Source organism: Pecten maximus, chromosome 13 (genome assembly GCF_902652985.1).
Source record: "Pecten maximus chromosome 13, xPecMax1.1, whole genome shotgun sequence".
In the NCBI taxonomy this organism is placed as follows: domain Eukaryota; kingdom Metazoa; phylum Mollusca; class Bivalvia; order Pectinida; family Pectinidae; genus Pecten; species Pecten maximus.
In genome coordinates, this window is record NC_047027.1 from 20602737 (window position 1) to 20674825 (window position 72089).

The window sequence follows — 72089 nt, forward strand, 5'->3', positions numbered from 1 at the left end:
AAACTTTAAAGATATCGACTACATACACCTGGACTCCTGTTAGCTAGCATTGCGTGTTAAGGTCATTTGAGGACATTGTCTAATCTCGACCATAGACTGAATGTGTACATATTCACGCTCGATTTATCACACTGTCCACCTAGACTTCTGTTGTCGTGTCCGGTATGAAAGGACTACCACGTGACTGTAAACAAACGGAGGGTGGCAATCTATACAAAACATTGCACCATGGCTATTTTTAAGAATGCTAAGGGTACCCACCATTGTATTATCAAGTCAATCCTCCCACCTTCCAGTCCTGTGACGTCATATCTTCTATTGTTATCATCAGGTCAATCCTCCCACCTCACATTCCTGTGACGTCATATCTCATTATCATCACATATATTGCATCATCAGGTCATATATATTGCATCATTAGGTCAAGGTCATAATCCTCCTGTCAAGGAGGATTAGGGAGGATCTGGCACCGGTATTTCACCCCTACTAAGATTTATTTTTTTTTAACATGAGGTCATAACAACATTGGCTTCTGGAAAGATTCCATGAACCGCGTTAGCATGAGTCGTGTTTACAAAAAATCCGACGGCTATACGTTGGAGAGTATACTATCCTATGGTGGTAACGCGGTCCCCGATATCACTACATACTGTGTAGCCCGAGTTTCCTCTGGCCCTGACACCATGTCTGGTGTCTGGTATCAGGGCTAGAGGAAACTCGGGCTACAATTTTTCGCCAATGCTTTCAAGCATACTAAATGTAAATAGTATTATACAATGTATAAAACATGAACAATACAACCACGCCGCTCAGCATCTAGCTTATATCACACTGGTGCTAAATTATGCATTTGCCAATAATAAGATGTACACAATACGTGTACTAATATCTAAGAATATCGCCATTACATAAACTTGAATTGAGATATCATGCCATTTGATTAATATAAGTGCAACTGTTATAACATTAACCTTTGGGAAATTTAGTTATATAAGTCTCTGTGTGAAACTTATTGTAGTTTGTGTACGGCCAAATGAAGTTTTCAGAGCGAATGAATACGACAAACATCTTTTTGAAAGAAAAAAAAATAAAGAAAGTTGTAGCTAGGACATACACCCATGCATGGGCCAAGCTAATTAAGGGGCGTGTGCAAAAATGAGTCCGTTAGCTTCATTTTTTTTTTATCATTTTCAAGTTCTTGAATATAAATATAGCGGTTTGACTTTTGCTAATTTCAATTGACTTGGAACAGATAGTGCTTTCAGAAAAAGATACATTTACTAAGTAAGTTACCGGGAGCTCAATTACAGAAGCTACATCCTTCAGAAAACGTGCAGGTATACCATCTAACCCCGTACTCATTTCAAACATTATAAAATTACAATTACCTAGTTAGGGAACTTATGTGACAGAAAATTGGAAGAAAATTACGAAATATATTAAAAAAATCTTTGGGTAGGCCTTTTGTATTGACTTCTAACTATCTATCGAAACAAGAACGGTGTTCTGTTTTGCGTTTGCAGACTTCCGAAGATATCTCTAGAAGCTCCTCATACATGGCGGTGTATAATTAAATATTGCACAAAACTTAAAGACAATTTCGTTATCGGAAAGTCAATATCTGGAACGGTTGAATGACAGAAAGAACCATCGACGGTTCTAGGCGCCTTCGATATACTATAAGTAGGTCGTGTGCACCGGACCGTACATCAGTCGGGAACAGAAGTACGAGAACATCGTACCTGTGTGTATGTAGTTTGACTTGCCTGGACAAGGAACAGGTTCTCGGCAGCCCTACACGGAAATATGGGTCTTCGCTCTTGAACAGAGGATGAAGGACTAAATCACAGGAATCGAACCTTGTGGATATTTTGTGGTCATTGTGTGATTTTGGGAAGGGTTGACATTGTGGAACGGTTCGGGGCTTTGAAAGGAAACGCGTACATTCGTGCGGCAAGCACACACGTGTAATTTACCCTGTGTTTCACGTGTGTGTGGGTGCTACCTTCTTATCATTTGGCATCATGGTGAACCTCGAAGACTTCTGCGGGAAGGAGGGCGGTGCGATATGGGTAAGATATTGACAATGACAACTGACATCTATGCAGACCACTGGCTAGCCTAGCTAGTTTCACTTTGTCTAATAAGACTCTGTGACGCGTTTGTCTGAAATAGATTTCAATTCTTATGATATGTCGCACTTATGAACTGTTTAATAATGACAGCTTCAAATACTCCTTTGTACGTCATTGTTTATATTAGTCTAGGCCTATAGTAAGTGAGTGATAATTGACATAAGGCGGGGTGGAAACATATTCGAGTTACCTCCCTTTAAACGCGTCCTACTTACTCACTTGTGGGCTCGGGCCAAGACACCTTTTAATTTCTATATATAATTTTTTCAATACCAGAAACCAACACAAATTCTGTAGAAGTTAACTGACTGGTCGGTCTTTTAATCCAAGTAAATTTTGTCCAGTAGGCAATAACAAAGCTATTGACTCATAGTAAACATATACACATATATACACATGTACATGTATAGAGTGTTCTAGATAAAAGTTGCGTAACCCTTAAACTAAGTTTGAGGAGTGACAAAAATGCTGACTTGGTCATTCATCAGGGGGTCGTTGAAGGATAAAGAGGGAGATGTTTGGTGAAAATAACTTTGAATTTTGACACATAGTATACAGTTGCCTCATGCCTTTAACTGTCACACTCTTCCCCCGAGGTGTTGGGACCTTGAACAGTACCATGAACTGTTTCCCGAGGTTGTGGCTTAAATTGTTTTGTTACCGGAATAATCCACAAGATTAAGATAAGGGCTACTTCATTTCGAATGTATCATAAAAGATGGTGTAGTGGTTTTAACATTAAGAATCCTCATAAAATCAACATGAATCTTTTCTACTTTGTATGCAACATGGAAACCTCATGTTTCACAACCATAATTAAGAGTATTAGAAAGTAAACATAAAAAAACGTTTAGTTTAGATTGCATTATACATACAAGTAGATATAATTATGGCCTTGTTCAGCTAAAGTAACGAGTTTTTTATGCAAACTAAAGTACTACCATGAAAAGTTAAACACCACACCTTGGTAATGAAAATCGATCAACCATATCGATTTTGTTGCCATTAAGATGAAATATTTCGATAGTTCCCAATCTTCTGCTAGTATGAAATACAATTTTTGTTTTTCTCATTATTGACTGTCAATTTGCCAATTGTCACTAATAACACAGGTGCTTGCATAGAAAATGTGAATTTAAAAAAAAAAATTGATATGGCAGTGGTATGTGTACTATGGAAAGTACAAGGTTGGCAACTCCGCCACACTTCAATCGACTAAAACCACATTTATTTAAACTGACAGGGTGCATGTACTATATAGATACTGTACTACCGTCATCTAGAAACATTTATCTTTAACCTACCGTGTCCGCCGTGACTCAATACGAATTGTTACATCCAAAACAAAATAATCCGTGAAAACGTACAAGTCGCCAAATTCCAACTTCAGGACACCATTTTTCAAACTGCTCATTTAGCCTGTCCAGATTTCTCATTCACTTACAGAGTTGAAAGGTCATGTGTTTAATTATATCATCGACTGTCACCAGGTGCACTTTTTTGGGTCAACTCTGCATGCATTTTGTTCAGAAAATTCTTCGGCTCGTTGAAGAGTTTCATGTAATGAATGATTATTTGAAGAGTTTCGTTGAATGAACGATGATTTATAATCATAACTTATTTATTATTTTGAACGTGAGAGTCCCTTGCACCGACTATGACGGTATACAGGAAAAGCAAACGAAGTCAAGAATGCTCATTCTGCAATGTAGTTACTTCGAATTGCAAAATTAAGTTCTCACTTTTTGAGTCAAGGGAATTTTGATATTCTCTCCTACATTGTATACATGTAGAAGAACTGGTCTTAATTGGCTTAGTGAAGGCTATTGGCCTTTAAAAAAAATAAGAACGGGATAGCCAAAAGTTTCCCCACTACCATAGCTGATGGGGGGGGGGGGGGGGGGGGGTGAATGGGCTAGCCAAAAGTTTATCCGCTACCATAGCTGATAGGGGAGGGGGGGGGGGGGGGGAGAATAGGCTATCCAAAAGTTTACCCACCATAGCTGATAGGGGGAACTTTTGGCTAGCCAATTCTTTCCCTGGGGAAACTTTTACAAGGGGAAAGATTTGACTCCTACACCGGGTTCATAATGTTTATATGGCGAGAGTACTAGTATCCGTCTGGAGTTTGGAGGTCCTGGGTTTGAGTCCAGCATCAGTTCCATGAAGCAAATACAAGCATACCACAGTCTCCCAAAAAACACACTCTCTAAGCACCATGTGCATGAATCTGTCACACAGGGGAGGTCGTCCTTAAATGACCATAGCTGTTGATATTAAACAATACAAAACAAAACTAATAAACTATCTTAACATTATAATATAAATATAAGGTCCATAATGTTCATTGAGTCCGGGATAAATGGTGTATGTATAATTTATGATTTTTTTTGCAGGACGATAATTTATTATTTAACAATTCCTACCCACAATTCACGGAGTGTTCCCAGAATACCCTGCTGGTGTGGGTACCATGTGGCTTCCTGTGGCTCACTTTACCGTTCTACCTGTACGGACTTTGTAAATCCAACTCGATTCCTCTCCCGTTGTCCAGTCTTAACATCTCAAAAACTGTAAGTATAACTTGTGTTTAAAACAGTATGAGGGTAGTGATATTTGGTTGTTTCTAGTTTACTGCCATCACCATTTCCTGGTCGAAGACATATACCGGTAGTATTGCCCTTAGCAAATGTTCCATTTCTGGCAAGCGGTCATAATTTTGGTATGTAGACTTTGTGTAATGATAACATGCAGGTCATATTCTGATTGAGTTATGGTCTTTTTTCCCAAAGATATGGCTGTTTGACTTTAATCTTTAATTAAAATTTCACAAAAACAGGATGACAAAAAGTTAACGCATTTGGAAAATTTTAAAATGACAGAAAAAGAATGCCAAAGTTGTAGAAGATCTTAAACACAAAACTCAGCAAATTAAATTTGAACCAGACCAGGTTGTTATTTTCTGAGGAAATCCTCCTTTTAAAGCTTATACCTGGCATCTGAGAAGTTCTGGTTACACCTCTTCAAAAAGCAAATATGAATTTTTTTCAAATTTCAATAGGCTACCAGCGGGGTCATTAAACTTGACATTTTGACATATCTAGTTGAATACAACAGTATACTGTATATCAAATTCAATTTGTCAAAAATATCAAATTGTTATATTTATATTTCTTTTTTACTCTTGAAATGAAATTGAAATTGGTGTTTTTATTGCAGTTTCTTAGTCTAGTGCTATTCTTCATAACAGCGGTGGAGATGATTAAGTTAGCTAGCGATAAGACTGACAACAACAGACAAGTTCCTACTGCAGTTTTCCTGGGTGATGCGATCAAAGTGGCTTCATTTGTAAGTGTTTTTGTTAAAAAAGGCCTTGACATATTCGTAAAGCTATTTTGAAAAATTCTTAAAATTTGCTGAAAATGTGCACTGAATGATATCAAGTAATAAAATTTTAAAAATGAAAATATAAGCCATTTTAAGGCCCATGCAGGTTCAAAACAGAATTTCCAAATTCCGACTTGTGTTTTCTGTTGGAGTTATTGCCCTTGAAATTTAGCCCTCTTTTGTTGAGGGAGGTATCTTTCCAACAAAGGAGATAGGGCTGGTTTCTTCAAGAGATCATTCTTCATATAAGCATCAGCATCATATCATCGGCATCTTATTAAGTTGTGTTGATCATTGGTCAAGTTTGCAAGGTCAAAGGTCACTAATGGTAATATCTGTAATATAAAGGTAGTGTACAATAATGTACAATAATGAAACACAAATTCGATAAAACAACAAGTATATGCACAAAGAATATAGATTTGCATGTAGACCCTTAAAAAAGTATTTTAGAATGGTTAAATATAATCGTTTCCTTTCCACAGGCGTTGACAGCTCTGTTGATTCAGCTGGAGAAGAGGAGTGGTTTTATCACATCAGGTGTTCTATTTCTATATTGGTTATTGATGACCATTGCTGGGATAGTGCCGTTCTATAGTAAAATCATTCAAAAGGTAGGCAAACCGACAGTTACTGTTCTACAGGTAAATTATACAAAAGGTAAGCAAACCGACAGTTACTGTTCTACAGGTAAATTATACAAAAGGTAAGCAAACCAACAGTTGCTGTTCTACAGGTAAATTATACAAAAGGTAGGCAAACCAACAGTTACTGTTCTACAGGTAAATTATACAAAAGGTAAGCAAACCAACAGTTGCTGTTCTACAGGTAAATTATACAAAAGGTAGGCAAACCAACAGTTGCTGTTCTACAGGTAAATTATACAAAAGGTTGGCAAACCAACAGTTACTGTTCTACAGGTAAATTATACAAAAGGTTTATATTTACAGGTTTATGATGTCATGTTTACCTTGATATTTACAGGTTTATGATTTCATGTTTATCTTTATAATTACAGGTGTATGACGTCATATTTACCTTTATATTTTACAGGTGTATGAAGATGATCTATATACCTTTGTCATGTTCTATGTGTATTGGGCAGCCCTCTTCTTACAGTTAATTTTACACTGTTTTGCTGAGAAAATCACACGCCGAGGTTATCAGGAACTAGGCCAGGTTAGTACAGTGTTTATGTATATATATATACAGTACCTTTCACTTAATCAGGTAGCTCTAAATAGGGTATTTCGTTTATTGGGATAAAAATTCAAAAACCAGAACCATTTTCTCTTAAATCAAGTTTAAAAAAATTGTTTAAATAGGTTGGAAAAGTCGTATTTTTCGGTTATCTTGAAGGCAATACAGCTATACAAAACTTACAGTAAACCGAGAGCATCTGAGGTAACCTGAGTATATTTGACATCAGTTTTTATCGGTAGAACTGAATGTTTACTTCAAATTGAAGCAATTGATTAAGTGATCACAGTCTAGGATAACGAGTTTTGACTGTTGCTCTCTAACTTACAGCTGCTGAAACATGTACAAATTTGAAAAAAATTACAAAAACATTTCATCTAGGTTCATGGAATTTTTTTTGAACCTTTTGTATCACCCTTCAAATCATTTTCTTGTCTTAATTAAAGAAATGGCCTAAATGTATCAGGACCATAAACAGCTGATGATATTTTTATTCAAAGTAGAATTTTGTAGCTTAAGTAAGTGCTGATTAGGTCACCTCTAAAAAATATCTTGGTTTGCTGTAACCCGACCAGGGGGTTTCACATGTGGGTAGGTAGCCTAGTGCTGATTTTTTTTAATTCAGTTCTGAGAACAGAATATGAACTGTTTGGATATCAATCAAATCATTATTTATTTTATGATCTTAAACAAAAGAAACGCACACCAAGCTTATTTGGGTTTGCCAGACATATTTTCAAACTTGCGAAGCAACTTCCGGACATGAATATGTGAAACAGTCAAGTTATTAAATAAATCATAAACTACGTTTTAATTTTCACAGTAAAGTTTTCTGAGTACTGTAGGCGTATTTATTCTGGGTCGGGTGGGTTACGCCAAACCAACGATATTTTTATTTTGGCCTTGTGTAAAATGTCTGTGTAATTGTAAATGTACCATGTGAAGAAAAAAAAATGACTGTATATTAATCTATAATGTACACAGCTCTTTTCTCTTTTAAACAGAAGCCATGCCCAGAGATCTCTTCATCTTTCCTAAGTAGACTGTTGTTTTGGTGGATGAATCCGTAAGTGAATAACTTATAAATGAAAATAAAGAGAGAGAAAAAATGAAAAGATAAAAAGTTTGGCAATAACTACATTAATCCAGATAGATTTTAATATCTTTCCCAAAAGAATTGCTATCAAGGAATTTGAAGCATGAATAGATTGATCAAAATGAGATGCAAATCTTGTAATAAGTAAAGTGGATTTTGATCCAATTAGACATCAGTCTGATTTGGTTAAAGTCAAAATAATTGCAGCATGATCCAATCAAGCCTTAATTGATATTAAATACATTACGTATCTACATATATATAAGTTATATGTGAAACAACAGTAAATACTTGGGGATAAGTAAGGGCCAGCAAAATATGGACCTAACTGGAGGACTAAAGAAAAAAGAAATTCTTTGTATCATGGATGTCGGGAAACACAACTTATTAATGTGGCTCTGTATTCATTATATTACCTCTGTGGGTGGTCCCTGTTTGACAAACCTTGAGTCTTCTGTTTAGTAGATATATTTTTACTTTTACAACTTAAGTATCCAAACCGACAACATAGCCAAACCGACAATTCCAAATCATGAAAATATATTTCTCTACAGTTCAAAACAAGAAAAGTTACTTTCATAATTCTTCTTAATCTTTTTCTGTATGTTTCTGATTTTCATTTGTTGATTAGTGGCTATGATGCATTTTATTTTGAATTGAAAAAAATTCCAAACTAGTGAATATATCATTGTTTTTTTCCCCCATGACAGACTTGTATTTTCTGGATATAAGAAAGATTTGACAGAAGATGATATCTGGGATTTAAATCCACGAGACACACATAGCACAGTTAATCCAAAGTTTGGAAAAGCTTGGAAGGAGGAATTTGAGAAGTGGAAAATGATGGAGTAAGTGAAATTTACAGTTACTGTGTAGAAATTAAGTTAATTTTAATTTTTAGTTTTGAAAACAATTTTCATCTGAAAACATTTAAGATATATCCTCCATTTAATTCATTTCATGTCATGTAGAAATAAATAAAATTACTAGAAATTGAAGTTTTGAAATCAGAAAATCCCAAAACACAAAAATATTAATGAAATACTATATTTTTAGGTCACTATTGTGATTGCCTATGGCCGGCGTCGTGCGTCGTTTGTCGTTTGTCGTTTCTAGTGAACAATTTACATTTTCAACTTCTTCTCAATTACCAACAGGCCCAGAGACCTGATATTGGGTCTGTAGCATGCGGGGATGAAGGGCTACCAAGTTTGTTCAAATTGATGAACTTGACCTTCATTCAAGGTCACAGGTGTCAAATATGCTCAAATCTATAAACAACTTCTTCTTGATAACCAAAATTCAATATTACAGTAAAGAAAATTCACTGTATGGCTTATGGGAGCGAAAAATTTGACACTTTTTTTTATAAGAATAAAATTGAAAATTTGAAACAAAAATTATTTACAATAGGTTTGGATGAATATAACTGAAATTTGATGATATAAATGTAAAAAAAATTTTTTTTTTACAGAAATACAAGTGTGGTATTCAATCAAGGGTCGCACATACAGGAAGATCGTCGCGCCTCTGAAAAAACACCTCTTCTCCGACAGAGAGCAGAAACATCTCAGGTGGAATTCCGTGGAACTAAAGTGGAAAAAAAGAAAAACAAAGCTTCATTGTTTAAAGTGTTGGTGAGGGTCTATGGACTTGACTTCCTGAGAGCTTGGGGATGTAAATTCTTGTACGATCTTTTACAGTTCGTCAGTCCCACCCTATTGGGGTAAGTCTGGGTCGTTTTCTACTTACATTATCTATTACAATTTGTCAGTTTCATCCTGTTGGGATAATCTACAAGGAGATTTTTGTCAACTTGATTGTTCCCATTTTGTATACGGACAGATAACTCTCACAACAGTATACACTTATTTTCTTTGGATGAGGTACACACCATTTGATAAATGTATATTGAAAAATAATTTTTTGATTATAAGTGTGTGTTACAGATAAGTTAGTGAATGAAAATTTAAGTCACCATTATTTAATATTAAGCTAGGTATTAAAAGTGCTGTAGCTAAAATCAAGATGTAGTCATTATAAACTGCTATCCTTTATTTGTAACTATGCTAATTTCTCCAATTTTCCGTGACCTTGAGAATTATTTTGACGTGTACAGGGTGTTGATAGCCTACACACAGAACAAGGAAAATGAACAAGCATGGAAGGGATACGTGTACGCTGCGTCTTTCTTCGTTGTGGCGACTATTCAGTCGCTGTGTTTCCATCAGAATTTCCACATTGGCATGACGACAGGAATGAGGATACGATCGGCTTTGATAACAGCAGTTTACAAAAAGGTATACACTATGTACAACATACTGAGGATATTTAAGCAATGAACAGTGGTTTTAATGTTGTTATAGTCGATATGGCAGCAAGATGTATGGTGGGCAAATGGTATGGGAACCCGTTAGGGTTTCCATGCTACATTTGCCCACCATACATCTTGCTGCCATATCTACTATAACAACATTAAAACCACTGTTCAATACTTATATTTACATTGTCATACCATTTTCGTCATCTTTGAAAAAAACTAAACCAAAACAAAAAAATCCCGCCTTTTTTAATGTCACATGACCTACTGGGTGTTATAGCCTGAGGCACTGGGTGTTATAGGCGTATGGTGGCAACTGCCTCTTAGCATTGTGTCAATGGAAAAATGCGGAGCAAATGTAAATATTATACATTACGAGTTAACGTCATGAGGAATTTATGAGATATGAGGTCAATAATTTGATATGCAATAATACTTTGTTTATACTGAGTAAACAAAACTTAATTGTGTTGCATGCAGTGAGCAAGCCCTGCCTGCATGAGCGAGGTCACAATATTGGTCAAGGGGCTGAACCCAGGGCTCCCTAACCCTGGCAACCCCTATCAACCACAGATAATGATATATATATATATATATATACAGTACATGATTATGGCAGGGTTATAAGTATATATAATTATATTTCTACTGCTGGGATAATAAAATATTTGTACCGTTATTGTATTATAATTGTCTATATATCAAGCAGTAACTGTGCTTGCTCAGTTAGTTGGAGCTCTGGTCACATAACCTCAGGGTGGAGATCTGAGGTGTGTGGTTGAACGTTTCGTATCTATGTTTGTATTTCTTTGGAAACTGAGAAACAGGCCAGAAACAGGCCAGTCTGTGCTGTCATAGTTGTATCCTAGGGTAAAACACTCTACCCTAACTGCTTTTGATGGCATGAGACTGGCATCCTGTATGTTGTTCAGTGAGGTAGTCACCAACTACTACAAGGGGACCCCGCCTCAAAATGACCCTGACTGTTCTGACATGGGACAATAAACTGAACAAACACACACAAATCTATGACAAGTCTTCACAAAGTCATGAATTGAAGGTGAATGAGATCAACAAGTATTTTTAATTGTATTTTCCAGTCCCTCCACATGAATAGTGAGGCCAAGAGACAGAAGACCGTTGGGGAGATCGTCAATCTTATGTCCGTAGATTGTCAGAGGATGCAGGACCTATCTGGCTACCTGTGGATGTTGTGGTCAGCCCCTGTCCAGATTATTTTGGCCATGTGGCTTTTGTGGAATCAGCTTGGAGTTTCTGTACTAGCAGGTCAGTTTCAACAGGCAGACTCACATAGATTCTTGGTGTGCCTATAGTGAAAGTTCACCTCTTTCTAGTTGTAAAATCTTTCTTTCTTTCTTTCTTTCTTTCTTTCTTTCTTTCTTTCCAACAACAACAACTACAGGGAAGCTAATACCATCACAGAATGAATTAGATAAACTGACAAAAACTTATATTATAGTTTTATAAACTGTGTTGAGTTTTAAGGCCATACCGAACACTGTTCACTTGTCAAGGTCTGAAAGAATGAAAATTCTATGCCAAAGGGAGATAACTATGATTAAACCTTTGTAATACTAGATTTAACATTTTATTGGTACACTGTATTTCTAATTCCATCATTTCTGTGGGAAAGAAAACCCCACCTCCATTAGATAATAATGTATTAACATAAGGATATCTATCACATTATTGGACTGGTATCCTGTGAATTTCTGATTTTGCTGATGTCACTTATAAGTGTAAGGTACCCTGAAGCGTTTTTCATGACAGAAATCATTTGTGACTTCATCATATGGACATTACAGGCAATTTTATGGGATTTGAAAAAAAATAATCAAAATATTTTCCTCACACTTGTTTAAATCATATCAGATGTAATGTATTATTGGTGTTGTGATGTATTATTGGTGTTATGATGTATTATTGGTGTTATGATGTATTATTGGTGTTGTGATGTATTATTGGTGTTATGATGTATTATTGGTGTTATGATGTATTATTGGTGTTATGATGTATTATTGGTGTTGTGATGTTTTATTGGTGTTGTGATGTATTATTGGTGTTGTGATGTATTATTGGTGTTGTGATGTATTATTGGTGTTGTGATGTATTATTGGTGTTATGATGTATTATTAGTGTTGTGATTTAATATGTTCTGTCCAGGTTTGGGGGTGATGATCCTCCTCATTCCAATCAACATGTTGATCTCAATAAAACAAAGAAAATTCCAGGTGAATCTGATGAAAGTCAAAGACAAGAGGCTAAAACTGATGAGTGAAGTTCTCAATGGGATGAAGGTAGGTCCGGATCAATATTTCTGGCACACGATACTGTAACGGTGAAAATTTATGAGAGGGAGAAATTTATGCTAAATCGTGAAGGGCATTCGGCCGTGAAAATGGTCCAACAACTCCATTAATTACATATAAATATGAAAATTGTTATGATTTTGTAATAATACATCCAATCAAATGTTATTACCTGGTTTTCATAGCCTTCAGCTATATATCTCTTTTGTTCTTAACCAGAGTAACATGTATTTAGTGTCGTTTTTACCATGAATTGTCTCCCCTTATATCATAGTTTATCTCCCCTGACAAGTGTTGTTTTCTGTTAACAGGTACTGAAGCTGTATGCTTGGGAGTCATCGTTCCAGGATAAAATTCTTGAATTAAGAAATGAAGAACTTGACATTCTTAAGAAATATGCCTATCTACAGGCCTTTAGCTCCTTTTCCTTCACCTGCGCACCATTTTTGGTGAGTTTACAAGTATTTATGAAAATACTTCTCAATACTGGATTTCAAAAGAACATTGCAAAAAAAAAAAAAATTTACTATTGTGATCACTTCTTTCTTAGGTGACCTTGGCGACATTTTCCACGTACATTTTGGCATCAGAACAACACTACCTGGATGCTGGGAAGGCATTTGTGTCATTGTCGCTGTTTAACATTTTACGTTTCCCGATCAACCTCCTGCCCATGATGGTTTCATATATTGTGCAGGTAATTCCTTGACATAAAGATTCAAATATTTTTTCTTTCATACATTTCATTTTATCCATTAAATGCTTTTAATATATGATATGGGAGTATTATTAGATAAGATTGTTTGATACATTTTTCCATTGCTTATTAGTCCCTATGGATGAAACCTGTACTTTTATACTCAGTCCATCTTGTTAGTGTGTATGTGCATAACACAAAAGTTTGTCAGCACTCTTGACTAATGGCTTCATTACTTGAGGGATTTTGATCAAAATTTACTCTATTATAAAGGACCAAAATATATTGGGACAAGTTTGAGTTTTAGGATTATTAGGTCAAGGTCAAAGTCGATGTTACTTATTTTAGCGAGGGCTTGTAGAGGACATGTCATTGCTTTAGCATTACCTAGTATGCTTGTTTCCATGGCTGGCTGTACTATTCTGGCAATCTGGGTTTTGATAAAGAGGGGAAACACCAAATACTGAAGATGTGCAGAAGATTTCGCCAGGACATTTTACACACTGTCAGATTAAAATTAAGATAAACTGTAGTTTGGAGATTTCTGTTCTGGGGAAACTTTTGATGATTGAAAATTAACAAATTTATTTGACCTCATTGACCCCAGGGATTTCCATTTTATTTTTCAGGCCAATGTTTCCATTGGCAGAATCTCCGATTTTCTGAAGCTCGGTGATCTGGACTCTGAAAATGTTCAGCACAACAGATCAGGTAAGCCCGTTATAAATACCATTGTAGTATGGAACTATGACAAAGTGAAGTTCTTACATATGGAATATAAAGTATCAAGAATACAACACGGTGCCTATCCCTGACTCGATCTAGAGACCCTGTAGAGACATGTATCCCTGCATTCTACCACTAAACCACTGTGCATCCAAATATGAATAATTATGTTGTATATGATCACCTGTGAAAATATTCTTGGTCTGTCCTTAAAACGTTCTGAAGAACATATTAAGAACATTTTTAGAACAGATATCTTCTGAAACTGTTCTTGAAAATGTTCAATAACTGTTCAAGAATGGAATACATTTTCTAGTTAAAACAGTTCAAAAACATAAAATGTCCCAGTACAATGCTACACCAACGATAGTATATTTTCTGCTTGTCATACATCAAATGGTATCTAAGGTTCAGAAATACATTGTATATAACACCAACAAATGAGAACATCATAAGTGTCCTGAGATGGTAGTTTTTAATACTGATTGTTGCAAACCAAAGGAGGTGGTGCATAGGAGGGCTAAATCGGCCCACGGCGATTTTTTTCCCGGAAACATATTTTTGTCAAAAGCATAATATCCCCGATTATGTGGGAGGAATTAATTTCCATTCCTCAATGTATATATTCTTTTTTTGGTGATTTCATTATTTCCCCATCAAACTGCATAAGAAGCTAATGTTTTGACCACTAATTATTATAGAACACATTTTTATTTCCTATTTATGAAACAAATTCACCCCATTTGTTTAAGGTTTAATTTTGTATATGAATCATCACGCTCCGTGACACTAAAATTAAATTTCAGCCTAATTTGATGTCTTCTTTGTGAAAATCATTGTTTTTAACTTTTAATTCATTTAAAGTCTAATACCACAAAGTTATTAATGGAGTACTATCAAAATTTCCGGTTAGAAATAATGTATGGATATTCATAAACATTTAATGAAACAAATTTATTTTGTGAATTACTGGATATGCCAAGATTTTATTATGTTAAATGCATACACCCCAAATTTTGGACAACATATCAAAGTACCGAAAGTACTGAAAAATAGAGGCAAATGCTACAAAAGGTGCATCAAAACGTTTGATTAAACATTATTTTATGACAAACGTTTTACTGATCATGTTGTGGGCTTATCTAATTATGATTGTAACCACACCATGTAGCTTCGTGTAGTCTATTATGAGATTTACATCATCAGTGACATAAAATTCCGTTGTTGTAATGGCTTTTTGTTCTGATTCCTAGTTCCTAAATAAAAAAGCACACTTGCCGTATGCGCACACATACCAACCGTTCTTTGACCAGCAGGACAAGTACAATAATAACCAGAAATGGGTTTCTCTTTATCTAGACTAGAATATTGAATCCAAAGATTATATTTCGTTTGGGATTTGTGTCTGTACATGTATGTAACACAATGTATATGTTATTGTTATAGAATAATCCAACAAAAATAACAATGCAATCAGACTTTACTGCTTGTGTCAGGCAGGGTGCTCCTTTTTAACCCTTGGTTTTTTAATACAATTTACTTCATGACCTTTCTTTGTATGCAAAAATCTTTCGTTATCTAGTAATTTTTGATGATTTTTTTTGGTTGTGTATTAAGATTAATATGCAAACATGTTTTTTAAAAGCAAAATTTGATAGTACTCCAACGATTATTACATTTTATCTACTTAACAAATAAAAGAAAATTTCAAGAAGGTAAATTTTTTACTGATAATTTTGTTAAAAAAGCTGTAATTACACTTTACATTATACAAACTCATACTAAACACACATGTTTTTATAAAATATAACATCACATGAGACTATCAATGCAATATGAAATTTATCAAGTACTTTTGTACGAGAAATATATTGAATTTAAAAGGATGGGTACACATTTTTTATAGAAATCATGTTAGGTGGCGCTGCGTATACAGCATTTGCCAATTTTCGTTTTAGTGTCTAAAATAACATGTATTTGGTAAAAGTCTATCATAATATCATGCATAAAATAAGATTCGGCCGTGGGCCGCCATGCATCACCTCCTTTAAAGGCAGTGTTAGCATTTTTTTGGGATGCAGTTTATTACTTGTTTACTTTAATTAAATTTTAAAAGAGATGCCAGATAGAGAGGGGTTAAATAGCGTAAAGTATGTATTTGTTATTTTAGATTCTGCTGCAATCACAATCAAAGATGGAACTTTCAGTTGGGATGAGAATTTGGCACCAGCCCTGAAGGGGTAAGTACATTGTAAACTTTATGTACATTTACACAGGTATGCTAGATTTGTCAAACCTTTAGAGAGTTCACCTTGCCCCAGAACATCATGCCCTGAATGCTCAATTATCTAAACCCAGTAAAGGCTGGTGCTCAGAACAGCAGAGAATACAGACAAAATAACACGACCTTAATTATAGCTTAAATCGATAACATGAAAATATAAACAAAAATATAGACGTGCCTTGATACTCCTGAAAAAGTAAAAGTACAAGGTGTTGGAGACCAGATGTAAGGGTCTTCTGTTTCATCAACGAAACCGTCGTACAATTCTATGTCAAGTGGCAACTGCAGCATTTATGTCGTACAGACATTTTCTAGTTAAATTCTTAATGTTTTGTTTGGAACAATGAATTACTGTAGATTTCAATTCACAAATTAGAAAAAAAAATGATGGTCTCATTTTTAACAAAAAGTGCTTTAGTATGATGAATGTGGCATCACAGTTCTCCTATCTTTGATCCGAGTGGTACATTTCAGGAAATGAACCTCGTGAACCGGTTCAGTTCTTGTGATATGCCATGTTCCATTATAAGTACACAGATTTGTATCGGTACAACTGGTACATACCTGATAGAGGATTAAATGGTGACAGATTTCTTGTCCTTGGTTACTGGCGAGGGTGTTTGTGTCACTGCAAGTCAGTGTTTGGACATTTACTTAGAATTATAAATTCTGGTAATACTGCTTCAGTTAATATGATGAGGCCTTTTTATGTTTCAGCATCAATGTCTCTGTGGGGGAAGGTAAGTTGATAGCAGTGGTCGGACAAGTCGGTTCTGGAAAATCCTCACTCGTGTCATCCATCCTAGGAGACATGGAGAAGCTCCGTGGACAAGTCAATGTCAAGGTCAGTAGAACCTGGGTGTGGTGTAATGTCAAGGTCAATAGAGTCTGGGTGTGGTGAAATGTCAAGGTCAATAGAGCCTGGGTGTGGTGTAATATCAAGGTCAATAGAGCCTGGGTGTGGTGTAATGTCAAGGTCAGTAGAGCCTGGGTGTGGTGTAATGTCAAGGTCAATAGAGCCTGGGTGTGGTGTAATGTCAAGGTCAATAGAGCCTGGGTGTGGTGTAATGTCAAGGTCAATAGAGCCTGGGTGTGGTGTAATGTCAAGGTCAATAGAGCCTGGGTGTGGTGTAATGTCAAGGATAATTGTAGAGTGTAACCTGTCTAAAACGACCGTCAACAGGATCGAAATATTTGGCCAGTTGATACAGATTTTTGAAAAATTGATCTGTGGTTTTGAGGCTTTTAATACGTAACAGTACCAAAATTAGCAATTCTTAAGATCAATCATTGAATGAATCAATGAATGAATGAATTATTAGCTCACCTGGTCCAAAGGACCAAGGTGAGCTTATGCCATACCGTTGCGTCCGTCGTCCGTCGTCCGTCCGTCCGTCCGTCCGTCAACAATTGACTTCTTCTTCATAACCACACATCAGAATTTGACCAAATTTGGTCAAAAGCATCCCTATGGGTAGGGGACTCAGAATTGTACAAATGATGGGGATGACCCCCTGGGGGCCTCTGGGGCGGGGCCAAAAGGGGTCATTTTTGCGCTATTGATATAAACGACTTCTTCTCTGAAACCAAGCAATGGCTATCACTCATATTTGCCTGGTAGCATCACTATGGGGTGGGGATTCAAAATTGTACAAATGATGGGGCTGACCCCCCAGGGGCCTGAGGGGTGGGGCCAAATGTGGTCAATCTGGCTATATTGATATAAACGACTTCTTCTCTGAAACCAAGCAATGGCTATCGCTCATATTTGCCTGGTAGCATCATTATGGGGTGGGGATTCAAAATTGTACAAATGATGGGGCTGACCCCCCAGAGGCCTGAGGGGTGGGGCCGAATGTGGTCAATTTGGCTATATTGATATAAACGACTTCTCTGAAACCGAGCAATGCCTGTCACTCATATTTGCCTGGTAGCATCACTATGGGGTTGGGATTTAAAATTGTACAAATGATGGGACTGACCCCCCCCCCAAGGGGCCTGAGGGGCGGGGCCAAATATGGTCAATCGGGCTATATTCATATAATTGACTTCTTCTCTGGAACCAAACAATGGATATCTTTCATATTTTACTGGTAGCATCACCTTAGGGTAGGAATTTGAAATTGTACAAATGACGGGGCTGACCCCCTGGGGTCTGAGGGGCGGGGCCAAAAGGGGTCAGTTTTACAGAATTGATATATATAAATGACTTCTGCTCTGAAACTAAGCAATGGATATCACTCATATTTACCCTGTTAGCATCCCTATGGAGTGGGGATTCAAAATTGTACAAATGGTGGGGCTGCCCCCCATGGGGTCTGAGGGGCGGGGCCAAAAGGGGTCAATTTGGCTCTCTTTATATAAACAACTTCTTCTCTGAAACCAAGCAATGGATATCGCTCATATTTGCCAGGTAGCATCACTATGAGGTGGGGATTAAAAATTGTACAAATGATGGAGCTGACCCCCCGGGGGCCTGAGGGGCGGGGCCAAATGTGGTCAATTGGGCTATATTGTTATTAACGACTTCTTCTTTGAAACCAAGCAATGGATATTGCTCATATTTTCCTGGTAGCATCGCTATTGGGTGGGCATTCAAAATTGTACAAATGGTGAGGCTGACCCCCCGGGGGCCTGAGGGGCGGGGCCAAGAGGGGTCAATTTGGCTGAATTGATATGAACAACTTCTCTGAAACTAAGCAAGAGATATCGCTCATATTTGCCTGGTAGCATCCTTTTGGGAAGGGATTCAAAATTTTATAAAGGAAGGAACTGACCCCCACTCCCCCCGGGGTGCAGAAGGCGGGGTCAAAAGGGGTCAATTGGTTTAAACAACTTCTTTTCTGAAACTAAGCAATGGATATCACTCACATTTGTGTGGTAGCATCCCTATGGGGTTGTGCCAAAAGTTCATTTTATTTCATGGATTAATGCATTTTTTTACATCAAATCCTAACGTACCCATATACAATGCCTATGATATATTGACATAGCAATACCAGTGACAAATATACTTAATCATCATTCTTGTTTCATATCTCATGAAATCCAGGTGAGCGATACAGGCCCTCTGGGCCTCTTGTTAATTAATGAATGAATAATTAATCAATCAATCAATCCATCAATTAATTAATCACTTCAATCAATTAATTGTTCAATTAATTAATTATTTAGTTGATTAATCAATCAATCAAAATTGGTTATATAACAAATGATAATTATATAATATACTTGACATGCGAGAGTGCATGTAAAAAACTTACAATGTTTCCTGTTGTATTAGGGGACGGTAGCGTATGTCTCTCAGCAGGCCTGGATCCAGAATGCAACAGTACAGGACAACATCCTTTTTGGGTCGGAAATGAACCAGTGTACATACGATGATGTTCTTGATGCATGTGCCCTTCGTCCTGATCTGGAGATCCTCACGGCTGGCGATATGACCGAGATCGGAGAGAAGGTTAATTACTTATGTGTTTGAAATGCTACAGCAACAGTAATTGTATTTGGTAGTACAGTAGGGGGAGGTGGGGGAGTAGATGTTTATTACTAGCACACAAAAACTTTCATTATTTGTCAAATTATAACGGATTTATAGGAGATATTTATCTCCATTTTCAGGGTAAGTATACATATCAGTGTTTGTTGCCATTACTGTGTTGATCTCCCTCACTAGGTATAAACTGTGTTGATCTCCCTCACTAGGTATAAACTGTGTTGATCTCCCTCACTAGGTATAAACTGTGTTGATCCCCCTCACTAGGTATAAACTGTGTTGATTTCCCTCACTAGGTATAAACTGTGTTGATCTCCCTCACTAGGTATAAACTGTTGATCTTCCTCACTAGGTATAAACTGTGTTGATCTCCCTCACTAGGTATAAACTGTGTTGATCTCTCTCACTAGGTATAAACTGTGTTGATCTCCCTCACTAGGTATAAACTGTGTTGATCTCCCTCACTAGGTATAAACTGTGTTGATCTCCCTCACTAGGTATAAACTGTGTTGATTTCCCTCACTAGGTATAAACTGTGTTGATCTCCCTCACTAGGTATAAACTGTGTTGATCTCCCTCACTAGGTATAAACTGTGTTGATCTCTCTCACTAGGTATAAACTGTGTTGATCTCCCTCACTAGATATAAACTGTGTTGATCTCCCTCACTAGGTATAAACTGTGTTGATCTCCCTCATTAGGTACAAACAGTGTTGATCTCCCTCACTAGGTATAAACTGTGTTGATCTCCCTCACTAGGTATAAACTGTATTGATCTCCCTCATTAGGTATAAACTGTGTTGATCTCCCTCACTAGGTATAAACTGTTGATTTCCCTCACTAGATATAAACTGTGTTGATCTCCCTCACTAGGTATAAACCTTGTTGATCTCCCTCACTAGATATAAACTGTGTTGATCTCCCTCACTATGTATAAACTGTGTTGATCTCCCTCACTAGGTATAAACTGTGTTGATCTCCCTCATTAGGTATAAACTGTGTTGATCTCCCTCACTAGGTATAAACTGTGTTGATCTCCCTCACTAGGTATAAACTGTGTTGATCTCCCTCACTAGGTATAAACTGTTGATCTCCCTCACTAGGTATAAACTGTTGATCTTCCTCACTAAGTATAAACTGTTGATCTCCCTGACTAGGTATAAACTGTGTTGATCTCCCTCATTAGGTATAAACTGTGTTGATCTCCCTCACTAGGTATAAACTGTGTTGATCTCCCTCACTAGGTATAAACTGTGTTGATTTCCCTCACTAGGTATAAACTGTTGATCTCCCTCACTAGGTATAAACTGTTGATCTTCCTCACTAAGTATAAACTGTTGATCTCCCTGACTAGGTATAAACTGTGTTGATCTCCCTCATTAGGTATAAACTGTGTTGATCTCCCTCACTAGGTATGAACTGTGTTGATCTCCCTCACTAGGTATAAACTGTGTTGATCTCCCTCTCTTGGTATAAACCGTGTTGATCTCCCTCTCTAGGTATAAACTGTTGATCTCCCTCACTAGGTATAAATTGTGTTGATCTCCCTCACTAGGTATAAACTGTTGATTTCCCTCACTAGATATAAACTGTGTTGATCTCCCTCACTAGGTATAAACTGTGTTGATTTCCCTCACTAGGTATAAACAGTGTTGATCTCCCTCACTAGGTATAAACAGTGTTGATCTCCCTCACTAAGTATAAACTGTGTTGATCTCCCTCATTAGGTATAAACTGTTGATCTCCCTCACTAGATATAAACTGTGTTGATCTCCCTCACTAGGTATAAACTGTTGATTTCCCTCACTAGGTATAAACAGTGTTGATCTCCCTCACTAGGTATAAACTGTTGATCTCCCTCACTAGGTGTAAACAGTGTTGATCTCCCTCACTAAGTATAAACTGTGTTGATCTCCCTGACTAGGTATAAACTGTGTTGATCTCCCTCACTAGGTATAAACTGTGTTGATCTCCCTCACTAGATATAAACTGTGTTGATTTCCCTCACTAGGTATAAACTGTGTTGATTTCCCTCACTAGGTATAAACAGTGTTGATCTCCCTCACTAAGTATAAACTGTGTTGATCTCCCTCATTAGGTATAAACTGTTGATCTCCCTCACTAGATATAAACTGTGTTGATCTCCCTCACTAGGTATAAACTGTGTTGATTTCCCTCACTAGGTATAAACAGTGTTGATCTCCCTCACTAGGTATAAACTGTTGATCTCCCTCACTAGGTGTAAACAGTGTTGATCTCCCTCACTAAGTATAAACTGTGTTGATCTCCCTGACTAGGTATAAACTGTGTTGATCTCCCTCACTAGGTATAAACTGTGTTGATCTCCCTCACTAGATATAAACTGTGTTGATTTCCCTCACTAGGTATTAACTGTGTTGATCTCCCTCACTAGGTATAAACTGTGTTGATCTCCCTCACTAGGTATAAACTGTGTTGATCTCCCTCACTAGGTATAAATTGTGTTGATCTCCCTCACTAGGTATAAACTGTTGATCTCCCTCACTAGGTATAAACTGTGTTGATCTCCCTGACTAGGTATAAACTGTGTTGATCTCCCTCACTAGGTATAAACTGTGTTGATTTCCCTCACTAGGTATAAACTATGTTGATATCCCTCACTAGGTATAAACTGTGTTGATCTCCCTCACTAGGTATAAACTGTGTTGATTTCCCTCACTAGGTATAAACTGTGTTGATCTCCCTCACTAGATATAAACTGTTGATCTCCCTCACTAGATATAAACAGTGTTGATCTCCCTCACTAGATATAAACTGTGTTGATCTCCCTCACTAGGTATGAACTGTGTTGATCCTCCTCACTATGGTATAAACTGTTGATCTTCATTTCTAGGGTATAAATCTGAGTGGTGGACAGAAGCAGAGAGTTAGTCTGGCCAGAGCGGTATACAACAATGCTGATATATATCTTCTGGATGACCCCCTCAGTGCTGTTGATTCTCATGTAGGCAAGCACATTTTCCAGAAAGTCGTTGGGAATAAAGGATTACTTCGAAACAAGGTAAAACTTGAAAAATTAATATCTACCTCATTGTTGTCCATCCAGATCTCTTTATAGACAAGATATGCTGGGCTTTATATACAGATCTATTATATAACACTCTACTTAATCAACCCATGTACACAGTGGGGAAATGCTCACTGAGTTGGCAGAGAATGATTCATAATAGTGTCTCATAATGTCAGATTACACAGGTTAATATTGTAGTGTCACATGATGTATAATTAGACAGTTCAATGATCTAGTGTCATGGGATGTCAGATTAGACAGGTTACTATGTTCCAGTGTATCAGGATGTCAGATAAGACAGGTTAATGTTGTAGTGCATCAGAATGTCAGATTAGACAGGTTAATGGTGTAGTGTCTCAGAATGTCAGATTAGACAGGTTAATGTTCCATTGTCTAAGAATGTCAGATTAGACAGGTTAATGTTCCATTGTCTAAGGAGGTCAGATTAGACAGGTTAATATGCTATTATTTCAGATGTCTGATAAGACAGGTTCTTATTCTTAAGACTCAGGATATCAGATTAGACAGGTTAATGTTGTAGTGTATCAGAATGTCAGATTAGACAGGTTAATATTCTAGTGTATCAGAATGTCAGATTAGACAGGTTAATGTTGTAGTGTATCAGAATGTCAGATTAGACAGGTTAATGTTGTAGTGTATCAGAATGTCAGATTAGACAGGTTAATGGTGTAATGTCTCAGAATGTCAAATTAGACAGGTTAATGTTCCATTGTCTAAGGAGGTCAGATTAGACAGGTTAATATGCTATTATTTCAGATGTCTGATAAGACAGGTTCTTATTCTTAAGACTCAGGATATCAGATTACACAGGTTAATGTTCAAGTGTCTCAGAATGTCAAATTAGACAGGTTAATGTTGTAGTGTCTCAGAATGTCAGATTAGACAGGTTAATGTTGTAGTGTATCAGAATGTCAGATTAGACAGGTTAATGTTGTAGTGTATCAGAATGTCAGATTACACAGGTTAATGTTGTAGTTTCTCAGAATGTCATATTAGACAGGTTAATGTTCTAGTGTCTCAAAATGTCAGATTACACAGGTTTGTATTCTAGTGCCTCAGGATGTCTGATTAGACAAGTAGGATCTTGTATGAGTGTCAGTGTAACATTAAATTTATTTTACAAGTTCAATGATTTGGTAAGTCATGAGCTTTTAGACGAGTGACAAATTCAATGTTTTAATGAGTTTGATTAATACCATTTTACAGTGACATGGAGGCAAGATCCTATTTGTTGCACAAGATACTTTCATGAGAAAATAATAGAAAAGTCAAATCTTTTTCCATAACACTACATAAATGTACCTCATTTGAATTGGAATGGTAGGTTTTTAAATTTTCAAATTTTTTTTGTCATCATCACAAGCTCATTTAGTCACACGTCATATTTCCAACATGGCTGTATGACAGAACCTTACATGCTGGTTATGTTATAAAAAAGGCTTATTTTTCTATCATTAATTATATTTCCATAGACACGCCTCCTAGTGACACACGGCATTCATTGGTTACCGATGGTCGACTCCATTATTGTACTAGTAGACGGACACGTGTCAGAGATGGGGTCCTATGAGGAACTTTTGGACCATGATGGCGCCTTTGCCCAATTCCTCAAAACGTACCTCTTGCAGGATAATGAAGATGAAGCTGAGGAAGAGGACCCTGAACGTAATGAACATTCAGTATTTTTTGTCTTTTATTTATCAATCTTAATAGGATCATAATAGCTATTTATGATTCAATTGATGAACTTATTAATTCACAACGATTCCTGAATGGAGTAAAATCTCAAATTTTTTATTACAGTATTAAAAAAATTATCAAAAGCTACAAAAAATGAAGTTTCTAAAGCTAATGAGCTAATGATACAAAAAAGTAAGATTGGCCATGAAATTAAGGGACTGAATTCAGTAATTGATTTCTTTCCTTCAAGTCCAAGAAGCAAAAAATAAAATCCTTCAGAGGCTGGAGTCGGTGACCTCTGACACAGGAACAACCTCTGGAGATGAGTCGCATGTCAGGTCAAGAAAAAGGTCAGGAGGTCAAATTGTTTATTTAATGTAGGAATATGAAATTAAAAACTGATGAGTTAAATTGGTAAAATGAGAAATTTTTAGTGTCTTTATATTTTTAGAAATTTTCAGATGATATCAAACATTGAAAAAAAAGATGAATGTATACTTAAAAGCAGGAACTGCATGTTGGTAAAATTTCAAATAGAAAATAAAAGACAATTCATATGCAATAAACAAATTCGTGTTGTGACATTTAAAAAGAAATTGTACATGTAATCACATGAAATCAACAGATCTCAAGCTTTTACTAATTTTATGTTAATTTTTTAACAGGAAAACATCTGAGAGTAAACCGAAGCTGGCAAGGTCAATCTCGACCGCAGTGGATGCAAAATGTGAGAAAAAAACGGTGAAAAATACCAGAGAAAAAGATGTTCTTATTCAGGAGGAAAAGAAAGAAGAGGGAGCCGTCAAGCGCAAGATATTCATGAAATATGCCCGTGCTATCGGACTTGTTGCCAGTTTGTTCATTTTCACTATATTCCTCATTTATCAGGGTGCAAGTGTGGGTGCCAACATTTGGTTAAGTCTTTGGACGGATGATAAAGATCTCGCGAATCAGACAAACGCCAACACGACCGAGTATCAGAACAAGAACTACATGTACCTCGGGGGTTACGCAGGATTTGGTATCGGACAAGGTAAACTTATTTCCATAAACCTTCCTGACAAAAGTGTCATTGATTGGATAGTAAATGCCATTGCTCATGTGATCATGTGACATATCGGGTAAATATATGTATATGAATATATAAATACTCTCGTAATAGAGGAGTATATTGGGGGCATGATAGGGTATATCACTGTACGACTGTCCATTTACAATTCAGCACTTTATGGCAGTCCATTTACAATTCAGCACTGTACGACAATCCATTTACAATTCAGCACGGTACGACAATCCATTTACAATTCAGCACTGTACAACAATCCATTTACAATTCGGCACGGTACGATGATCCATTTACAATTCAGCACTGTACAATGATCCATTTACAATTCAGCACTGTACGACAATCCATTTACAATTCAGCTCTGTACGACAATCCATTTACAATTCAGCACTGTACGACTGTCCATTTACAATTCAACACTGTACGACAATCCATTTACAATTCAGCACTGTACGACTGTCCATTTACAATTCAACACTGTACGACAATCCATTTACAATTCAGCACTGTACGACAATCCATTTACAATTCAGCACTGTACGACTGTCCATTTACAATTCAACACTGTACGACAATCCATTTACAATTCAGCACTGTACGACTGTCCATTTACAATTCAGCACTGCACAACGATCAATTTACAATTCAGCACTGTACAATGATCCATTTACAATTCAGCACTGTACGACAATCCATTTACAATTCAGCGCTGTACGACAATCCATTTACAATTCAGCACGGTACAACGATCCATTTACAATTCAGCACTGTACAATGATCCATTTACAATTCAGCACTGTACAATGATCCATTTACAATTCAGCACTGTACAATGATCCATTTACAATTCAGCACGGTACGACAATCCATTTACAATTCAGCACAGTACCTTTTGTGACTGGGAATATCTATACATTGTATATCGGTTGTTAGGTCATTTCACCTATATATCTTATTGGGTTAATATCCTATAAAGTCACATGCTGGTTATTAATGTCTATGCTTTATATCTCAATTGAACTTAAATTCCGTCCATTAATTTACTTCATTTTCAAATAGATTTTTATCAAACTTCATATATTGGTCATGTACAGTGTATGAGAATACCTACAACAGTTTCAGGGTGCCAAGGTCAAGGACGGTGTCCATGTTACTATTTATAACAAAAACTTTTATCGTCCCTCAAGTGACTTCGTATTCTGCATGTACAATGAAAAAAATGTATGACTTACATTGTTGTAGACTTAACTAAATAAAAAATTATGTTAACAAGATTAATATATGTCTATAGACATTATCCGATGCATTAATATACCGATATATGCATTGTATAATTTTTTTTTCACAGCATTCATGATCATGGGATACTCCTTACTAGCTTCACTTTGTCAGGTGAAAGCCGCAGGAAAGCTCCACCTCGGAATGCTGGAAACTGTTATGAAAGGACCAATGTCCTTCTTTGATACGACTCCGATTGGACGTGTAGTGAACAGATTTTCCCGTGACATTGAAACAATAGACAGCATTCTACCAGGAACAATAAGATTCTTCATACAACAATCGATTGGAACTCTGGCCACCTTTGTGATAATTACGTACAGTACACCGATCTTCCTTAGTGTTATCATACCACTGTTCATTGTTTATTACCTGTCACAGGTGAGTTAATTAAAGTTTTACCGCGTCATAAAATATTCACATATCCAGGCATTCCGGATATTTTAGGAATCTTTTTGTATCCTAATAATTATAAATAATGAAATAATTTTAATTTCTTATGCTAGCAACACATTCAAAAGCTGTTGTTAAATTATTTCACACAGAGGTATTAAATAAAAAAGAAAGCAGACTCTTTCAATGTTTTAAGTTGAAACTATACCTTACATGTGTTGTCTTGTTTTAGTTCTATGTCTCAAAATTATTCAGTCAGAGTGCCAGCCATGTAACCTCAGGTGAAGGTGCGAGGTATGACACCCCCTTGGTAAGCTTCTCGGAAAGCTGAGAAACAAACCAGTCTGTGCTGTCCTGATTGTGTCCTTGGGCAAGACAATTTACCCTAATTGCTCTGAATGACATGCAACAGGCCTTCCATATATTGTTCAGTGAGGTAGTCACCAACTACTACAAGGAGGACCCGCATTAGAATGTATTGACCTGGCTGGACGATAAAGCAAACAAACATATCTTAAAATTATACTGTCCTGTGTTTTCCAGCGTTTTTATGTCCCTACATCACGGCAACTGCAGAGGATTGAGTCTACTACGCGCTCTCCCATCTACACTCACTTCAGCGAGACGATCGCCGGAGCACCTACCATCCGGGCTTATGGACAACAGGACAGATTTATAGAAACATCTGTTCAGCGGGTCGATAAAAACATTCTGTATTTCTTTGCAAGGATAGCCTCTAATAGGTAAGTCTGAAGTAGATCTGTACTCTAATATCACTTATCTGATAAACAGAATCTTATACTCTTGGCTTTGTAAAAAGGAATTTTTTAAATGTGTTGAATGATTTTAATGCCACTCATCTAAAGGTCTGTGACATATCAAATTATTATAGACTTGTTTGATAATTTCCATTTAACATAACCAATCATATCAGATCTAGCTTCTATATCGCAGGTCGTATAGTTGGTCAAATATAGACCTAAAACTGTAAACCTTATGTTGGCGTGCTGAAATTTTAGCGCAAAAACTAATCAAAAGGGATTAGCGGAGTGATAAATTAACACACTTACTTATGCTTGCGATATAAATATTGTAAGTAAACTAACATTAGCGCAATTGAATTTTAGCGAATTCTTCCAGCCCGAAAATCGCTAAATATGATTATCACTAAAATATGTGTTTACAGTACATGTATTAGAAGCACAAATTAAGTTATTAATTTGGACAAATAAATTCTATTGTTGTAATATTATATTCACAAAGAATAAGCAGGATCTGGGCCTGATTACATTTATATTACTTAGGATTAAGAAGGATACTCTTGGAACTGAACGTTAGAATATCGAGGCCGAGCTGTGTACAGCTTTATGAATACACTACTTTTGTTTAATGGACAAGATAATTTTGATAAGCTCACTAAAATCTGTCTGTGATGGTATAATTTTTGTAATACATGGTGTTTATATTTTTACATTTTACTGTTGACTACTTGTTAGAAGAGTTTTTGTCTCAAAGTGTTATCAACCTGAAATAAAACCTTTTATTATTATCAATAGTAGGTGCTGATAATATAATCATAAATTATTTCCTGTTTTTGTGTAGGTGGCTCGGAACTCGACTGGAGTTTGTAGGAAATCTGATTGTGTTTGCTGCGGCCCTGTTTGCAGTTCTTTCCAATGACGTCAGTAGTGGCACAGTCGGTCTCTCTGTTTCATACGCCCTATCAGTAAGGAACCATACGTCATATTTAATATGCCCTGTCACTGTCAGTATCAGTTAGAATCATACATCATATTTAATACGCCCTATCAGTAAGAAACCATACGTTAATTTAATACGCCCTCTCAGTAAGAAACCATACGTTAATTTAATACGCCTTGTCAGTAAGGAACCATACGTCATATTAAATACGCCCTATCAATAAGGAACCATACGTCATATTTAATACGCCCTGTCAGTAAGGAACCATACGTCATATTTAATACGCCCGATCAGTAAGAAACCATATGTCATATTTAATACGCCCTGTCAGTAAGGAACCATATGTCATATTTAATACGCCCTGTCAGTAAGGAACCATACATCATATTTAATACGCCCGATCAGTAAGAAACCATATGTCATATTTAATATGCCCTATCAATAAGGAACCATATGTCATATTTAATACGCCCTGTCGGTAAGGAACCATATGTCATATTTAATACGCCCTGTCAGTAAGGAACCATACATCATATTTAATACGCCCGATCAGTAAGAAACCATATGTCATATTTAATACGCCCTGTCAGTAAGGAACCATATGTCATATTTAATACGCCCTGTCAGTAAGGAACCATACGTCATATTTAATACGCCCTATCAGTAAGAAACCATACATCATATTTAATACGCCCCATCAGTAAGAAACCATACATCATATTTAATACGCCCGATCAGTAAGAAACCATATGTCATATTTAATACGCCCTGTCAGTAAGAAACCATACATCATATTTAATACGCCCTGTCAGTAAGGAACCATATGTCATATTTAATACGCCCGATCAGTAAGAAACCATATGTCATATTTAATACGCCCTGTCAATAAGGAACCATATGTCATATTTAATACGCCCGATCAGTAAGGAACCTTAGTATATTACGTCATATTTAATATGTCCTATCAGTAAGAAACCATATGTCATATTTAATACGCCCCATCAGTGTCAGTATCAGTTAGAAACCATACATCATATTTAATACGCCCGATCAGTAAGAAACCATATGTCATATTTAATACGCCCTGTCAGTAAGAAACCATACATCATATTTAATACGCCCGATCAGTAAGAAACCATATGTCATATTTAATACGCCCTGTCAATAAGGAACCATATGTCATATTTAATACGCCCGATCAGTAAGGAACCTTAGTATATTACGTCATATTTAATACGCCCTATCAATAAGGAACCATATGTCATATTTAATACGCCCTGTCAGTAAGGAACCATATGTCATATTTAATATGCCCTCTCAGTTAGAAACCATATGTCATATTTAATACGCCCTGTCAGTAAGGAACCATATGTCATATTTAATACGCCCGATCAGTAAGGAACCTTAGTATATTACGTCATATTTAATATGTCCTATCAGTAAGAAACCATATGTCATATTTAATACGCCCCATCAGTGTCAGTATCAGTTAGAAACCATACATCATATTTAATACGCCCGATCAGTAAGAAACCATATGTCATATTTAATACGCCCTGTCAGTAAGAAACCATACATCATATTTAATACGCCCGATCAGTAAGAAACCACATGTCATATTTAATACGCCCTGTCAATAAGGAACCATATGTCATATTTAATACGCACGATCAGTAAGGAACCTTAGTATATTACGTCATATTTAATACGCCCTATCAATAAGGAACCATATGTCATATTTAATACGCCCTGTCAGTAAGGAACCATATGTCATATTTAATATGCCCTCTCAGTTAGAAACCATATGTCATATTTAATACGCCCTGTCAGTAAGGAACCATATGTCATATTTAATATGCCCTCTCAGTAAGAAACCATATGTCATATTTAATACGCCCTGTCAGTAAGAAACCATATGTCATATTTAATACGCCCTGTCAGTAAGGAACCATACGTCATATTTAATACGCCCTGTCAGTAAGGAACCATACATCATATTTAATACGCCCTGTCAGTAAGGAACCATACATCATATTTAATACGCCCGATCAGTAAGGAACCATACATCATATTTAATACGCCCTGTCAGTAAGGAACCATATGTCATATTTAATACGCCCTGTCAGTAAGAAACCATATGTCATATTTAATACGCCCGATCAGTAAGAAACCATGCGTCATATTTAATATGCCCTCTCGGTTAGAAACCATATGTCATATTTAATACGCCCCATCAGTAAGAAACCATACGTCATATTTAATACGCCGTCAGTAAGAAACCATATATCCTATTTAATACGTCCTATATTTATATATGTTCTACAATTGATGATATTTTTTTTATTATCTCCCGCTTTCACCGAAATGGAGGGTATTGATTTGGAGTCATCCGTCCGTCCGTCTGTCTGTCACACTTTGTTTCCGTGCAATAACAGCAAGAAATAATATCAGATTTTCTTTAAACTTGGTAACAACATTAAATGCCGAAATGGCCCAGTTTGATCACAAATTTTCACGGACGTTATTTGGTGGAGTTATGGCCCCTTGATTATAGAAAAATGTAATATTTAGCTCACCTGGTTTGAAGCACCTATGAGCTTATGAAATGGTGCAACGATTCAAGCGTGTTCACTACAAGCGAGTTTAACTGTGATGCAATTCCATCAAGTTAAATATCAAAAATGAAAATTAAGGATTTTGATTCAGTTAGTATGGTGTGGGAATATTCTATTCTACTGGGTCAGTATAACACCATATTCACCTCACCAAAGGTCAATAATTGATAATTATTTACCCCAAGGCTTAATGCTTCATGGTAAGTGTTGGATATTCAAGAATCTTTACCTGAGGAATGAGATTTCGCTGTCATTCCTTCCCGGGAGAGGAAGTCATACCGTGTTTAAAATTATCTACATAATTTCATTTTAGATCACATCAGCCCTAAACCTATTGGTACAGCAAGGTAGCAACTTGGAAACGAACATCGTATCTGTGGAACGTGTCCAGGAATACGCTGAAATACAGACAGAGGCAGCCTGGGTGCTGCCCTTTAGACGACCTCCACACGATTGGCCCCAGAAAGGTCACGTTAAATTCAATGACTACAAGACAAGGTACCGAGATGGGCTTGACCTTGTGCTAAGGGGAGTGAACTGTGAGATACAGGGGGGAGAAAAGGTAAGTCTATAGCATGCCCATCTAGATAATGTAAATATACCTATATTGGCCGTCTCAAATTTTAGCGTATAACCAAAATTAAGGACTTGCACAACTAAATATTTTACGATATGTTATTAGTAAGAGACTCCATTCCCTCATTCACTTATTTGAAGTTCAAATGATGTGAAATTAATATCAAATTAAAGTTTGAAGTTTTCGTTACCTGATAATTATGTTATTGTATAGGTTTATGGTAAATAGGAGCACATACACAGGTACTAAGACAGTAACAGAACATTTACAGTGGACAGGGGAACCCCCACCTGGGAAATTCCTGGCTTATTTCACCTGTAGTCCTACATCATTCTATTTTCAGTAGTAGTGTACATTTTTGTTTTTCAAGTCTGAAGACATTAATCTTTACTCTTGTATATAGGAAGTACCTTTTCCATATGTTGATTACTAAACCAAATAGCTACAAACCTCAGCAGCTGATTGGCTGATTTAGTCTTTAGGGACTTGGCTCAGGTGGAACAGCAGCTGATCGGCTGATTTAGTCATTAGGGACTTGGCTCAGGTGAAACAGCAGCTGATTGGCTGATTTAGTCATTAGGGACTTGGCTCAGGTGAAACAGCAGCTGATCATGATCAGCTGATTTAGTCGTTAGGGACTTGGCTCAGGTGAAACTGCAGCTGATCGACTGATAAAGTCATTAGGGACTTGGTTAAGATGAAACAGCAGCTGATTGGCTGATTTAGTCGTTATGGACTTGGCTCAGGTGAAACAGCAGCTGATTGGCTGATAAAGTCGTTAGTGATTTGGTTAAGGTGAAACAGCAGCTGATTGGCTGATTTAGTCGTTAGGGACTTGGTTCAGGTGAAACATCAGCTGATCGGCTGATTTAGTTGTTTGGGACTTAGTTCAGGTGAAACATCAGCTGATCGTCTGATTTGGTTGTGGGAGTACTTAAACAGATTGGTAAAATGATGAATTAGCACATTAATAATAATTGCCATGATAGAAAACAACTTTAGAAACTTTTATTAGCTCAATCATAATTTAGAGGTAGGCTTTCTAGAAACAGGAAAATTGCTGAAATATGTTCATTTTCAGTAAGGCACATGTTTGGTTCAGTGTACAGATACTTGATACCAGACTCATAACAATGCAAAATAACAACCGATAAAAAGGGAATGATGTCTCAAAATTACTAAATCAATAAGCCCCTTCACTAGACTAAGTGTAAACAGCATTTACCCTCAAATAAGCCCAAACCCATAGTGTAAACCATATTTATCTTCAACTAAACCTCTCTCAAATAAGCCCACACCCATAATAAACTGTATTTATCCACAAATAAGCCCCTCTCCTACATGTAGTGTAAAAGCTCAATAGCGACCTTATCCGCAAATAAGCCCCCTCCCTGAGAGTAAAAGTTCAGTAGCAAACTTATCCACAAATAAGCCCACTCCCTGAGAGTAAAAGTTCAGTAGCAAACTTATCCACGAATAAGCCCCCTCTCCTAGTGTAAAAGTTCAATATTTTTTGGAGCTTTTTTGTGAACCACTTTTAGCTTTACTGTTTTAAAGTTGATGATTCTGCAAAATTGATGAAGAGGGCCTATTTTTGGATAAATAACGATGTTGATGTAATAGAATTCTACTTGAGTAATAGTCATTGATGATAAGAGATGGATCCTTACTTATGATTATGTTATTGATTTTCATTGGTGATAGGTTGGAATTGTGGGTCGTACCGGTGCCGGAAAGTCATCGCTGACAGTAGCTTTGTTCCGCCTGATTGAACCCGCTGGTGGAAGTATCGTCATCGATGGTCAGAGTATTGCTGATATGGGACTCCATGATCTCCGGTCAAAACTGACCATCCTCCCTCAGGTAAGTCCAAATTGACCATCCTCCCTTAGGTAGGTCAAAATCGATCATCCTCCCTCAGGTAGGTCAAAACTGACCATTCTCCCTTAGGTAGATCAAAACTGACCATCCTCCCTCAGGTAGGTCAAAATTGATCATCCTCCCTCAGGTACGTCAAAATTGACCATCCTCCCTCAGGTAGGTCAAAACTGACCATCCTCCCTCAGGGAGGTCAAAACTGACCATCCTCCCTCAGGTAGGTCAAAACTGACCATCCTTCCTTAGGTAGGTCAAAATTGACCATCCTCCCTTAGGTAGGTCAAAACTGACCATTCTCCCTCAGATAGGTCAAAACTGACCATCCTCCCTCAGGTAGGTCAAAACTGACCATCCTTCCTTAGGTAGGTCAAAATTGACCATCCTCCCTTAGGAAGGTCAAAACTGACCATTCTCCCTCAGGTAGGTCAAAACTGACCATCCTTCCTTAGGTAGGTCAAAATTGACCATCCTCCCTTAGGTAGGTCAAAACTGACCATTCTCCCTCAGATAGGTCAAAACTGACCATCCTCCCTCAGGTAGGTCAAAACTGACCATCCTTCCTTAGGTAGGTCAAAATTGACCATCCTCCCTTAGGAAGGTCAAAACTGACCATTCTCCCTCAGGTAGGTCAAAACTGACCATCCTTCCTCAGGTAGATCAAAACTGCCCATCATCCCTCAGGTAGGTCAGAACTGACCATCCTCCCACAGGGAGGTCAAAACTGACCATCCTCCCTCAGGTAGGTCTACATTGTATCTGGAATATACTTGATAAGTTTACCCAAAAATAGCAGGGTTTAACATAATCCACTTTATAACTTCAGTCATTCATGTACGTGTCATAGCAGAAAGTTTTTTTTTTTATTTGTTCAGCATTAAACACCATTCTGTTTGGGGTTATAGACATATGGACAACCACTGTAGAAACAGCATGAACCGTGCTTGTTTCAGTTCATAGTCCTATAACACACAAACAAAACTTACTATGTTTATATAGTGATGCTGCAAATGTAAATATCATCTCATGAACCTCTTAACATATTTCCTTCATGTTTTATATCATTGTTTTATATCATTGTTTTTAAATATAAATAAATGTTCCTTCATGTTTTATATCATTGTTTTAAAATATAAATAAGTGTTCTTCACCTGATCAAATTTTGATTGTTATGGGTCTAGGTTAAAGGGTCAAGGTAAAAGGGTCAAAGGTCATATTTCACCACTCTAGGAAAATTAGAAGTGGGGAACTAGCTCTATAGTTCATGTAAAGAAAATATCAGACAAAAATATTCTAATACTTTGTCTTGTAGGACCCTGTGTTGTTTTCTGGTACCCTGAGAATGAACCTTGACCCCTTCGATATATACACTGATGAACAGCTGTGGAGGGCCATTGAGCATGCTCACTTAAAGAAATTTGTGTCAGATCTTCCCGACGGTCTGCTGCATGAATGTGGAGAAGGAGGAGAAAACTTGAGGTAAAAATGATGTTTTCTTTTGATAATTTATTGATGCACTGAAATTACCTTTAATTTAATTGGATGATTTTGCAAAATGCAAAGAATCATAGGAAGTTTTACAAAATGAAAATAATTAGGTGACAATAAAATTGAGTTTGCGAAATGTTGAAATATAGCTTGCTTTGTTGGAAGCATGAAATGACTATTAGCAAATGACTTTACTTCAAACCATTTGGACAAACAACTTAGAATGGCAACTATTATCCTCAATCATTCCATCAAAGTGATGCACCGATCAGAAAATCAAAAATGGCCAACAGGCAGTCTTCTTGGATTTTGACAATTTAATTTTGGTGCAAGTATTTACAAATATTATGTAAAAGACAACTTTCATGATAAATATATTTCATATAAACAAAAATATGATTTGGTAATATGTAAAATATTAAAACCAATTGATGTAAAAGACACCACTTATGATCAAAGCCATTCAGTTCATATTTGTTATATATTCCAGTGTTGGACAGCGACAGTTGGTGTGCCTGGCCAGGACACTTCTGAGGAAGACCAAGATTCTCATCCTGGACGAAGCTACGGCGGCGGTTGACATGGAAACAGATGATCTGATACAGAACACAATCAGGACGGAGTTTAAGGACTGTACCATTCTGACCATAGCTCACAGACTCAACACCATAATGGACTATGACAAGTAAGTCATCCGGAAAATTGTATTATGCACCAAAACCACCTCGGTCGCATAGTCCGCTCATATGTGTGATAGTGTAGCCGAACTGGACCGTCGATCATCGGCGACCAGGTAACTCAATAGGTAGAGCATCCGGCTAGTGTTCGGAGGTCCCGGGTTGGAACCCCGGTCAGGCCGTGCATTTTCCCACTCCTACTACAATTGTACTGTGCAGTTAAGTAAGATCAGACATTGGATACGAGATTCTTTCGAATACTAAATAGCTATTAAATAGGGAATTATCCAATGTTGAGAAGTATGTAAACAAAAACTTTTTTTTTTCACATATGACCTACTCTCTGTACATTGTTTTACTAAGTGCACCCCTTTGGTGTTTTGTAAGCACACATTCTGCTCATTAGGTTGAATAAGGTAATGCAATATTTGATATACATGATCAGACAAAAATACAAACAACCCAATTAGTCCTTTTGTTTTATCGGGGTAATAACATGGAACTCCAGAAAAGCAAAATCATCCTTAGAGGCAGAAAACAAATGGTATCACAAGAAAAGTAAATTTCACAGTTGTGTAGTTTGTAGGCCATACATGGGGATTTGTTTACTGATATTGTTAACATCCCTGGAGTACAGATAATTCTATGTATCATTAATGATGTACTTCTATTTTCCAGGGTCATGCTCTTAGATCAAGGACTCATCAAGGAGTTTGACAGCCCAGATAATTTACTAAAGGACAAATCCTCGGCCTTCTACAGCATGGCGAAGGACGCTAACCTCGTGTAAAGCCACACAGTCCTTGGTGCCAAAATGCTTCCCTCCTTAGTCACAATTAACTCAGGATTAAATCTCAAAATCCTATAAAAGATTTATTTGAATTTATATTTTGTCTGAATAGTATAAGCGCACATGACTTGACATTACATAAGTATTTATTAAATTAAAATTTTAAGATTTTTGTGTATCAAAATCATTTACTCACAATTTTAAGATTTTATTATTATCGAAATTAAATTGTTTGGGCTATTACGTGATTTGAAAATTTGAAAAATGTATTTAAAGGCAAATACAATGTACAGGATATTGAATGGAAGAGTATTAAAACTGATTTCAGAACAATATAAAGAGGGTTGATAGAGTGATAAGAGTCTATAGTTAATGAAGAGGAGGAAACATACCTCTTGGAGGTATTGTCTCAGAAATAGCATCAATGGTGTTTGATACACCTCTCTGTGAAAGGATGCATCGTGGTGTTGTCCAACTGGGTTGCTGAGTGGCATAGCATCATCCAAAATTACCTTTTTAGGTCACCTGAGACAAAGTCTCAAGTGACCTATTCTAATCCCCTTTTGTCCGTCGTCGTGCGTCGTGCGTCGTCCGTCGTGCGTCGTCCGTCGTCCGTCGTGCGTCGTGCGTCCGTAAACAATTCACATTTTCAACTTCTTCTCCAAAACCCACAAACCAAATTCTATGAAATTTGGCAGACAGCTTCTATGGCTAAAGGTCAACCAAAATTGTAAATTATATGGTCCCCACCCCCTAGGGGCCTGAGGGGCGGGGCCAAAAAGGGTCAAATTGACTAAAACTTCAAAAATCTTCTTCTCTACTCTCAGATATGCTGGAATCAAACACTCTTCATAGATGGAAGGGTCTTAAGGTGCTTTACCAAAATTGTAAACTTCATGACCCAGGGGTTTCACGTTTGCCCCTGGGGAGGGGCTAAACTTTACTATAGTTTATATAGGGAAATCACATTTTTGAATTTAATTTATTTTATTTCTATTGGAATTCATTCTAATTTTGTAAACATTGTCAGCATGGGATGACAGTTTGATGACATGCACATGTTGGCCCTGACTGACCCCCAGGGGCTGATGGGCGGGGCTAAAAAGGGCCAAATTGACTAAAACTTCAAAAATCTTCTTCTCTACTCTCAGATATGCTGGAATCAAACACTCTTCATAGATGGAAGGGTCTTAAGTTGCTTTACCAAAATTGTAAATTTCATGACCCAGAGGTTTCACGTTTGCCCCTAGGGAGGGGCTAAACTTTACTATAGTTTATATAGGGAAATCACGTTTTTGACTGAATTTATTTTATTTTTATTGGAATTCATTCTAATTTTGTAAACATTGTCAGCATGAGATGACAGTTTGATGGCATGCACATGTTGGCCCTGACTGACCCCCAGGGGCTGATGGGCGGGGCTAAAAAGGGCCAAATTGACTAAAACTTCAAATATCTTTTTCTCTACTCTCAGATATGCTGGAATCAAATACACTTCATAGATGGCTGGGTTTGAAGGTTCTTTACCAAAATTGTGAATTTAGGACCCTGGGGTCTCAAGTTTGCCCCTGGGGTGGGGCTAAACTTTACTATAGTTTATATAGGGAAATCACATTTTTGACTTTTATTTCTATTGGAATTCATTCTTATTTTGTAAACATTGTCACCATTGTGTTACTATAGTTTATATAGGGAAATCACATTTTTGACTGATTTGTTTTGATTTCTATTGGAATTCAAAAAGGTTCATTTAAATAAACTGAAATATTTCAAATCTCAGGTGACCGTTAAGGCCCATGGGCCTCTTGTTTATGCAAAACAATCTTTCTTTTTCAGCTACCATCAAGTAGCTTACTATTCAACTTATGTTTGGTCAGGTGGACGGTGGTAACACATTCTGTTCTCACCTAGCTGGCCGGGTTTGATTCTCTGATCAGACAGGAAAAGGTACATGGGGTCACCTGCGCGACCACATGGGTTTACCCTGGGTTCTCGGGTTTCCTGGCACAGAAAGACACTCAATGCTTCAATCCAGACCAACAAGCATGATTAGTATAAGTTGATATAACTTAGTTTTACAATTGTTGTTAACAAAGTATTACAGTGTACATTGTAAGATTTGGTGACGGTGTACATTGTAAGGTTTGGTGACATGACTCGCCAAACACTGATTTTTCCCTCATTCCTTTTTATATCAAACTGATCTGTCAAACTTGCTGTGCTTTAGATAGGATCTTGTGCCATTTTATATACAGAGTTGTTGCCCTTTGTTTATTGCTCTGAAGGTTGTCTGCAGCATCATATTATAGCTGATCACTGGGAAACTATTTCCCTTCAAACAGTTATGTCCCTTTAATTTTCATATTGAATTTTAGAAATTAAAATTTAGAATTTTCATTCAGTTTTCAGGGATGATTTTGTCTCATCATGAAAGTTTTGTTTAAATTTTCAACTTGCTTACTCACTCTGTAAAAGAAATATTTAATGTTATTTGTGTGACCAATACCAAGGAAACATGATTTTAGTTTACATTACATGATGTCATATCGATCGATGCATGCCTTGCTAAACAGTCCTGTCCATTGTTACTAGAAAATCATAAATGAATCATTAATAATCTCGGCTGCTTCATGTTCGAGTGTGGAGTGTAAGGATATGTTATGATTTTGTATCAGCGAAAAAATAGATTAAATTATGTATAGAGATTTATTTTCATCACATAATCGGCCTGTTATCCTGTGAAATCGTCTGGATAAAATTTGTACACAAGTGATCTAGCTCGTAGAGCATTTACCATTGGCTGTACCAGTCAGAAATTGATTGTGATGTCATGAATTGAAAATGATGCAACAAAATGTCTATCTGTTGTTAATTTTTTCGCATTTTGACTTTAAAACCTGTGAATTATGTGATAAAGAGTATCTTAAATTTGATTTCATTTTATGTGAGATTTTTAATATCAATGGAACTCATCTTCAAGTTATAATTTTTGCTTGCCATGCATGGACAGAAAAAATTAAAAACGTCTATGAATCGTTTCATAAAATTTCATAATTTATTATATATGATATAAAATGAAACCTCATTTAAGGTCATATATATTTGTACATGGATATATATTCCCTATCTGTCACCGATTGATAACTTACATATTATCTTTTTAGCAGTTATTGTTAATTATTTGCATATATATCGTAAAATTTTGTGTATTAAATGTACATGTAGTCATAAATTATAGCTGTTTATGTATCCAATGTTATAATATTTTGCATATACATAGCAATGCATTATTATCGTAATATATATACATGTACCTGTTTTTGCCATTACTTTGATATATATGATTATGTTATATAATTCTACATAATCTGTTTGTGTTTTGTAATCAATGCAATGTGATAATCTTGTTTAGTGCCTTCTGTGATTCTTTTTTTTTTAAAGTAACACAAGTATAGATTTTGTTAAAAGGGTAAAGTAAGAAAAACTGAAAACAATCACTGAAATGTGAATCCGACACCAAAATTTGTTTAGAGCTCTGCACTGACCACATGTATGTACACTGACCACACATATGTACACTGACCACACGTATGTACACTGACCACACGTATGTACATGTACACTGACCACATGTATGTACACTGACCACACATATGTACACTGACCACACGTATGTACACTGACCACACATATGTACATGTACACTGACCACACATATGTACATGTACACTAACCACACGAATGTACACTGACCACATGTATGTACACTGACCACACATATGAACACTGACCACACGTATGTACACTGACCACATATATGTACATGTACACCGACCACACGTATGAACACTGACCACATGTATGTACACCAACCACACATATGAACACTGACCACACGTATGTACACTGACCACATGTACAGGTGGGGCTGAATATGGCACCAAGGTGGTTGCCAAAGCTTGTAACCCCTGAAGAGATATTTTGTTTAGAGACATTTTCTAACAATCCAATGTAATTTGCGTAAGGTAGCATTGAATGTTCAGTTTAAAAATATTTATTATTAACATTGATACATACATTACGTAATATACCTGGTAAATGGATTGAATGTAGCTTTGTTTTCAACATTGATGAAAGGAATTTTTGTTACATATCAATTATATTCCTAAACATGTAGGTACATGTATTGATATTTGCAGTGCTGACATTGTCAGCAGCATCGTCATTCCTGCAATTTCTAAAGTCATTTAAAAATGTTTGACGGCATTGTTTCTCAGGTGAATACACACATTGATAAGTGATATCTATACCGGGCTCCTAATGTAAACATCATGCATTATGTACAAGATGCATACCCTTGCTTATGTTTTTTTAAGCGACTTGAAAGTAAGGTTTCCATTTTATAATCGATAAGAAATGTTGTTATGTAAACTTGTAAACTTAAAAGGGTTGACAAGGAGTGATGAGCAAAATTTAATGATAGGCGCCAAGAACCCTCCGGAATCTCTTGTTTTTGAAATAAAAATGCTACATTGTACAGCTTAAAAGTTTCCCATTTTAGGTCTTGTGGCATTTAATGCCATGAGAAGACCATTAACATTTATTAAGCAAGTTCAAGTTAAAAGGAATAACATCAAATTATGTAAGAATGTATATGTGTTAAATCAGAGACGTATATACCTGATATACAAGTCTCTGGTTAAATGTTTGGATCTCCCTAGCTGTTGAAAAAGACGTCTCCGTACAGAAATAGCTAAATGTCTTGTTAAGGAATGGTTATAGGATGCTGAAATTGAATTTATTCTAAAACTATTACATGTATCACGTATGTACTTTCAGAATTCGAGTTTATGATTACATGTAGTTGGCCTTTACATACCAGGGTATACATGTATGTATGTTCATATAGATTAGTTACAAATAGTGTAGATGCATGAGTCTATGTGTGTATAATTATTTATTAAACAGAGTGTGATATATTTGTCATTATTTTCTATTTGTATCCATATTCTAGTTCTTTGAATTAACGGTATTTTTGTACAAAACGCAGTCAACATTTAGTATTTCTGATATCGGGGATTGATGAAAAACATGTCAAACCTTGAATTACATAATAAAGGGTATGAGAAATATTGATATGTGTTCACATTTGTATTTATTTTTTTTATTTTGCATTGTTATATTTTTTTTTTTTTTTAGGTCACCTGAGATAAAGTCTCAAGTGACCTATTCTAATCGCCTTTTGTCCGTTGTCAGCGTCATCCCCATTTCCCCAATTTACATCATTTTCGTCATCTTTTCCAAAACTGCTGAACCAAATTCAATGAATTTGACCCTTTTTTATTAAAATTATTAAAAAATCGAGGTAATTACTAATAAGTTTTATTAGTAATTACCTCGATTTTTTAATAATTTTTTAAATCTCGATTTTTCTGAAAAAAATCATATGGTCGTTAAGTATATTGACCAGTCCATCCAGTAAATACGAAATATGTATGGTAAATTCCATTTTCATTGAGTTAGCCCCCTGTGGAGACAACTAGACAGACTCGCTCCGTTCACTGAACTTTCATTCTCAACCATTCCGTGATCCGTCTTTGATGGATTACGTCAATCTATAAATAGATTATACTGGAGGTATCTGATGTTGAATTTCAAGGTGTGGAAGTGAAGTTGTCGCACGCAATATCGCGTGAGAGCAGTCCAGCCACAGGTACTTATGGTGCCTGAAAAATCAGGAACCAGGGCACAGACTGGGGGATCGTCGGCTCCTTATGGTACTCCAATAATATTAGAGGTTTACACGACAGGAAACTTTTGACAGGCTGTCATGTAACAATATCCACCAATGTAATCAGGTGGAATAAGACCTCATATACGTATAGGAGTACCTTATGGATGATGTAAGTATGACCACAGGGGCTCGAGAATTTGTTACACTGTATCGCTAGATTTTTAAGCAATACAGTGTATATGACATCAGTTAACAACCACAACACTAGGCCATGACTAATGAGTTAAGTCAGAGACTTGTATGATTAGCTTAATCACTTGATTAGTGAAAATTTCGTTTCTCATTTGTTGAAAAACCTGTGAGTATATCGTCTTGAAATTATGCCAATTGGAAGAGAACTACGAATTACAGAATTTCATGAAGTTTTGTCAAGTAAGTTCTACCGGAAATTTTTATATCAGGATTTGAAAAAATGTTGTTTAAATGTGATTAGCTTAATCACCTTTTGAACAACTGGACCTTATAAAATCGAAGTTAAAAATCTGAAACCGAGTTCCTGTGGGATAAAAGTGTTATTGCTGTTAGGCCTACACTGTAACAATGTACATTACATTGGGACAAGTATCATAATATATGTACTCTCGGTAGGTACATATATATAAATTATGTGCCGTAGATCGTGAGTTCGAGGCCCGGTCGGTGCACGAGTACAAAAATTGTCTTCCTTCGTCATTTGTGTGGAAATGCGGTGTAAGATAAGTTGTAATTTCAGTAAATTTGCACTCTTCTTCTAAAACGCTACATTTACTTTGTCTCGGTTTCGTATTTCCTAGTGCATTCTCTGTATACACGCAGAGACATATACATGTATATCTATTTATTAGCACAATGCATCATATGCACTGTGTTGGGGTCCTACTAATTACAGCCCGGTGCTGCCCGGTACTGCCCGGTGCTGCCCGGTACCGCCCGGTGCTGCCCGGTACTGCCCGGGGAATATATATTGACCGCCCGGGCTCTTATTTATATCTAAACACTATTTAAACTATTATGTATGGATAGATGGTAGCTTAATCAATAATATGGCAAAAAATGGTGAAAATATATCAATATTTGACAGAGTTATAGCTATGTGAAATTAGCGATCTCGCAACCTAGCGCTCGGGATGAGCCGTAATCTTGTTATTTGCAATTATACGACCGCCCGGGCTCTTATTTATATCTAAACACTATTTAAACTATTATGTATGGATAGATGGTAGCTTAATCAATAATATGATAAAAAATGGTGAAAATATATCAATATTTGACAGAGTTATACTTATGTGAAATTAGCGATCTCGCAACCTAGCGCTCGGGATGAGCCATAATCTTGTTATTTGCAATTATACGACCGCCCGGGCTTTCAATTTTATCCAGACACAATAAAAACTATAATATATGGATAGATAATAGCTTTAACAATAACATGATACAAAATTATGAAAAAATATCAATATTTCACAGAGTTATAGCTACGATCTCGCAACCTCGCGCTCGGGATGAGCCATAATCTTGTTATTTGCAATTTTACGACCGCCCGGGCTTTTATTTATATCGAGACACTATCAAAACTATGATATATGGATAGATTGTAGCTTAATCAATAATATGATAAAAAAATGGTGAAAATATATAAATATTTGACAGAGTTATACTTATGTGAAATTAGCAATCTCGCAACCTAGCGCTCGGGATGAGCCGTAATCTTGTTATTTGCAATTATATGACCGCCCGGGATTTCATTTTTATCCAGACACAATTAAAACTATAATATATGGATATATAATAGCTTTATTAATAATATGATACAAAATTGTGAAAAAATATCAATATTTCACAGAGTTATAGCTACGATCTCGCAACCTCGCGCTCGGGATGAGCCATTATCTTGTTATTTGCAATTTTACGACCGCCCGGGCTTTTATTTGTATCCAGACACTATTAAAACTATGATATACAGATAGATGGTAGCTTCATCAATAATATGATCAAAAAATGATGAAAAAATATCAATATTTTACAGAGTTATAGCTACGTGAAATTAGCGATCTCGCAACCTCGCGCTCGGTATGAGCCGTAATCTTGTTATTTGCAATTATACGACCGCCCGGGCTTTTATTTATATCCAGACACTATTAAAACTATAATATATGGATAGATAATAGCTTTATCAATAATATGGTAAAAAATTGTGAAAAAAATTCAATATTTCACAGAGTTATAGCTACGATCTCTGGATGAGCCATAATCTTGTTATTTGCACTTTTACGACAGCCCGGGCTTATATTTATATCAAGACGCTATTAAAACTATAATATACGGATAGATGGTAGCTTTATTCATAATATGATCAAAAGTGGTGAAAAAATATCAATATTTGAGTTATGGCTGTTACATGTATTTGCATTTATACGACCGCCTGGGCTAAGTATGGGATCGTTTGGATGGTTGGTTAATTGTTTTGTTAAATTAAATGCAAAGTTTGCTATCATTTACAGAAGGAAATGCTTGAAATATTATGCATTTTACAAGTATGAAATTTCCTATGCCGTTACATAGGCTACAGACTTGTTATTTTCATTTTCTGGATCGCCCGGTACTTACTATGTACACAATATAAGTATTTATAGAGAAATTAAGGTGTTTAAGTATCATCAATCTTATTTCATGGACATATACTTAATCATCATCTTTGAAGTTCACATTTGCGGCTTTTCGAAGGAACTTCAGACTTTATTCATGTAAGCACTATCCATAAATGTAAATGATAATTCAATAGAGTAAGTATACAACGTAAACAAAACGTATGTAACTGTCCAATATCTTTCGAAATACTTTTCCTATACCTCTCTTTATCATTTTTGTTAAATTCCTGAGTTTTGAGGGGGGGACTCTGTAATTGATTAATTCATTTGTTTAATTGGTCATGTCACACAAAATCATTTAAAACAATATTTATCCTATTCACAAAATTATGAGTGCCGTCCCATATTTGCAGAGTATTCGTATATTCATTTCATTATTATTTATAACGACAATTTCTTCTGCCTGCATACACGCTTCGTTTCATGTTTTCATCTGTTTTATCAATGTCAGACTGTAAATCATAAATTTGGCAGTGTTTACCCTGATGCAAACCTAGACATATGATTTACGTTTTTTATTTGACATATATATTGTGTCTTAGAAAAATGTCTTGTTTGACGTGTTAGTTAGCAGAGAAATCGGTTGTTATTTGCGAACATAATATTATGAATTGTTGTTTTAAAGCAATAATTGTCACCAGCCGGCATAATGTAAAGAGGCGTCACCTTGTCTGGGTGGTATGTTTTTTGTAATTGGGAAATATACATGCATCATTTATAACACGTGACATTTCGTGCCTTGAAAACGATTGGGCAAGTGTATCACGTGGTAATTATGCATAGCAGTAGAATTCAGCGGACTTACTATCCAATTGATCATCAATTAGCTACTGGCCATCACCATTGACAGCATCTTTACTCAAACGAAGATTCACTGTCAATACCTACTCCAGGATAGCCGTTATCACAAAACTTCTTACCTCTAAGATCGCTCTGATATATATATATATATTTTTGCCTGTTCCAATCATTATCATTCGAACTTGAATCAGTTTTCTGTAATTTATATTATATACATTTCACTGTTAAGAAACTCAAGCTTAAGAAGTTCTTAAGCTAAGATTTTTTTTTGTGATTTGGAAGGATGTCAAGGTATATACATTTAACTTCATTTTACATCACACCTTTTAGTCAACAATAGATATCTATATATAAAAAATAACAAAAAAACTTCTTCATTCGGACTACCTTTGTTTGAAACATGATGTCAATGGTTTTAATCAGAGTTAGGGCTTTTTTTTTAAGAAAAAATGAAATTTGTATTAATGCATATATTTTGCATTCAAAATATTGTGGACATGATATAGGTATTATGACTGTCATCGCTTTGCATAAATCGTCTGGTGACTCAATATTAAGTGATATACATATATATGTGATATATACATGTATTTCTTTCTGAATCAACGTCTTGAATTAATTTGTAGAACTTCCGAAACTTAAAAACAAAAACAAACAAAAAATGTTTATCATCAATATACGTCAAAACTATTTTGGAAGTTGCGATGAGTTGTTCTTCGGACTGAGTTATCATATGTGTGTTATACTCTTCGTGTGTTTGTGTATTTATATGAAAAATAAGTCTATGTGTCAGAAATGCACAAGGATGGTTTTCTTATTGTAAACATTCCAAAATTCTCAGTTACATTCTCAGGTACATCATGTATCATTTTTTTGGTCACATCGCGCTAAATCCCGTACGCTATTGGTTGTTTCGACTTAAACTGAAAAAACTTGCGTCATTTAAAATTTAAAATATCTGAAAATATGCATTTTACACACCAATAAACGACCCCCCCCCCCCCTCCCCCCCCCCCCCCCCCAAAAAAAAAAACAAAAAAAAAAACGAATTATTCCTTACATATATCAATGTAACTTATTATTCAATATAAGAATCTTGTGCAAACAAAGAACAAAGGAAGTATCATTGATATTATTAAAAAAAAAAAAAGGTATTCTATATACCTGTTTAATTTAGATTAAACATATCTAGTTGCCATTAAAAGCAAATGGATTTGGCACAACTTACATGAACATTATAGACGCCATTTCCTAATAATATTATTACACATATATAAAGATGACTTAAATATTGATACGTATTTACAATATTATTTAATGAGAAAAGCAGAAAGAAGGACAGTGAAGGTGGGAGAGATCAAGGTATGTCGATGAATTAAAGGAAAATGGTACATTTTATGATTGCACACAAACTAGCATACACACAACTTTCAATATATACTTTCTATATTCTATATAACAATTTAATATACAGATCTGTTTTTTTTTTAAAAATAGAAATGCGTTTTTTTTCATATTTGATCCATATCCTTATTAAAGAGATATTTGTATTCAGTTTTCGATATCTAGATGTATCTTTTTATCAATATGAAATAGAGATTAATTAATTCAAATAGAAATGATTTAATTTCTATATTCAACAAAGCATAACAGCAGGTCATAGGCCATACTTTAATTACCACTTTGATATACACTTTGTAACTTGGACAAAATTAGCCATATATACATGCATATATAACATTTTTGCACTAAACATTTTGAGTCATTACATAGATCGTGGCTATATGATTTAATTTCACATTCAATGTTCTTCTGTATCATTCACAATTTATTATGTTGTTCTGTATCTAACACAAACTAATAATATAATTTTAAAAGCATATGCGTACAGTTCCAAAGCACATTGTACAACAATCGAAAATAATAGAAAAGAAAAAAAAGTTAATTCGACTTGAAAATAACTGTAACTGTGATTTTTTTTATGGAAACCAAAACGATAACATACACACATATACATGTACATGATAAAAATGTAGAGACAACAATGGCGGATTAAGTTCAACATTTCACTTCCGGGTCGTTGTACACGAATGTAGTTCATAAGCAAATGTTAATTGTTTCTATATTTGTTCAATTCTTCTTCAAAACCTTCATCATTTAAGCTTATATTTGTAGTACATTTTCTGTTCAGGCGGGAAATTTAGCTTTAAACATAGTTTATTTTTCCCGAAGCGAATTGAAACAATGCATGACATGAGTAGTAATTTTTGTAATTGTTTGAGTTACGGCGATTTAGAAAATCCGGCCTTTTATAATTGTTATAATTGGTATTTGGCTACCGCCCGGCCGTACATCTTACTGCCCGGGCTTTCATGCGTGGTTAAATATCCCCACCGATGAACAGAACATGCAGTGTATAGGTCAAGGAAGTGAAATCAAAAAGAATTATGAAAATATCTGTAAAATTGTTTGAGTTACGGCGATTTAGAAAATCCGGCTAGGTTGCGAGATCGCTAATTTCACATAGCCATAGCTCTGCCAAATATTGATATTTTTTTTATCATTTTTGATCATATTATTGATAAAGCTACTATCTATCCATATATCATAGTTTTAATAGTGTCTTGATATAAATAAAAGCCCGGGCGGTCGTATAATTGCAAATAACAACATTACGGCTCATCCCGAGCGCTAGGTTGCGAGATCGCTAATTTCACATAGCTATAACTCGGTGAAATATTGATATTTTTTCACAATTTTTTACCATATTATTGATAAAGCTATTATCTATCCATATATTATAGTTTTAATAGTGTCTGGATATAAATAAAAGCCCGGCGGTCGTATAAATGCAAATAACAACATTACGGCTCATCCCGAGCGCTAGGTTGCGAGATCGTAGCTATAACTCTGTGAAATATTGATATTTTTTCACAATTGTTTACCATATTATTGATAAAGCTATTATCTATTCATATATTAAAGTTTTAATTGTGTCAGGATATAAATAAAAGCCCGGGCGGGCGTATAAATGCAAATAACAAGATTATGGTTCATCCCGAGCGCTAGGTTACGAGATCGCTAATTTCACATAAGTATAACTCTGTCAAATATTGATATATTTTCACCATTTTTTACCATATTATTGATTAAGCTACCATCTATCCATATATCATAGTTTTGATAGTGTCTTGATATAAATAAAAGCCCGGGCGGTCGTATAATTGCAAATAACAAGATTATGGCCCATCCCGGGCGCTAGGTTGCGAGGTCGTAGCTATAACTCTGTGAAATATTGATATTTTTTCATAATTTTTTACCATATTATTGATAAAGCTATTATCTATCCATATATTATAGCTTTAATTGTGTCTGGATAAAAATAAAAGCCCGGGCGGACGTATAAATGCAAATAACAAGATTATGGCTCATCCCGAGCGCTAGGTTGCGAGATCGCTAATTTCACATAGCTATAACTCTGTCAAATATTAATATATTTTCACCATTTTTTGCCATATTATTGATTAAGCTACCATCTATCCATATATAATAGGTTAAATAGTGTTTGGATATAAATAAAAGCCCGGGCGGTCAATATATATTCCCCGGGCAGTACCGGGCAGTACCGGGCAGTACCGGGCGGTGCCGGGCAGTACCGGGCAGCACCGGGCTGTAATTAGTAGGACCGGCGTGGGGGTGTCAAATCCGAAGATATAGATTTGAATTTCCTGTCGAAGTTGTACCGAGAGAAATATATAGAATACATGTATATGTACAATTCGTATCCATGTAGATCGTGAGTTCGAGGCCCCGGTCAGGGCCCGAGTCAAAAAGTTGTCTTCCTTCGTCATTTGTGTTGCTAAGTCATATATATATATATATATATATATATGAAGGACATCTTTGATTGAAGGGCCCTACAGCTTTAATTATGCTCCAGTTCATATTCACACCTGCGCTTGAAACGAAGCTTACAACTGCTACTAAAAATAACTCCCTTCGGGTAGGTGAGATAAAAACTACTATAGTGTAATTGTTGGGAATCTCGGAAGAGTTACTTCCCCTTGTGTGAGCTTTCCTGTGGCGGGAGATTCGATTAGCTCTCTTCGACCCAAGCTATGAACCAGCAGGACGTGCGGTAATACCCCCTGTCATAAACTACGTCGAATTGGAGCGTTTGGTGGCCTCTCCGGGTCTTGGTGAGCGGGGACGGCTACAACAGGGATCTGTGTGACCCTTTCTATGTTAAGTGTAGACTCGTTTAATTGTTGTTCACTTGTTATAGTAAATAAAGTCTGTTGAAATCTTACATTGGCGACGAGGATAATTTGGAGCGCGGAGAGAAAACCGCCACGATTAACAAATCATTGTGCATACCAAAATTTAAAATCATTTCGAATCATCTTTATTTCATTGACGTTGTGATTAACATTGTTGCTGTATAAGTCATGTACTGAGTAGACTAGATATACGTTTATTTATACCAGGCACTTCGCCAGGTTAATTAGGTCAAAGCAGACGAAACTTTGTCAACAACAGGGTGATATTAAGGATGCGTGCACCGTGTTTTGAGACTTTATTTGATTGAAAGAATTCGTCAATTTGTTGCTGATAATTTTGTTTCTGGATTCTTTTTGTGTACTTTTGACAATTATTCTGCACAAATACTTATTATTCTAGACATATTTGTGTTATTTTTATGGAATCTAAAACTATTGTTATCTTAATTGCTGACTCTAGAGCTTATAACTTTGATAATTACCATCAGCCAAAATATTTGGAAGTAATATATCTCATCCAGAGGGGAGCAACTATTTCTGACTTAAAAAGTTTGTTTGTTAAAAAACTGCCCATAATTCCACATGACAGGAAGTTACTAGTCAGGATTTGTGCTGGAATTAATGACCTAATATCTTTGGAAAGGAGTCACTCCGGTAGTGTAATCAAACCGTCCGGTAAAGGACACACTGCAGTATTATCGGAATTAAGGGAATTCGCAGAATATATCAAGTCGGTCCGAACAAATTCAACTGTTGGGTTTGCTACTATTGCACCTGCATCATTTCGCAAATTTCAGGACATCAAAAATTCGACTAAAGTCTTCTCAGATGAAGTTTTGAACAATTTTCAGGCTGAACATAACAACACTGTTTCTTTTGTAAATGGTGGAATTTATAGTTTTAATTCATCATCTGGTTGTAAAACTATAAGGTGGGCGGATGCAGTTATCATGATTCACAAAAAACGACGGGGACGACGTAGAATTCCAAAAACCGTGTTATCATATCATTTTGATGTTTTATATGATGGTCTTCATGCTGTGTCGCATATTAAACAACAGTGGTTTCGACAAGTTTTAGACAGTGTACAGTTAAATTCTATAACTACACAATCATCAAAGAAAAGGAAGCTCGATGACTGACTTTGGGTGTGGTAGGTGATGTAATCGCCTAAACCCCCCGCTTAGTCAAACTTTCCAATTTGTGATATTGACTTTTGGTTGTGGTTGGTGACAAGTATCGCCTATACCCTCTAAATAAGACAATATTTTGGCAACAAGTTGTGCATTATGGCCAGTTCAGAAGAACTTTCAAAATTTGGTGATTGGTTTTCTGGTGAGAGGGACAAAATAACAAACAAAATGACATCCTTCAATGAATTTCTTGAGGAGAGCTTAACAGAGATTAGGGAATCCAAGAAAGAAATCAGAGAGGCTTCAAATGATTTAAAACGGCTATTGGAGCGCTTCCCACCGCTCGAAGCAAAAAAGGTATCGTCTGATAACAATGCTGCATCTTACTTGACACCATCACGTCCTTCATCACAAAGCAGTTTCTACCCTAGCTTTGGATCGGGTACAGTAACAGCAGATAGTGTGTACTTACCAAAGTCTACCTCCACCCCAGCATCAGATCTCTACAAGACAGCTGAGGCCTCAACACCATCTTTAATAACTTTATTTGATGAGCCAGAGATAGAAAAGGAGAGTTCTATTGGACATAGTTCAAGGAGCAGAGATAAGAGGTCTATATCCGAAGGTAAGGGAAGAAGACATGGGAATTACCATCATTATAGGACAAGGTATGAATCCTCACCGTCTGCATCAGAGTCTGACGACAGTGACAGTAGTTCAGAATACTCTCAATCGAGACATAGATCAAGACGATCACGAAAGAGGAGTCCGGCGCCTCCAAGGGCACAAACATACACAGGTGAAGGTGACTGGGAATCATTTTTATACCAGCATGAGCGGCAAGCAAAGAGGTATGGTTGGCGAAGAAAAGAAACAAAAGACCGGCTTATTGACTGTTTGAGGGACAAGGCATTAGAATTCGCGAGGGAATTGAGGCATGATGGCTACGATCAGCTATGTAGAAAGCTATCAAAGCGATTTAGCAAGAAGGAACCTCCGACCTCAGCTCGAAGGCAGCTACAACTTCTGAGGCAAAAGGAGAATGAAACCCTTGCTGAGCTTTCCCAAAGGGTACATTTTCTTGCTATGGATGGACTTCCGGGAGCAGATGAAAAGACCATTGATCAAATAGCAGTGGAGGCATTCCTAAGGGCCTGCAAAGATAAGGAAGCTGCAAGTACTGCTATGTCGAAAAACCCGAAGTCTATATATAAGGCACTGCAGTATGTAAAAGAGTCTGTCCATAACAGGAAGTTGATATTTGGATCGCGCCCGTCCTATGGAACCCGAAAGGTGAGCTTCGCCAGTGCAGATGGAGGTGATATTGATGATGACGCTGGACCCCCTAAAGTGCAGCAAGTGCAAAGTAGACAGTCGACATCAGAATTGTCAGAGGTTACATCGGTGCTGAAAGATCTTGTTGGAAAGTTGAGTTCCTTCAATTTGGGAGCCCCTAGAAATGGAAAAGAACCACGGTCAAAGAGTCCACCAGCATCTCCTAGAAGTCAATCTCCTAACTCTAAGGCAAACCGGAGATGTTACTCTTGCGGTGAATATGGACACTTCAAGGCTGACTGTGAAAAAAGGTACTGTGATGGGGAACAGTCAAACTGGAATGGGCCATGTTAACTGACCGAACAGTGGTCCAAAAAGATGAAGGTCAGATTGCAGACATTAAGGAGGTACTTGTGAAGGAAAAGAAAGTGGTCAGCCTTTATATTCCAGCGAAGGTATGCGGAAAAGGTATATCTGCTGTGGTTGACACCGCAGCTCAAGTGACCGTCATTAATATCAATCTCTTAAAGGAGCTGGATCATAATTATTCATTATCGGAGAAAGTTGTTCTCGTTGGAGCAGGCAAGGAATCTCGTATCATAGGACACACAATTAGAGACGTAACAATTCACCTTGGGAGTACAAGTATAATTTCTGACATATATGCAGCCCCAATTAATGACGAACTTTTACTGGGCATGGACATTCTCTCAAAACATGAATGTATTGTTGACTTGCGAGAAAACACTCTAGAGATAGGCGATTCTGTCGTCTACGGGACACTAAAACGAGGCAGGGATGATGAAGATGTCGAGATTTGCTGTGTTTTGTCTACTCAAAGGATTGTTCTCCCAGCGAACTCTGTAACTAGAACCAGTGCGTCTTTACAATCACCAATGACTGGTAGATTATTTGTAGTTGAGCCAAGTAAGCGGAATACATTTTTGATGTCTGCAGGTGTATATTTAGGAGGCAATAGTGAGAGTTTGCCAGTGACCTACATCAATGACTCTGATGAACCTGTGATTATTAGATGCGGACAAAGAATAGGTCAAGTTACTGTAGCAGAACATGTCAGTGCCAATGAAGAAGCAGGGCCTACCGCTGTAGGTTCATTGTCGATTAACCAGGTTAATTTCAACTCGACCGACCTTCCTTCCCACCTACATGAGTTATTCGGACGGTCTAGCATTGGACTAAGTGACACAGAATCTGAAAAGCTCAAACGTCTGCTTATTGAGTTCAGTGATGTTTTCTCAACTCATGATCTTGACATTGGATGTCTGAAGGGAGTGGAACACAGGATACATACAGGAAATGAGAACCCAGTTAAACAGAAAATGCGGAGAACTCCATTCGGTTTCGAAGGGGAGGAGGAAAAACATTTAAATAATCTCCTGGACGCTGGGATTATCAGGCCATCAGCTTCAGAATGGGCATCTGCTCCAGTCCTGGTCAGAAAGAAGGATGGATCTGTGCGGTGGTGTGTCGATTATCGTTGCTTAAATCAGAAAACAGTCAAGGATACCTTTCCACTACCCAACATTGCTGATTGTCTCGAAACCCTGGCTGGATCAAAATATTTCAGCACGCTAGATATGGCTTCAGGCTACTATCAAATACCCATTGCTGAGTCAGACAAAAGGAAGACAGCTTTTGTGACGAAACATGGTTTGTTCGAGCACAACAAAATGGCGTTTGGGTTGTGCAACGCCCCGGCTACTTTTCAGCGAGCAATTCAGTTAGTTCTTAGATGGTTGCTGTGGAGACAGCTTTTGGCGTATCTAGATGATATCAATGTTATGGGGATTGATTTTGATGACCATTTCCGGAATTTGCAGGCAGTCTTTCAGCGTTTTCGATGTCACAATTTGAAATTCAAACCTAAAAAGTGTCTGTTGTTTCAATCAGAATGTGACTTTCTTGGGAAGCACATCAGTCAGTCAGGCATTAGCATAGCTGAGGACAAAGTGGATCAAATTCGAGCATGGCCAGTACCAACCTCAACAAAGGAAATGGAGAGGTTCCTAGGATATGCTAACTATCACCGAGAACATGTTCCTGGTTACGCGCTTATATCAAAATGCCTATATGAACTTACAGGTTCTAAGTGTAAATTCCGGTGGGATGAGTCACATCAAGAGGCTTTCGACAAATTGAAGCGGGCCTTGACAACAGCCCCGTGTCTTTCATACCCAAACCATACTGAGACTTTTGTTTTGGATACCGACGCTTCCGATGTTGCGGTTGGGGCTCAGTTATCTCAAATCCAGAATGACCAAGAAAGAGTTATTTCATACAGCGGAAAAGTGCTCACTCCAGAGCAAAGAAAGTACTGCACAACCCGGAAGGAGTTGTTGGCCGTTGTAACGTTCACACGACATTTCAGGCATTACCTTCTTGGAAGGCACTTTATTCTTCGGACTGATCACAACAGCCTGATTTGGTTGACTCGATTTAAACATATCGAAGGTCAACTTGCTAGATGGCTAGAGGAACTAGCTCAGTACGATATGCAGATTGAACATAGAAAAGGGAAAGAACATTTGAATGCAGACGGGCTATCTCGTATTCCTGATACTATCGACCCGTGTAATCATTACCGGCCAGGTGTAAATCTGGAAACGCTTCCGTGTCATGGATGTAGCTACTGCAAACGGGCACATACTCAATGGTCAAGATTCGAAGAAGAAGTGGACAATGTGATCCCATTGGCTCAAGGTTTAAAATCCGAAATGGAAGACGTTGTTGCTTCAGTACAGCAATTGGGTCCTGATGTAAATTGGGTAGAAACCAAATCAGAGGATGATATGAGGAGAATGCAACTGGAGGATCCGGATTTAGGTTGTATAATACAGTGGTTAGAAAATATTTCGCCGGAAGAACATGAACTATACCTGACAAGTCCTGCTACTAAGCATTTATGGCTCTCGAAGCATCAACTCAAATTATTGAATGGTGTATTGATGTACGTTTGGATGGACGGAGAAACCGAACGGATGCGCCTTGTAGTACCAAAAGCAATGCGAAAAGAGGTACTCTTCCATTGCCATGATTCAAAACTTTCAGCACATCTTGGATACGAGAAATCTTTGAAGCGGCTTCGACAGTCCTACATGTGGTATAAAATGGCGGAAGATTGTAAAGGCTACATAAAGGCATGCGCAGTATGCAATGTGAACAAGAAATCTTGCCGAAAGCCGAAAGCAGCTCTTCAAAGATACCACGCTGGTTATCCAATGGAGAGAATACACTTGGACATTCTAGGACCATTTACTCCGAGTGAATCGGGCAATTCATATGTGTTAGTTATGATAGATCAATTCTCGAAATGGATAGAGTGTGTAGCGTTGCCGAACCAGTCAGCAGACCTGATCGCCCGAGAATTCTTCAGTCGCTTTGTTGTAACATTTGGCTGTCCTTTGGCTATTCATACCGACCAAGGCAGGAACTTTGATGGGAATCTGTTCAGGGAATTCTGTGAAATACTTCAAATAACAAAGACACGAACGACACCCTATCACCCGTCATCGAATGGACAGATTGAACGCTACAACCGGGTGATTGCACAGATAATACGGTGTTACATAGAGGGAAAGATCAGACACTGGGATAAAGATCTGCCTTCTCTAGTCATGGCACTACATGCCACAGAAAACAAATCCACCGGTTATACACCGAATCGTTTAATGCTGGGAAGGGAAGTCATGTTGCCAGCAGACATAATGATGGGAGTCAGCCAAGCTAACTTGGAGGATTTTGAACCAGCGGAGTGGGTGCAGAACTTAAACAGGGTCATAGCTGAGGCTCACCAATTTGCAAGACACCATCTCGAAAGCACCCAAGTTCGCCAGAAGAAGGACTATGATTTGAAATTGCGCGAACAAATGTACAACCATGGAGATACAGTGTACAAACTTGATGAGGCAACAGTTGTTGGACAAAGCCGGAAACTACGTCCTCCTTGGAAGGGACCTTATTTGGTGGTTGGAAGTGAACCTCCACTCTATATCCTCCAAGACAACAGAGGTCAAACGAAGAGGATACATCACGACAAGCTAAAGCTGTGTACCGATGGAACTGCTCCATTATGGCTAGCTCGGGCTAAGCACACACTTTCTGTCAAGGACAAGTCAACAAACAGTTTTGAGAAGGATGGCGCAAGTAGTCCAGATACTTCTACCGAAGTTCTTCATGACCAAGATCCAATTGACAATTCTTCGGATTGTGACCGCGAACAGTGCAGTACCGACGGAGAGTGTATGGACGCCGAAGTTGTGACTAGGCGTGGACGACAAGTGAAAAAACCAGCCTACTTGAATGACTATGTTCAGTAATATGCTTTATTCGTTTCGAAAACAAACTGTATAATTCATAAGTTTATATTTGAAGATAACTTTAATCTACTTTTCTGTAGTTTTATGTAATGTCAAATATCGGTTGCTAATCTCTCGGTATCAATTTCAATTGGCATTATATCCAATCTTATAAAACGGGGAGGAATGTTGGGAATCTCGGAAGAGTTACTTCCCCTTGTGTGAGCTTTCCTGTGGCGGGAGATTCGATTAGCTCTCTTCGACCCAAGCTATGAACCAGCAGGACGTGCGGTAATACCCCCTGTCATAAACTACGTCGAATTGGAGCGTTTGGTGGCCTCTCCGGGTCTTGGTGAGCGGGGACGGCTACAACAGGGATCTGTGTGACCCTTTCTATGTTAAGTGTAGACTCGTTTAATTGTTGTTCACTTGTTATAGTAAATAAAGTCTGTTGAAATCTTACATAATTATAGTTGTTATGGTCTCTCGAAAGTTGTCATTTCAAGTTCTTTAATTCACAGGACAGACATATTCTCGCTATAGACACTGGCGGCTGTTGGACCAAGTTAGGAATTGCCGGAGAGGAACGTCCTGACCATAATATCCGGACGGTACTGGGAAATCGGATCAGTGACGTATGTTTCATGTCATGTTATTCGTTAATATTGGAAGAAAAAAACGTTCCTGGTCACGATCAACATGAACCGATATGTAATCGAAATCGTGATTCAATTTTAACTCAAATTGATAAATCTAACATGAAAATGTATACATTGTAATAAAATATTTGTACATACAGTTAAACCTCGATGATTCGAACTTCGTTGATTCGAAGTTCTCGCTGTATTGAACTTTTTGCTTGGTCCCGAATTTTCTCACTATATAACACTACTAAAGAACCTATGTATGATTCGAATTTTTATAAATCGAAAAAAAAATGTATTTCCATAATCGAAATTGAAATTTGAAAAACGCCACATGGAGGGTAAGATCCAGCGGAGTCCGTGTTCATGAAACCATTCTCATACTCAAAATAAAATATATGTACTCAACTTTCTTTAAATACGCTTAACTCTTGAAATAACTGTTTAAAAGAAAATCCTAAATATTTCATGGAATTTCGGGAAGACTTAATTCTCATTTGAATTCTTTCCAAAATTCCCTAAAATCATCGAAAGCATTAATTCAGATTTATATCAGATTTTTCATCGAAATTATCTGAGTCTGGGCACAAAATGTATATTTGACCATGTGTACAGTTTCATAAATACAGGCCCAGGTGGTCAATAAGGTTAAGCGTCTTTTTCTTCAATGTACATGTAAGACTGAAACGATGTTTTTATTTTTGAGATGAAAGTCAGAAATGATCTTTTCCCTACAGAATAGGCAAGTACTTCAATTAAAGAGACTTTTATCGCAGTGCCTGACAAGACTCGTGACGTAACCTCATTGTATTCGCCGATAGATCGCGGAGTGATACACGATTGGGACGCAATGGAGCAGATCTGGGACTATTTGTTTTACCAGAAGATGCAAATTGATCCAGAAATATGGCAGCTCGCTACCGCCGAGCCTCTTTTGAGTCCGATGGCTCAAGTTGAAGCCAAAGCCCAAGTATGTTAGTTTTATTCTTGCCGAGATAAAATCCATAGTGATAGCGATGGTGTTTTCCCAATGGTTCATTTCGTTTTCGTGGATGAATACGTGAAAATGAAATGAACCCCTCGGCTAGCGAAGATGCATTTCGACCAGTAATCAATTTATGTTTTAAAAGTTTATAATGTGAAATTATATTTTTAAAATGAGCGAAGTTAAGTTATTTAATTGTTGAATAACTTAACTGAGTGACATTCATTCATTTTTCATGTTACGAACATACATACTTGGTGATTTCGAACATTTCAGATATTTTTTGAGAAGTATAAATTCCCATCACTTTGTGTGACCGACGAAGGGACACAGACTATGCTTAGTAAAGGATATTCATCTTGCATATGTGTGTGTATAGGGGATGGAACGACAACTATATCGGCCGTGAGCGACAGTAAGTAATACATTCTAACCACACAAGGAAAAATAAATCTTTGATACGCTCTACTAAAAAAAGTGAAGTTGGCGGTGGGTGGAACGTTATAACAAAGTCCTTTTCACTCAGGGGGCGGTGTTCGATTCCCTGGTCAGACGTGAAAAGGTTTGGGGTCATCTTTTCAACGACATTAGTTCAAGTTCTCCGGATATTCCGGTTTTTCCCCTATAGTAAAAGTAAGACCCCCGCGCATTGCTATCCCGACCAACAAGAGTGATCATGATATTACATCACTTCGTGAAATGAATCCTTTTATAATTACTGTTTTCAGACAAAAGGTAGAAGGACATTTGTTCCTTTTGCCTCCATTACATACATGCAACACAATTAAAAATAAATATGTAAGAACAAATTATAATTTGAATATTCAACAGGTTTTCGTATTCCCTCTGCTACACAAAAACTTGAGATTGGCGGTCGTGACGTCACAATGTTCCTCCAGTCTTTACTCTGTAACAATGGATACAGTTTCGTCACTCCAGGTACGTGTATAGGTAACAATAGATACAGGTAAAGGTGTGTGTAACCTATATATAATGAGGTACAGGTGTAGGAGATGAATGCAAAATTTAATAAGAAATTTGAAATAGAAATAGATACAGTGTATACGGAAGAGTGAAAGAGGATACATCGACGACAAGAGTAATTATGGTGATTAAAAACAGAGATCTATATACTAACTCTAGTATATAAGTCTCTGTTAAAAATAAGAATAGACCCGCATTGTTATATGAGAAGTTACATCCTTTACGTTAATATTGTCCACCAAAACGTTGATCTTCTCATTTTTTTTTTTTTTTTTTGCTTTTAATTCAAAGTGAAGATTTCACCGTGCTCCTCCTCTATAATTTTAGGAGGCAGTTGTTAATTTTCTTGTTGTGGGTGTTACTTAGATTAGATATGTACCCATACCATGTGTGACATTTTGTGCATTTATTTTTTTATGACAAAAAATTATTCGCTTGCGGCGGTGTAGCACATACAAAAATCATACATGTACAATGTATACAGGTGCTTGTGCCCTTGTACTAAAGAGAACAAAATGCATTTTTACAGGACCAGATGCTCGTACGCTTGCACTTTAGAAATGAAAGGAACAAACCAACGAAACAAAATAATCAGAAAAGGACTTTTACATTTATAGTGATTTTATATAACGGATAGAAATTAAACTGAAGCGTTCTCTTATTCTCTCCGTCCTGGTGTGCAAACATGGTCCTGTTTTAACAAAATTGAAATAATATTATGCTGACGATCAAGTGAACTGTTTGATAGGTGAACTGGAGATTTTACGAGAAATCAAAGAGAAGCATTGCTACGCCTTAGAAGTACCTTTATCTGGACAAGCTGCCGACACTCGGGTTTCCTACCGCGAGGAGTCACTTATTTCTCTTCCTGGTGGTGACGTCATACCGATGACGTCAGAAAAATGGAAATGCGCAGAGGTGTTGTTTGACCCATCACTTGCAGGTAAAGTGGTGTTTGGTTATCCGGTCGTGGAACCCAAATATTTCCTGAATATGTAAAAAGGTTCAGCAAACCAACACGGCAAATCACTTATTTCTCTTCTTTATATTGTACACTTGTATCAGACGAGACGATACCTAGTTCTCGGTTTCATCAATGTTCCTCAAGTTAAAAAAAATCTCAGACTTAAAATTTCCATATGAATGCGTATCAGGAAAGAAAACTGAGAGATTTCCTTAAATCCAACAATTCTATCTTATAACAAAATCTGAAACCAAACTCTAAATAGGCATAAACCATTACAACAGGCCGGGACTTGTACCCGGGACCTCCAACCACAGACCGGGTCTTGTACCCGGGAGCTCCCAACTCTAGATAGACATAAACCATAACAACCACAGACCGGGACTTGTACCCAGGACCTCCAACCACAGACCGAGACTTGTACCCGGGAGCTCCCAACTCTAGATAGACATAAACCATAACAACCACAGACCGGGACTTGTACCCAGGACCTCCAACCACAGACCGAGACTTGTACCCGGGACCTCCCAACTCTAGATATACATAAACCATTACAACCACAGACCGGGACTTGTACCCAGGACCTCCAACCACAGACCGGGACTTGTACCCGGGACCTCCCAACTCTAGATAGACATAAACCATTACAACCACAGACCGGGACTTGTACCCAGGACCTCCAACCACAGACCGAGACTTGTACCCGGGACCTCCCAACTCTAGATAGACATAAACCATTACAACCACAGACCGGGACTTGTACCCAGGACCTCCCAACTCTAGAGATATAAACCATTACAACCACAGGCCGGGACTTGTACCCAGAACCTCCAACCACAGACCAGGACTTGTACACAGGACCTCCCAACTCTAGATAGACATAAACCATTACAACCACAGACGGGGACTTGTACCCAGGACCTCCAACCACAGACCGGGACTTGTACCCAGGACCTCCAACTCTAGATGGACATAAACCATTACAACCACAGGCCGGGACTTGTACCCAGGACCTCCAACTCTAGATAGACATAAACCATTACAACCATAGACCGGGACTTGTACCCAGAACCTCCAACCACAGACCGGGACCTGTACCCGGGACCTCCCAACTCTAGATATACATAAACCATTACAACCACAGACCGGGACTTGTACCCAGGACCTCCCAACTCTAGATAGACATAAACGATTACAACCACAGACCGGGACTTGTACCCAGGACCTCCCAACTCTAGATATACATAAACCATTACAACCACAGACCGGGACTTGTACCCAGGACCTCCAACCACAGACCGGGACTTGTACCCAGGACCTTCCAACTCTAGATAGACATAAACCATTACAACCACAGACCGGGACTTGTACCCAGGACCTCCAACCACAGACCGGGACTTATACCCAGAACCTCCAACCACAGACCGGGACTTGTACCCAGAACCTCCAACCACAGGCCGGGACTTGTACCCAGGACCTCCCAACTCTAGATATACATAAACGATTACAACCACAGACCGGGACTTGTACCCAGGACCTCCCAACTCTAGATATACATAAACCATTACAACCACAGACCGGGACTTGTACCCAGGACCTCCAACCACAGGCCGGGACTTGTACCCAGGACCTCACAACTCTAGATAGACATAAACCATTACAACCACAGGCCGGGACTTGTACCCGGGACCTCCAACCACAGATCGGGACTTTACCCAGGACCTCCAACTCTAGATATACATAAACCATTACAACCACAGACCGGGACTTGTACCCAGGACCTCCAACCACAGGCCGGGACTTGTACCCAGGACCTTCCAACTCTAGATATACATAAACCATTACAACCACAGACCGGGACTTGTACCCAGGACCTCCAACCACAGACCGGGACTTTACCCAGGACCTCCCAACTCTAGATGGACACAAACCATTACAACCACAGACCGGGACTTGTACCCGGGACCTCCAACTACAGGCCAGGACTTGTACCCAGGACCTCCCACCTCTAGATAGACATAAACCATTACAACCACAGACCGGGACTTGTACCCAGGACCTCCAACCACAGACCGGGACTTGTACCCAGGACCTCCAACTCTAGATAGACATAAACCATTACAACCACAGGCCGGGACTTTACCCAGGACCTCCCAACTCTAGATAGACGTAAACCATTACAACCACAGACCGGGACTTGTACCCAGGACCTCCAACCACAGACCGGGACTTGTACCCAGGACCTCCAACTCTAGATAGATATAAACCATTACAACCACAGACCGGGACTTGTACCCAGGACCTCCAACCACAGACCGGGACTTGTACCCAGGACCTCCAACTCTAGATAGACATAAACCATTACAACCACAGGCCGGGACTTTACCCAGGACCTCCCAACTCTAGATATACATAAACCATTACAACCACAGACCAGGACTTGTACCCAGGACCTCCAACCACATGCCGGGACTTGTACCCAGGACCTCCCAACTCTAGATAGATATAAACCATTACAACCATAGACCGGGACTTGTACCCAGGACCTCCAACTCTAGATAGACATAAACCATTACAACCACAGACCGGGACTTGTACCCAGGACCTCCAACCACAGACCGGGACTTGTACCCAGGACCTCCAACTCTAGATAGACATAACCTGACAACCACACAGCCGGGACTTGTACCAGGACCTCCAACTCTAGATAGACATAAACCATTACAACCATAGACCGGGACTTGTACCCAGGACCTCCCAACTCTAGATAGGACACTAAACCATTACAAACCATAGACCGGGACTTGTACCCAGGACCTCCCAACTCTAGATAGACACAAACCATTACAACCATAGACCGGGACTTGTACCCAGGACCTCCCAACTCTAGATGGACACAAACCATTACAACCATAGACCGGGACTTGTACCCAGGACCTCCCAACTCTAGATAGACATAAACCATTACAACCATAGACCGGGACTTGTACCCAGGACCTCCCAACTCTAGATAGACATAAACCATTACAACCACAGACCGGGACTTGTACCCAGGACCTCCAACCACAGACCGGGACTTGTACCCAGGACCTCCCAACTCTAGATAGACATAAACCATTACAACCATAGACCGGGACTTGTACCCAGGACCTCCAACCACAGACCGGGACTTGTACCCAGGACCTCCCAACTCTAGATAGACATAAACCATTACAACCATAGACCGGGACTTGTACCCAGGACCTCCAACCACAGACCGGGACTTGTACCCGGGACCTCCCAACTCTAGATAGACATAAACCATTACAACCACAGACCGGGACTTGTACCCAGGACCTCCAACCACAGACCGGGACTTGTACCCAGGACCTCCAACCACAGACCGGGACTTGTACCCAGGACCTCCAACCACATGCCGGGACTTGTACCCAGGACCTCCCAACTCTAGATAGACATAAACCATTACAACCACAGACCGGGACTTGTACCCAGGACCTCCAACCACAGACCGGGACTTGTACCCAGGACCTCCCAACTCTAGATAGACATAAACCATTACAACCATAGACCGGGACTTGTACCCAGGACCTCCCAACTCTAGATAGACATAAACCATTACAACCACAGACGGGGACTTGTACCCAGGACCTCCAACCACAGACCGGGACTTGTACCCAGGACCTCCCAACTCTAGATAGACATAAACCATTACAACCATAGACCGGGACTTGTACCCAGGACCTCCAACCACAGACCGGGACTTGTACCCAGGACCTCCCAACTCTAGATAGACATAAACCATTACAACCATAGACCGGGACTTGTACCCAGGACCTCCAACCACAGACCGGGACTTGTACCCGGGACCTCCCAACTCTAGATAGACATAAACCATTACAACCACAGACCGGGACTTGTACCCAGGACCTCCAACCACAGACCGGGACTTGTACCCAGGACCTCCAACCACAGAGCCACAATGCCGGGACTTTGTACCAGACCTCACACCACATGCCGGGACTTGGTCCCCTCCCAAACTCATGATAGACAAAACCATTACAACCACAGACCGGGACTTGTACCCAGGACCTCCACCACAGACCGGGACTTGTACCCAGGACCTCCCAACTCTAGATAGACATAAACCATTACAACCACAGGCCGGGACTTGTACCCAGGACCTCCCAACTCTAGATATACATAAACCATTACAACCATAGACCGGGACTTGTACCCGGGACCTCCCAACTCTAGATAGACATAAACCATTACAACCACAGGCCGGGACTTTTACCCAGGACCTCCCAACTCTAGATATACATAAACCATTACAACCACAGGCCGGGACTTGTACCCAGGACCTCCCAACTCTAGATATACATAAACCATTACAACCATAGACCGGGACTTGTACCCAGGACCTCCCAACTCTAGATAGACATAAACCATTACAACCACAGACCGGGACTTGTACCCAGGACCTCCAACCACAGACCGGGACTTTACCCAGGACCTCCCAACTCTAGATAGACATAAACCATTACAACCATAGACCGGGACTTGTACCCAGGACCTCCAACCACAGACCGAGACTTGTACCCAGGACCTCCCAACTCTAGATAGACATAAACCATTACAACCACAGACCGGGACTTGTACCCAGGACCTCCCAACTCTAGATATACATAAACCATTACAACCACAGACCGGGACTTGTACCCAGGACCTCCAACCACAGACCAGGACTTGTACCCAGGACCTCCCAACTCTAGATAGACATAAACCATTACAACCACAGACCGGGACTTGTACCCAGGACCTCCCAACTCTAGATATACATAAACCATTACAACCATAGACCGGGACTTGTACCCAGAACCTCCCAACTCTAGATAGATATAAACCATTACAACCACAGGCCGGGACTTGTACCCAGGACCTCCAACCACAGACCGGGACTTGTACCCAGGACCTCACAACTCTAGATAGACATAAACCATTACAACCATAGACCGGGACTTGTACCCAGGACCTCCAACCACAGACCAGGACTTGTACCCAGGACCTCCCAACTCTAGATAGACATAAACCATTACAACCACAGACCGGGACTTGTACCCAGGACCTCCCAACTCTAGATATACATAAACCATTACAACCATAGACCGGGACTTGTACCCAGAACCTCCCAACTCTAGATAGATATAAACCATTACAACCACAGGCCGGGACTTGTACCCAGGACCTCACAACTCTAGATAGACATAAACCATTACAACCATAGACCGGGACTTGTACCCAGGACCTCCAACCACAGGCCGGGACTTTTACCCAGGACCTCACAACTCTAGATAGACATAAACCATTACAACCATAGACCGGGACTTGTACCCGGGACCTCCAACCACAGGCCGGGACTTGTACCCAGGACCTCCCAACTCTAGATAGACATAAACCATTACAATCATAGACCGGGACTTGTACCCAGGACCTCCAACCACAGGCCGGGACTTGTACCCAGGACCTCCCAACTCTAGATAGACATAAACCATTACAATCACAGACCGGGACTTGTACCCAGGACCTCCAACCACAGACCAGGACTTGTACCCAGGACCTCCCAACTCTAGATAGACATAAACCATTACAACCACAGACCGGGACTTGTACCCAGGACCTCCCAACTCTAGATATACATAAACCATTACAACCACAGACCGGGACTTGTACCCAGAACCTCCCAACTCTAGATATACATAAACCATTACAACCACAGACCGGGACTTGTACCCAGGACCTCCAACCACAGACCGGGACTTGTACCCAGGACCTCCCAACTCTAGATAGACATAAACCATTACAACCACAGGCCGGGACTTGTACCCGGGACCTCCCAACTCTAGATATACATAAACCATTACAACCATAGACCGGGACTTGTACCCGGGACCTCCAACCACAGACCGGGACTTGTACACAGGACCTCCAACTCTAGATAGACATAAACCATTACAACCACAGACCGGGACTTGTACCCAGGACCTCCCAACTCTAGATATACATAAACCATTACAACCATAGACCGGGACTTGTACCCAGGACCTCCAACCACAGACCGGGACTTGTACCCGGGACCTCCCAACCACAGACCGGGACTTGTACCCAGGACCTCCCAACTCTAGATATACATAAACCATTACAACCATAGACCGGGACTTGTACCCAGGACCTCCCAACTCTAGATAGACATAAACCATTACAACCATAGACCGGGACTTGTACCCAGGACCTCCCAACTCTAGATATACATAAACCATTACAACCATAGACCGGGACTTGTACCCAGGACCTCCCAACTCTAGATAGACATAAACCATTACAACCACAGACCGGGACTTGTACCCAGGACCTCCCAACCACAGACCGGGACTTGTACCCAGGACCTCCCAACTCTAGATATACATAAACCATTACAACCATAGACCGGGACTTGTACCCAGGACCTCCCAACTCTAGATAGACATAAACCATTACAACCATAGACCGGGACTTGTACCCAGAACCTCCAACCACAGACCGGGACCTGTACCCAGGACCTCCCAACTCTAGAGATATAAACCATTACAACCACAGACCGGGACTTTACCCAGGACCTCCAACCACAGACCGGGACTTGTACCCGGGACCTCCCAACTCTAGATATACATAAACCATTACAACCACAGACCAGGACTTGTACCCGGGACCTCCAAACTCTAGATGGACACAAACCATTACAACCAGACCAGGTCAGTCCCCTGTGGTATAATCCTGTATAATGTCTATGTTTCAGGATTGCCATATCCAGGTTTACACCATGCCATCAAGAATTGTCTAAACAATGTGCCCATAAATGTAAGAAAGGAGCTGATGGAACGTATTGTTTTATCTGGTGGTACTGCTGAAATGACAGGTAAACCACGCGGGGTTTGATAAAAAGTGTGATACTGTTGTACTGTCCTAATCGGGAACCGTCGGCACTTTGTCGTTTACGGAAAGTGCCGACGGTTCCCGATTGACTCAGCCCCTATAAAGGGGAGTTAACTCTTAAGACAATAATGTATGTTCTATGACGTAATTTGATTCAGTTTTTACTCTTCCCAAAACAAATTAAAAAGCAGTGTGTGTTCCAGGTGTGTGTGTAGATATATTGATAAAAGGGGGTTACCATTGTCCATGAAACTGTACGATTTGAATGAATGAACCAAACCAGTAAAAGTATTGTAGTAGGAAGTATATAAGTATTACCTACTCTGTCCTATCTGTAGAGAAATATGATCACCTGTTATGGTAATGATATATAGCTAGACTTATATTTCCTTTGTTACGATTTTCCGGATTTTTTTCACTCGTTTTGTAATTACAGTCAGGGATCACGTGGGCTGAAGTTAGAAAGTGCTTAGTATTATGAATGCAAAAAGACACCGCAAGGTTTACTATTAAAATGTCTAGCGGTACATTAGGTACCCCTGGATTTCGTGGTATAAGTATTAGCTATGAAAGATACCTTAATATCAACATGATTGCTCACCTCCGTCACACCGTGCCCTTCTACGACGCATAGCCACGCCCCCAAATGTGGCGATGCACACGGTGAAAAATGACCTGGACGAGACCTGTATGCTTTTGGTGTAGTATACGATCATACAACTGTATTCTGTAAGAGAAAGTGTAAACTATAGCCTTTGTCGGGGATCTAACCCGGATATAAGGCTTATCTATAATAGTCTTACGCTCAGGAGAAGTAATCCATAACAGGTATATTGCGGGTAGTGTTTACCATGGTTACATCACATTTTCAATCTTTTGCAGGTCTTCCCCAGAGACTTTTGCAGGAAATGAAGAAGATTAATACTTACCCAGGCTGTGTTCCTCAGGTGAAATTTACACCAGACGACAACAGTAGCAACTGGATCGGTCTCTCTATTGTAGGATCATTGTATGACTCTGAGGATAGATGGGTATCTGAAGCAGAATATGAGGAGTTCGGGACCGACTTATGTACGGAACAGACATGCTGATTGTACATACACGAGGCCTCAGGAACAGATGTAGTGATACACGGAATGTTTCACTTAAAACAAGAACGTATTTTAATGGGAAACCATTACAGAAGTCCTCCATATATATGTATAAATACATGTATACCAATTTTCATCAAAATCGATCAATGTCTTAATTTCGACAAATCAGAAGCCTCAATCTGGTTGCTATGGCAAGGAAACCCGTGGGGTAGAATACGCAGTCCCCTAATACCCCTTAATACCAATTGTCATAAAAATCGGGCAATATTAAAATTCGGACCAATCCGAGGCATTGAAATAGTGGCCATTTTCTTTAAATGTGAGGTTACGAAAGTGTGCGGTGTCCCATTATACACGTACCCACACACTCACAAAAGTTCATCCGAATTGGACAATATTGAATTGTTTACTGATTAGAGAAAAGAAATAGCTGCATTTGTTTTTTTCTTCAAAAGTGAACGCCGCATTATTTTTCATAGTGCAATACTATACACTGACTACATACCGAAAAATCTGACGATGGCTCAATTTCGACCAATCAGAGGTCATCCCTATGGCGGCCATTTTGATTATAATTTCGACATTTTAAAACTTCACCAAGGAACATCTTGTAGTCAATATTTATTTTACGTATGCATGTTTTTAAAGATAATTATATAATGAGTATATATAAAAGCAAAGAAAGAAGAAGAAATAATTAAGAATAGTATTTAAGATATTTACATTATGATATTTAAGATATTTACATACAAATGTGTGGGGAAAGCAAAGAAAGAAGAAGAAATAATTAAGAATAGTATTTAAGATATTTACATTATGATATTTAAGATATTTACATACAAATGTACGGGTTCCCCACGTCATTAATATCAATTTTACTTATACATGTTTGCTTTTTTGGGATAATTATCAAATGAATATTAAAAACGACATATACATACCTTTTACTTGCTATTTTTTTTATGCATATGAATTTTTGTGGAGAGATGGATCCTAGTTTCTTAATCAATCTACGGGTTGCGTCATTGTTTGACCATCCTGGTGAGCCGTCCATGTTGGTTTGTGTTTCTCGAGAAACTGAGAAACGGCCTAATTGGTGTTGTCGTGGTTGTGTCCATGGGAATGACTCTCTATCCTTATTGATATAGGTAGCATGCCACGGGCCCCCTGTGTGTTGTTCAGTAGGGTAATCACGAACTACTACAAGGAAACCGCGTCTCAAAGTAACTCTGGCAGTTAACAGAGCGATACACCCTGCAAACAAAGAAGCCATCAAGACCCCCATCGTCATCAGCTACATAATAAATACCGTCACGAACACCGATATGCAGCGGAAGAGAGTATTTTTCAATGTGTCTTCTAAAGGCTGAATCAAAGTTGCTCAATTGACTGGGAGTACTTGAATGTACAGTTGAGCGTAAACTATCTGGTACCTTTTCCACAGGTGTCTGTTCCTGTTTAGTAGGGGGCCGCGGTGGCCGAGTGGTTAAGGTGTCCCGACACTTTATCACTAGCCCTCCACCTCTGGGTTGCGAGTTCGAAACCTACGTGGGACAGTTGCCAGGTACTGACCGTAGGCCGGTGGTTTTTCTCCGGGTACTTCGGACTTCTCCACCTCCAAAACCTGGCAAGTCCTTAAATGACACTGACTGTTAATAGGACGTTAAACAAAAACAAACAAACAAACCTGTTTAGTATTTTTAGTATGCAGGTATATCATGGGTGTCTGTGCAATAAATAGTCCAGAAAATTTGACACGAGGTACTAGTAATCGACCGAAGACCGAGTGCAATAGAACATCTGTCGATTACCAGTGCCGAGGGTCAAATATTCTGGACTATTGCAAAGACACCTATGATATACTTATTTTAAGTTAAACACAGTCAAAATCACTGACATATAGATTATTTTAAATTTCTAACTAAGGGTATTACGTTTCATGTGTTCACTAGGTGTATAAAAACATCTGTACCATCTACAGCTAATGTCACTAAACCTTGCTGGCGTGATTTTGTTGTTAACACGTGTCTTCGTAATAACGGTGCGAATTAAGGGGCGATTAGCCTGAGTTTCCTCTGGCCCTGATACCATGACTGTCTAGAGGAAACTTGGGTTAAGGGACGTTGAATAAAATTACGACTCTTCAGACAAATGCGTATGGATGCAAGTAGACTGGATCACCTGCCTTGCTATATTTGCTCTCCTCTGGGCTCATTCGGAGCGTCATCGGGATTGGCAGTCGGAACGTTAACCCCTCCTCATTTTCTCCGAAACTGGAACGTTCTCAGACGGAGGCGAGGTGTTCCAATTGTCGGGTTGGCTGTACTTACTTTGAAAAAAAAACATGAGGAGGGCCGGATGATCTAGGCTGCGCTCATGAATACAATTTTTCAAAACGAGGTCTAGCGCAGAGTTGCATAAGTACGGCAGGTAATCTATTCTAGTGCAAGAAGACAGACTGGTACTCCACTAAATTACCCCCTCTGAATAACTGCCGACGAGGCAGAAAGCGTCAATGGTGTCATTGTCATAAGCACATTGGACACCAATCGCTTTAAGTCATTTTAAAAAGCAAACTTTAAAATGGTCTTAAATTGTCAATTGGCCAAATGATATAAATTTGGGGTTTCATTTGTTAATATGTTAATAGGGGTCGGACTTAAGGTATTCCTTACCTTAAGAGACCACTCACCGATTCATTAAATTAGTGTCATCTAATTTAGTTTCATTAGCTATACATTTAACCCAAATTAATCGATACTGCTCTTGCCTAATTAACTAATTACGTAACTAAATTACGAAATTAAGAACACACATTGTCACAAAACAAATATAATATGATTGTTTATTTGAACGCAATAGGAAAGTTTTAACCATAAACTAAATACTAAAACATTAAGTATATTGCGGATAACATTTATTCTTGCATTTTGTGAAAAAAGTCAAATACGTGTATTTGTAAACAAATGAATATCTTCCACAGTCAGTCCTTTCAAAATCATGTAGCGTTTGTATAGAGAGCTGAATCGCCTACCCTAGCCCGAGTTTCTTCTGACCCTGACACAATGTATGGTACCAGACATGGTGTCAGGGTCAGAGGAAACTCGGGCTACACTTACCCTAATTCTGTCTTAAGATCAAAACTTAAGCATTTGTGCAATGCGTTGATTTTCGGCGTTGCTGTATTTCACCCGAATGGCTTGTTGAACGATAGTGGATACAACAGATCGCCCTGTTAAACTCCAAACGTTAATATTTATATATTCCTACTTAATTCAGACTCAATGAGCCTACTACAGTTAACTGGAGTCAATTTTCAATTAACTACATGCATATCAAGTCC

General features: G+C 38.2%; 2 protein-coding genes and 1 long non-coding RNA gene across 4 annotated transcripts; 2 read left to right on the forward strand and 1 right to left on the reverse strand.

The window, feature by feature from the left end:
* Positions 1-1603: 1603 nt before the first annotated feature.
* LOC117340812 (multidrug resistance-associated protein 1-like) lies at positions 1604-37392 on the forward strand. Its single transcript, XM_033902590.1, has 29 exons — positions 1604-2072; positions 4532-4708; positions 5355-5483; positions 6008-6136; positions 6576-6701; positions 7727-7788; positions 8529-8666; positions 9293-9544; positions 9938-10118; positions 11239-11425; positions 12323-12456; positions 12780-12917; positions 13019-13165; positions 13795-13876; positions 16062-16131; positions 16893-17019; positions 19459-19635; positions 22543-22710; positions 24213-24405; positions 24671-24770; positions 25086-25453; positions 26835-27145; positions 27701-27900; positions 28760-28883; positions 31787-32035; positions 33755-33913; positions 35238-35404; positions 35904-36098; positions 36769-37392. The coding sequence occupies exons 1-29, from the start codon at positions 2025-2027 to the stop codon at positions 36878-36880; spliced, it is 4650 nt and encodes a 1549-aa protein (XP_033758481.1). The 5' UTR covers positions 1604-2024; the 3' UTR covers positions 36881-37392.
* A 20946-nt stretch (positions 37393-58338) lies between these two features.
* On the forward strand, positions 58339-69450 carry LOC117340813 (actin-like). Of its 2 annotated transcripts, XM_033902591.1 has the most exons (6): positions 58347-58720; positions 59012-59150; positions 59567-59674; positions 60468-60662; positions 67516-67635; positions 68535-69450. In XM_033902591.1, the coding sequence occupies exons 1-6, from the start codon at positions 58601-58603 to the stop codon at positions 68741-68743; spliced, it is 891 nt and encodes a 296-aa protein (XP_033758482.1). In that variant the 5' UTR covers positions 58347-58600; the 3' UTR covers positions 68744-69450. The 2 variants fall into 2 exon arrangements, with proteins under 2 accessions (XP_033758483.1, XP_033758482.1); XM_033902592.1 differs by lacking the exon at positions 67516-67635 and having other exon boundaries at positions 58339-58720.
* LOC117340816 lies at positions 61194-62278 on the reverse strand. The gene is made up of 3 exons (XR_004535471.1): positions 62128-62278; positions 61789-62061; positions 61194-61267 (listed from the first exon to the last, which is right to left on the reverse strand). It is a non-coding gene; the product is annotated as an uncharacterized LOC117340816 (long non-coding RNA).
* Positions 69451-72089: the final 2639 nt, after the last annotated feature.

Coding starts and splice junctions, on each gene's coding strand:
- LOC117340812 (XM_033902590.1), top strand. CDS start 2,025: ATGGTGAACCTCGAAGACTTCTGCGGGAAGGAGGGCGGTGCGATATGG. Junction 12,457..12,779: donor AAGTTCTCAATGGGATGAAG/GTAGGTCCGGAT, acceptor TTCTGTTAACAG/GTACTGAAGCTGTATGCTTG. Junction 35,405..35,903: donor GAAGGAGGAGAAAACTTGAG/GTAAAAATGATG, acceptor TATATATTCCAG/TGTTGGACAGCGACAGTTGG.
- LOC117340813 (XM_033902591.1), top strand. CDS start 58,601: ATGGAGCAGATCTGGGACTATTTGTTTTACCAGAAGATGCAAATTGAT. Junction 59,151..59,566: donor TATATCGGCCGTGAGCGACA/GTAAGTAATACA, acceptor AATATTCAACAG/GTTTTCGTATTCCCTCTGCT. Junction 60,663..67,515: donor GTTTGACCCATCACTTGCAG/GTAAAGTGGTGT, acceptor TCTATGTTTCAG/GATTGCCATATCCAGGTTTA.